General features: G+C 47.7%; 1 protein-coding gene and 2 long non-coding RNA genes across 4 annotated transcripts; 1 reads left to right on the top strand and 2 right to left on the bottom strand.

Annotated features, from left to right (window-relative positions):
* Positions 1–40,136: 40,136 nt before the first annotated feature.
* ZFP36L1 (ZFP36 ring finger protein like 1) lies at positions 40,137–43,820 on the bottom strand. Its single transcript, XM_015630803.3, has 2 exons — positions 43,524–43,820; positions 40,137–42,661 (listed from the first exon to the last, which is right to left on the bottom strand). Exons 1-2 carry the CDS (start codon positions 43,578–43,580, stop codon positions 41,711–41,713), a joined length of 1,008 nt encoding a protein of 335 aa, XP_015486289.1. The 5' UTR covers positions 43,581–43,820; the 3' UTR covers positions 40,137–41,710.
* A 3,493-nt stretch (positions 43,821–47,313) lies between these two features.
* On the bottom strand, positions 47,314–68,866 carry LOC107206263. 2 transcript variants are annotated; one of them, XR_004497888.1, is made up of 4 exons: positions 68,705–68,866; positions 50,607–51,851; positions 49,376–49,733; positions 47,314–47,762 (listed from the first exon to the last, which is right to left on the bottom strand). It is a non-coding gene; the product is annotated as an uncharacterized LOC107206263 (long non-coding RNA). The 2 variants fall into 2 exon arrangements; XR_004497889.1 differs by having other exon boundaries at positions 47,314–47,733.
* On the top strand, positions 53,692–55,535 carry LOC107206265. Its single transcript, XR_001522350.2, has 2 exons — positions 53,692–54,182; positions 55,094–55,535. It is a non-coding gene; the product is annotated as an uncharacterized LOC107206265 (long non-coding RNA).
* Positions 68,867–71,292: the final 2,426 nt, after the last annotated feature.

Raw genomic sequence — 71,292 nt, 5'->3', positions numbered from 1 at the left:
TCTCCGTAATGGCTGTGAGCTCCTTTGCCCTTTCCCAGCATTTCATATCCATAGTGGCAGGGAGTTCATGGACTGGCACCTTGCTGGCATGGCATGTGAGGCCCCAGGATGCCAGGACCCCTTTCTTCTGGCTGCTCTCTGGAGAAGCAGCAGCTCACAGCACATGCACTATATAGCAAAAATCCCTCTCCATAACTCTCCTGCTTCACACAAGCACTGAAGTGCCTTGCAGGGTGCTGGTGGTGATTTCAGAGAGCTAGGAGCTCAACTAAAGTCCTGAGGCATGAGCTTTAGTATGACTTTCAGTTCTAAGTCTGAATATAGAGATGTAGGAGCAGCCTGACCCACACTAAGGTGTGGCCCCCATGATGCCCCACTGAGCCTCAGTGCCACAGTGCAGCTCTGAATGTTAGAGGCGGTGAGCAGCCCATAGGCTTGCCAACCTACACCTAATTTACCACATCAGGAATATCACATGCATATTGCTCCCACCTAAAATGAATCCCTCCTTCCATCTGGGAAAAAGGAGGTCTTTTATCTTCCTCCGAGTGGAGGATCCCATAGATCCCTACAGAGTAAAACAGTTATTCATTTTTAAGATTTAAAGACATTACTTCATTTTTGTTCATGTATCACATTTCAGTGTCTTCTAAACAAGAGGGAGCTTAATGTTTTTGTGTAACCTTGAACTGAGTAGTACACAACTTTTATTGCTTCATCCTTGAGCTTTCATGAGCTACATTATGTTCTACTACGAACAGAACGTCCTACTTAGGATTGTGTTCCACACGCTTTGGTTGCAACAGCTTCCTAGTGCTTTCTTTGGCCTGCATGTGTATGTAGTTGTATGCCTACATACACATAGGTGTGTGCATATGTATGAATTCATTTCTAATTATGAAATGACACAATGAAAATTTCCAATTCTGAAAATTTTTATTTCATTTCCTTCTTTCTCCACTGCTCTTTAGCTAAGCACACTGGCAGTGTGTTCTAAGGAACAGGATAATTCCCCTGTATGACTCATTTCTAAGGTCTCCCAGGCAGGATTCAGTATGATGGTGTCAGTGGTTGCTGCAAGAGCTGTTTAAATGTCTCTGCACGTAGTGGGCAGTGAAGTGCTGATCTCAGGCAGCGGTGCTAGGAACGTCAGGGTCTGTTTAATATTCACTGGGGATCTTCCTAAAAAGTCAATGAACTTCCCTACGGTTTTGTGAACTGGCTGAGCATTACCATGCAGTTGTTTCAGCTTTTATTTTAGTGCATGTGGAACATTGTCCTGTGAAATTGAACTTTCTGGGTTTGTTTTAATGGCAGACTGTAATTTGATTTTAAATTATCTACTGTCAATGACTTTCACAAGTGAATCGAACACACATCCATTTTCTCCATAACAAATTTGACTGTCTGGAGAAACAAAGGTTGGTAATTAAGCTCACAGCAGTTGATAAGGATGGAGCCTAGGCAAGGCCTAAAACCTCAACAAGTTAGAGCCTTAATTTCTGGATACTTACCAAAACCAAACCCTTGACTTGGTGCAGCTTGCCCATTCTGGAGAATCTGGCTCTTTGATTCCCTGGGGAGGCTGCTGGGCTGTCCTGTGGGAAGTCGGCACCTTGGTCTGACAGGGAAGGATGCCAAACAAGCAGACACCACTCCAGGGTAACCAGCTATGCCAAGTCAAATGCATAATTCAGCAAGCTTATGGTTAAATATGGGAGATCTATTTCTCTCCAGCCAATACATGAATTCCCAGCACCTTTTGTACTTTGAAATACCATTAATTATTATTTATCACATGTAAAATGTGACACTAGCTACTTGGTACAATATGCCTTTAAGCACTGTATTACTGTATTCCTTTTTAAGCCTATCTATGGACAGTCAGGCTGGGGCAGGTGATTGCAAGCATCACCAACAGCAAACACCCCTCAGCTGGAGGCAGCTCTGAAAACGCATCCAGGCCTTAAACTGGACTCTCCTCTGTTACAGGATGGAAACCATTAGCAGGAATTCTGGGACCTGCCACATTGCTCCTGCCCATGGCCACATGGTCTAAGAAACACAAATCATTATGTAGTGATTTTTGTCTTTTTATGTCATCTTTGCTCCAAACTCACACGGATGGCTGGAAAGCGCCTCTGCTCATCTCTCTCTGCCATGACTTTTCATACTAGTGCTCAGCTGCCCATGGGGAGGTGTGCCAGGGCAGACAGGCCATGCTGTGCCTGGGCAGCATGGGCACCTCAGTCCTCACTGCTGGGGTGCGCATGGGGCACCCTCACTCCTCCCTGTCCCCTGGCTGCCCTTGCTGTGTCACTGAGAAGCAAATCTGTTTGGCCCCTTGCTGGTGCACGATCCGTGTCTGATGTGTCTGACAGTGCTGGTACCTTGAGAGCACTGTGGCAGGGGCTTCCCAGCAGTTCAGCTCCCGAGGCCACAGCCTCTGGATGACTTCCACCCCAAATGTATGTCACATTTCCTTCCAGTGAAAGCAAAATATTTACACTAAGCCAGGGTCACCTGGCGGCCACTGCGCTATCGCAGCAAGCTGGAAGCGGCTGCGATACAGTAAATGGAGGGGCATGAGGGGGAGGGAATTGCTGTGGGCCTCCAAAACAAACCATGCAGCTGGTGGGTGCCACTGCTGGCAGTGGTGGGCACGGGGGGCAGGCGCTGGGCAGGTGCTCTTGGGGCGGGATGGGGCTGGGCTGGCAGCAGGGCCTGCGGTTCAGGGCCAGCCAGCCAGGATGGCAATGGCAGAACAGAGCCAGGACTGGGGGCCAGGGAAACAAAATTCATGGAGTCTGGACAGATATGTCCAGAATTCCTACCCTCCACCCTTCCCAGCGGTCCCCATGCAGCCCCAGCATGTTCGGTGCTTGAGGCTGTGGCCACACCAAACTCACTGCTTTACCTGCCTTCAAGGAGCTGTTGGAAATCCTCCTCCTCTTCATGAGTGCCTCGGGCCCAGTTAAACCATCCTGGAAGTTGCTGGGCAGGACTTGCCCTATGAAAATGCAATTAATTCAGTGTTTTAAACTTGTAAACTTGAACTACAGGACTCACAGCCCCTGTATTCCCAGACACACAAGAGAAAGGGTGGCAGTTTCCCATTGTAGTAGCTTGCATACAAGAAATCATTCTGAGACAGGTCTTCCCACCTCTTCACAGCCTAAATCTCTCCCATATGCTGCCAGAATTTCCTTCTTTATCCCATATTGCACTGCTGATCAGCACCTGAAGCTTCTGCTGTGTACTGTACACATTCATATGAGCCATGGACAAAGTGGCTGGCAGCTCCTGGCTGCCCACTTATCTGACACCACAGACTTCTCCCCAGTTTCCCATTCCCTGCCAGGCATTTGCCCAAAGTGATGACCGATGCCAGGGTTTCACAGGTGACCAATGGCATGTGGACTCTGGAAAGTCTCCACCAGGCAATAAACAAAATAGTGCTTGTTTTGCGTGCCTTGAACTTGCTCTGGGGACATGGGGACTCTGAGCTTCCCAGCTCCTGGGCTGCTTCAGAAAGCCTTCACTCACCTGCAAAGATAGATGTGAGTGTCAGGCATGAGCCCCAGTGGAGCTGTGCTGAGCCCCTCTGATCAAACAAGCCCATAAGGAGCAGCAGGAGGGTTTGAATAATCCCACAAGCTCTTCTGCTTTTGTTATGCTGCTGCCATTCACCCAGCGAAGTTCATATGTAAGCATGCGGAGTAACTGAAGTATTACAAGACATTCCACTTATTCTTGGCTAAGGGAGAGGTAATTGCACTTTTTGCATCCAATCATTTTTCACTGGCACTTCTCATAATGATTTTCACAGTGTCAATATCTCAGATGTCAATATTAAACCAAATATGAGGAGGGGGCATTTGACCACTTGGGAAATACGGTTTTCCCCAGCTTTGCAGAGAAGTTTATTTATGCCAGTTACTAAGCTATTAGTTATGCAAGGCATAACTATAGCAGAAGGGGATTTCTGTGTGGGAGGAACAGTATGATTCATATTGTCTCACTAGCCTTGCAAGACAAAATGTCCAGTCATACGCTTTTGTGATGCAGCCACTCATTTCTCCGCCTTTATTTTGTACACAGCCATAACCCCAGTGCACTGGGACCTGTAGCAGCAGAGCAAGCTACAGGAGAATCAGTCAAGAAAACAGGAAGCACTGAGATGACCTAATACTCTAATAGCATTTTCCTCACTGGGAACGATGTCCAGAGCATGGTGAGGGGAAGGAGAGATCGAATGCTGTTCTCAAGCACCTGATTAGCACCTCTTGTAACAACTCCTTGAGTCAGCTGGCATGGAAAATGGTAACAGGAATGCCATCCCAGCTTTGGAAACTTGCCTGCTTCACAACCAACCCTGTATCTGGAGCACAGACTGTGGCTGAGTACCATTCTCGTAAGCACCTACTGCATCGCACTGGTGGTTGAAAGGGGCTCATTAATGCAGCTGAGGCAGAAGTTGGCAATTGTTGGATGTTTATTTTGGAGCAGTCTTCAGGAAATGTACCAGTCTTCCTTTTCTGGGATTGCAAAGGAGGATGGTAAGGGCAGAGGGAAAGCACTGATTTCCAGAAAAGATATTCTAAGCTGAAGAACTCTCTACCTGAGAGAGTAGTATCTTACTATCTATCTTACAGGGGAAAATACTTATGCATTAAAATAAAAATAAAATTATATGAGGACCCTTTTTTCTTTTCCTCTCCAGAAAATTCAAATTTAAGGTAAATCAAAAGAACTCCTGACGTTTTAATGTACATGAAAGTTCACACGTAGGTATCAGCTGGCTCTTCCCAATTAGGCCCCTGAGAAAAATCCAGGCCATCCATAAGAGAATTCCACATTATCAGGGGCCACAAAAAGCAGAATGCCTTCATCTCACTCACGTGGAGACTTGGCCTACTCCAGTGGTCACTACCAGTACACAGGGATTTGGTTTTAGCACATTCCTGACAGCACAAATGGCACAGAGGAGGCAAGTACTTTTCAGCCTTCTTCTTAAAGGCTAGCTCAGAGAGCCAGAACTTTGCACACCTTGGTGTGATATGGCAGCCTCATATCTCACTATTATTAAACACAGAACTAGCATGAGTCTTTACATACTTTCATGGGCTTCACACATTCTTTTCATGTGTGTTACTGACATAAAAATTACACTATTGCAGATACACTTTTGTGAAGTCAGCTAAAAGGCAGTGTAGTGTGAAGGTGTCGTATTTGCAGTATTTTAGCCACTCTGAAGAAAGGACAGGGAAAAGGGCAGGCTGCAGCTTTCTTCTTTATTAACATGCAGACCTTTAAATCTCAGGTTACTAAGTATTTTGGCTCCAAACTCCAGGTATGAAGCAAATAGCCCAAGGACTCTCCGTAGAACTGTAGTGGCAAATTTTAATAACATCTAAAGGACAATGATGAGGCTCCTCTCTGCCAAAAGAACCTGCCGGCTATACAATATCAAAAATGACACTTTTAAAATAACTAATTTTAAGATCTCCTATATCAAAAGCAATGTCACCAGTAGGAATCACCTCACCTCCTTCTGGAAATGCCTTGATGCTGAGACTTGCCCCATTTCCCTTTGTTATAGCATATGGGTCCTACCTGATGGCAGCATTTGTGACGTCCTCTCATGAATACTGGCTCTGTGTGACCCACTGTTATGATCTCTGACAAGTCTTCTGCCAACCCCTGCAGCACAAGGGACTGCTTAATGGAAGACTAGACTGACCACTTCTGGGTCTAACCCAGTAGGGTATGAGAAAGCTCCTCTAATGTTTTACCAAAGGGATTGAACTCTGCAAAACACCTAGAAAAATGTAACTCCCAAGGTAACGTATGGACATATGATACCTGATAAACCTGGGGGGAAAAAAAAAGTCTAAAGGTGTGAAGGGTTTCTCTACCAAGTTTCTTAAGGGAGTACAATTAGGCCTTATATAGCCTAACCTTGGCCATGCTGCAAGTGGTAAAATGGGGCAATATCCAGTAAATGGATAAATTATATTGTGTCACCATGAAGATGTCATTCTCTTCAGAGCACCTAAATTCTCCTCCAAATGGGAGCACTTCCTTTTTCCAGATTCATATACAACATGATGGTTCAGTGCCTTCCTAGAAATGGAAAGGTCTATTCTTCCTCACTTTGCTCTTTCAGTGAAAACACACCTGTTGAGAAACCACAGACACACACATGATGAGAGCCCCAGAGTGGGCACAGATGGTGTGACAGAATGAATGGACACACAGAGGTCTCTGTGCAGTGAGGATGTTTACCGTGTGTAGTGCTGGGAATCACATGGAGGATTCCTACAAGATTGCCTGTAAGATGTTTTAATGTCAAGATCCTTTCTTGGATGTCTTGTATGCCCGAAAGTTTTGTGCCATTGGGTTGATGTCAGCTGGAGTTCAAAGATCAAACAGGCTGCAGGTAGGAAAAAAATTCTAAATAATTTTGTGCAAGGGACTTCTGCAAAAAGTATTAAGGTATCTTCATCAGACCCAGCCATTGGATCTAAGCGAGTCTTTATTTATCTGATTTTTCTAATTAATGCATGTTTGACAGAGTGGTGGCCAAATCACCAGATTGCCCTAGATGGGTATGAGCCCCTATTCCTGTTTTGCCCAAAGCAAAAATGCCCTCATTGCAATTTTAGGTAGGCAGATTCAACCCTCCAAGTATTGGGCACCTTGCACCAAACTACACACTGGCCACAGGGTACAACATGCTTTCTCTAAAATCATCTGCAGCAGGGCTCTGGTTCTGCTCAGTGCTCCAGAAATCACACAAAGGGTCATGTGGGTCATTTCCCTCATGCTGAGAAAGAAACTCAGGCCAGGTTAGATGTGCTGCATATGGAAAGGAAACTGAGGGCATACAGGGCAAAGGGACAAGAGATTCTTAAACTGACTTCACCTTTGATATTATGCAGTTGTTTAAATGAGAAGGCAACAGGAGCTTTGTGACAGGTATGAGTGAAAGTTTATTTTAGAACCTTTGTTTGAGAAAAAATGTCTTTTAGAAGAACTTTTTCAAAGAAATTAATTCATTAAACATCAGCAGAATTCTGCAATATTTTCCTTCCTCTGTGGTCCCTTCTCCTATACTATTCCCACTCAGACAATCTATTTTTAATGGGAAAGTAGTAACTCTCTCTACTTTTCCATTCTCTGCTGGCCTCCTTAAGATCTACCATTGTAGATTTGCATCAAATTACTGTCTTGGTAATTTTTAGCTCAAGCAAAAGCAACAAACTTCCTCTCTCTTCTTTCCTTCTAGTCTTTAAGGCATTTTAGAAAGCCCAAGTGCCCTGGTGGCCAGCTCCCTGCTCAGTCTCCCAAAAGGCCTTTCTTCATTCTTTTGATGTTAGCTCTTTGCAAGGATTTTTGCCTGCACTCTTCTTTGGCTAAGTCAGTAATCCTTGGTTCTTCCTAATAATTTCATCCCTTCTGCTCCTGTGATTTACACCAGTCTGTAAGGTGGGGATGAATTCCTCCCCAGCTTTTTGTTTGTCAGGTTTTGCTGCCTTTAAGGATGCTGGTGGTCTTTGATCTGAAGATGGGCATTTGGAGTAAGGCTTGAGAAGGATGTTCTTCAAACTTGACCTGGACAAAGAAATGCAATTCCGCCAGAGGGGTTTCTTTTGACAGAACTACAGGCCCAGTTATTGTCCAGATGTCCTATACCTGGATGGTTACAAATTTTTATATGTTTATATATATGTTATATATAAACTGATTATATGGGAACCCCTACTTTTACTGAAGCTCAGGTGACATTTACTGTTTCGCTCTCTTCTTGAGCTGTTTAGTGTGGAGAAAAAAGGCCAAGCCAAACCACAAATCCATGCCAGTTTCAGCACCTTTGCCCTTATGATTGACAGCTTTCCTCCACTGCTGGGTTAAGACCGCTGCAAGTGGGAATTCCTTCTCCTGAATTAATTAAATCTGTATTGTTATTGCCTTTGATCTACTGCCATAGGAACCGGAACGAGCACTGGAAAACCTCCATTTTTGTCCATTTCTTACACAAATAGGTCTGGACAGATTATTAAAAGGATCATTTAGAAGATGGTGGGCAGAATAGTCCCCTCCCAAAGCTGCCCTTGAGACTGACAGTTTCTGTGGAAAGTGCATGGGAACAGTTACAGACCTCTAGTGGCTCTGTTTATATAGCTCATCTATTTCCTAATTGCTCACCAGCACAGTATTTTGGAAAGCCATATAGAGATTTCCCATAAGGATTACAACACGGTGTCATTTCATCTTCTCTGCATTTCCCATCCCGTTGTCTGTTTGTTTTATTTTCCCCACCATAACATCTGTCCCACATTGCTGAGAGATTTCACAATTGGAAACCTGCTATAAATTATGACACAGAGTTAAAGGACTTCAGTGTTTGCTCTCTGCTATTTTTTTCAAGAGACTTTGGGTTAGCCACCTCTTTAAAATAAGCCTTCTTTTTTTTTGCTATTTATATACTAGTGTTTGTAAAAGCTGTCTTTGGAAACTGGAAAAAAAAAAAAATTCTGTCCTTCCTGCTTGTATCCTTTTCCATTTATCTTCTATTGAGTTCCTAGAGAAACATAAACTTCTGTAAGTGCTTGCATAAAATAATCTTTAGCAAGGTCTGTCCCTAGTGGCTTACAGGGACTCCAGATAAAAACCAGTTTCTCACATTTCTGTTCCCCAGCATCTTGATACTGTGGAAGCTTTAGGGCTCCAAGTGCCAGCCTGTGCCACTGCTGCCAGGGCTTCAGGCTGAACTGGCCTCTGGTTCCAACCACGATGGATGCAAGAATCTTGAATTATATAAAGGACAGACTACTCTGGTTGGTTCTACAGGAGGCTGCAATAGCATGCAATCCTAGGAACAGAGTGACAAAATTTCAGCTTTACACACTGTTGTGTACTGATCAATCAAAGTTAGTGTCACATATCATCACTATGTGGGAACCAGAGACATTTAAATGAGAGATCAAACATACAGGACTATATTCTCACTATCCAAGAACATCTGAGTCTTTGGTGACTTCACCTGTCACTGCAGCCTTTTTTCTCTGAATCAAAAAGAAGCACACATAGCTCCTGCTCTTGGTTCTCACTCACAAATGAGAGCACTGCAAACCACAAACATGGAGCACTTGCAATGCTCCACAGCATCAGCCTTGCTTCCTCCAGCAGCCAGGAGAGAATCAGAGATTATTACGGCTGGGAGGAATCTCAGAAGATCGCTCAGTCCAGACTCATGTCCCAGGGCAGGATCATTATACTTATGTCACACTTGGCAAGTGCTTGTCTAACCTCTTCCTAAAGCAGGATGGCGATTCCACACCCTCCTCAGATATTTCTGTGGGTAATTATCCTTACTGCCTGCTCTCTTCTAACATCTAACCTCAATCTCCTTTTCTGTTGTTTAAGCTCATTACTTGTCCTATCCATCATTTTTATAGAAAACAATTTATTCCCCTTTTTTTCCCAGCCACCTTTCACATATTTGACAGCAGCAACCCTATCTTGCCCCAGTCTTCTCTAGACTTAAGAAGTCAATTTGTTCATTCTTCCCTTTTTGCTCTGTTTTTCGAGACCTCTGATTCCCCCAAGGTCCTCTGGACCTTGTCTTGAGCACAGCACCCAAAGCTGGACATTACACTCCAGCTGCTCAAAGACAACTGAGCAGAATGATTATTTGTGGAGTTCATCTCTAAGCACACATCCTAGTAAAGCACTTGTCCTTTTTGCATTAGCAATTAACTCATATTTGGATTGTGACCTGGAACATCTCTCAGATCTTTTTATGTGGTGTTGCTACTCACAAAAAATTCACTGCCCTGTATAAACAGAATTAATTTTTCCTGGTGATGCCCAATCATAGAAACTGAGAACTGTCCTTACTGAAATGAATCATATTCTTAAGGCTATTTGTCTAAATATTTTTTAATTGTAGCTTTGTATTTCAGATTACCCATAATAACCTTCCAGATTTGTGGTAGCTAAGAATATAACACTTTCTATTCCATTGTCCAAGCTGTTCATAAACGCCTGAAATGAGACTGAATTAGTATAGATTCCCACCAACTCTTCTTGATCCATCTTTTCCTTTTAAAAGTATAGCTAATAAGTGTTCTCTTTGTGCAGTTTCCCAGTCAGCATTCCATCATCCCAGACCAGCTCCGTCTATCACAGATTTCCATAATTAAATTTGCGTTGGAGTATCATGTTACACTGTGACAAAAGCCTCACCACTGTCAAAATACAGGAATACTAATGCTTGTCCCTTATCAATGAGGGCTCTTTATTCTGTCATGAAAGGAAATTTGACCTGTTTTACACAATTTGTTTTTGTCAAATCTATGCTGGCCATTATTCATCTCTTTGTTTTGTTTTAGGTGCTTACCAAAGTTTGATTGTTTGTTCCAGTATTTTTCCGGGAATTGAAGTCAAACTGAACAATCTGTAATCCCTGGCTCCTCCTTTTTTCCCTTTTAAAGACCGGAACTACGTCTGCACTTTTCCAGGCTTCCAAGTATGATCTCTGGGCTCCATAAAACATCCCAGGAGCTGGGCGAGGCTACGCTTAGAGCTTTTGTGGTTAAATAACTAACTGGCTGTAGCAATTACCCAAGGATGAAATTCATCTGGCCCAACCAACTTCAACACTATCTGAAGGATCTTCTGATCTAGCCTTTGTTTTAATTTTGTGATCTCACCCTCCTCTGTCATTGACACTGATTCCAGTATTTTTCTGAAGTGATAACAAGTGCAAAAAAAGTATGAAGTACCCTGGCATTCTAGCCAGGAACTGTCTGGAGCCTTTCTTCCCCAATGGGCAGCATGTTTTTGGTCGCCTACGTCTTCCTCTTGCTGCTGAAGTAGCGATGGGAAAAGTAATTGTCATTTAAAGTCTCTTGCTAATTGGCTCCCATTTTGCTGCTGCGTGACCTTTGTGATTTTGTTGTCATATCTCTAGCCCAGCTTCTGTATGCTCATTTCCTCAACACTGAGATCAAAGCAGAGCGGATGATTTCTCAAAGTGAATCTGTTGTTGCATCTTCTATGAACTCTCCAGTTTTTAGATAGCTGATGCTTGTTACTGTTCTCTCCAAGGTGCTTTTTACATAACCAGAGCTTCTCCCTTGCCCAGGGTCTAAAACTACCTCCCTTTAGTTACCAAGCAAGTGGTTTTAATGGAATCATTCCTGGTTTTCTTGGTCTAGCAGAGACCAGAAGCCTGATCTTTGTTTCCATCTCTTACCGACTGTTAAGCTCTACCTGGGAACATTCTGTCTCTGCTAGTCAAATATTGTTTAACCTCCTGACTTTACCATAAATGATGAGTGTAAATAACGATCTTTTTTAACCTGGGTCAGAATTTTACATAGTCCCAAATGCTGGAAGTGTTTACAGCCAGAAGTATTCTTCAGGTTCATTTCAGCTGCTCACTAGAAAACCTTATTTTCTCATTTGGGTACTCTTTTTTGTCTGGCTTCCCTCAACTGGCCTGCCAAGCTTGAAAGCAGAACAGACTAGGCTGATGGAGAGGGAAATGTGTTTTTATCTTCACACATATGAAAAACAAAGAATTCACTAGCAATGTAATGCCACTGAGGTCATGCCTGCATAGAAGCCCCAACTTACCTTAAACTGTCATATATTCTTCTCACCAGTAAAGACATTCAAAAGGTCCCCACTTACAAAAGCCAAAGCAGTACCACCAGTTCTGTAAATAAAGTACTGTTGCACTGCTATAATGGTGCTCTGACAAAAGAGCAGCCTGAGCAGCCAGAAGGGGAAGGAGTTCAGCTGGTCCTCCTGTTGCCCAAGAGGAAGGGAGTTTCAGATAGTGCTTCGGTTCCCTTTGGTTATGATACACCACAAGTGAACAGCTAAAACATCAGTTGATAGTACAGCCATGCAAACAGGGACTTCCAGAAGTGGAGACTCAGAGGAAAAAGCAGAGAAAGCTGGCCCCTTGCCTAGCTGTGAGTCGCCTTCCTTCCCATTATGCTGCTTTTGTTTTTAGGGTTCCTGTGTGTTCTGCAGTGTCAGCCGGTTGCCAAAGAGGAGAAGACAGCCTTGCATGGGTTTTAGTTATGCTTCAGACCCCAGTCACCACCCAGACCCTACTGCACTTGGTAGTTCACTACTACCAACTGCTGTGAAACCAAAGCAGCCTAGATCATAAATCAAGTAACAGAACACCCTGCTGATAAACTGCAGTATACGGAAATATGCACAATATTTATGGTTTGTTACGGGTTAACACTAGAAGTAGCGAACCATAAGGGCAGTGTTGGCCTCTTCTAACAGAGGTCTTATCATGACAACTTTTCATGATAGAAAAATTCCCTCTTCTTCTCAGCCTGGACAAATTGCACCATTAGCACAATATCCCCTGTTCAGCCACCCTTAATGTGCTTACTGGTGTGAATTTGTTGTACTTTCAGCCATTGGATCGTGTTTTGACTTGTCTTACTTGTTCCTCATGTCAATATGTAAAAATTGTGTGTGACTCCTGTGTAAAGACCCTGATACACAGAGGCACTTAATGCATCACATCTAAAATGCAAGAGAGCGTGACAGCAACTATTGCAGATCTTACACACAATTGTTGGAGACTACTTGTCAAGAAATAAGTAAAAAACCACCATGCTTGGAAAGAAGGGAGAGAAGGGTGTTGTCAAAGCTGACAAAGGCAGGCATTAAATAACTCCAACAACGGACAAGTTTTCCACTGTCCTGTATATGTTGCCACTGTTAACACCAGGTACAAAATTAGTATAAAGTAAATTAAACCAGACAGTGCTATAGGGTAATGGATGAGACTGACAGAAGACTACAATGGCCTATCTTTCCATCTCTATTTTACAAATCCATTAAGCAAACAAAGCCTCTCTGCACTTGCATTTGCCTGCTCTGCACAAGACCCCAAATGAGTGGAGATGTGTGGGGTGAATGAAGGAGCAGCATGCTACCATTTGTGTGCCCAGACACACGTGAGCATATGACACAAGGGTTAATGGAAGGTCCTTTAAAAGTTTCTCCTTGCCAGTATGTCCCATTAGCTAAACCTGTGTTTATGTGAGGAATGCATTACTGATTTTACAAAATCAGCCTCTTTGCTAGCATGGCTCAGCCTGGCAAAGTAAGGCATCCCACCCCATCATGTCTCATCATACCTTTGTATACAGTTCTGCTGAAAAAAATTGTGATAAAAAGACTGGAGGATGGGGAAATGAGGGTGGGGGATGTGCTAGATGCCAAACAACTGATCCTTCTTGGGGAGAAATCAGAAAAAAAAAAAAAAGGATTGTCTCAAAAGAGCCTGCAGAAGGATGGGCTGATACCTGGAGATTAAACCAGTAAAGCTGTACTAAGGCTGAGTTGCCACATGCAAAATCCAGCACTTGCCAATGCAGCAAGGGTCCCTGTGCACTCCTATGGCTGGAGGGGAGCAGAAGCTATTCAAAGTAGGAGGAGAGATTAATAAAAACATATTTGCACATTTAAAGGCTGCTTTTATCTTTGGAAATAGCTAACTTTATCCCTTGCAGTACAAATGAGCAGTCCATGTCATCATCTGCATAGCAAGAATGGAATTCTTGGCCAGAGGAAAGTACTAAGTTAGGGGGAAAGACCTCCAGGTGAGGGAGGCTAAAATATTTATTTACAATAATGTATTGCTTTTTAATAAGAACAATGAAGTGGCTTTCCAAGGCCTCTTTTAAAGGTCCATGAAAGAAAGGATCAATTAAACCATCAAAAATCCTTTAAAAATTTATGCTAGGTCTGGTGGAGTTCTGCAGAGACAGCACTGCAGGGACAACATGCTGCTTGCCACTGCTGCCCCACCCCAGTGCCCAGAGCTGTTCTGGCTGATGGCTGCAGTCACACCACCCCTCTCTGTCCCCACAAGAAAGTGAGTGCTCATCCCATGACTCTGTGAGTAAGGCTGCATGGGGCAGGTGATCACTTCTGTTTTGTGGTCCACCATTTATGCAGACTCTCAAAATGGAGCTCTGGTTACCGATCTGACTGATTTTCAGATGGAAAGAAAGAATGCACTGCCTATCACTTCACTCTCCCACTGTGTTGCCAGCAAGGGATGAAGCCCTGCCCTGGTTTCCTCTGCTGAGCAGAGATCTAGGAAGCTTCCCTATGAGCTTGCAGCCTCCTGCATTCTCCAGCCCTTCAATATATCTGCACTCACTGAGACACGCTGGTGGGATTCTTTGCCCCTGAAGCAGCCAGCACAGGCCACAGTCAGAGGAATGGCACTTCCCAGAGATCCCAAGGAAATAACTGTGTGAGGTTTAGCCAGGCAGCACTTTGTTTTTATACATGAATCTTCTCAAATCACAAGCTCACTCTGGTTTTGTAAAGGCAGATCAAATGAAGCAAAAGCTACTTCCAAGGCAAATATTTCACATTTACACTCATACTTGACTTCTGATATCCCCGAGGTCCATGTGTTTTACTTAACTTCTATCTTGCTATATCCCAGAAGTCTGAATGAGCTGGGAGGAGAAAACAATAATGGCTATGGGACCTCTTTCACTAGGAGCCCACACTTCTCTCAAGCAGCATCCTTTGCTGAGGCTCCAGTTTGCTTTACAGATGTTCAAAGGATTGATTTAAAAAAAACCCAAAAAACCTCTAGGTAAACAAGTATACATTGATTTCTATCAAATATATTGCAAGGAAATGGTTCTTCCTGCCCCCAATTCAATAAAAGAATTCTCCATCATGGGGGTGTCAGGAGAGAGTGAAATAAGATAACTCTGCTCAGCTTGCTTCAATTTAATGAGCTCCTTTAGGCCTTATCATTCACCGTGTGCTTTCCCTCATTGTAAACTTCTCAGCCTCATCAAAAAGAGCGCTTTTATTTTTTTTCTATTCTTTTTTTTTTTTTTTAAATCAGATTCTGTTTGATCAGCCCTTTCCCCTTTCTTTCCACAATCCCCCACATCACGCTGGAACTGGTACCAGTGGTGCATGTCAGCATGCCCTAGCAACAGAGAGATTAAAGGAACTACCAGCTCCAGAGGACAGGCCAGCTCGGACTTACTAATTAACTGCAGTGAAAGAAGTGAATGAGAACAGCCTTTTCTTTTGGGCAGAGGAGGCACTAGAGGTGGATGAAGGAGTTCAGCTAAATGAAGGTTTCCCTCCCCCAAAACATGTGTCAACATTCAGACCAATCCTTTCTTAATAAGACTTTGTGTGCGTACAGAGTTTGTATGGATGGGAAAAGGCTTACAGCAGAAATACACAGAGGAGAGTGAAGCCAAACCATGGCTGCCCCTGCCTCAAGCACCCAGCTTCCTCACATTGCTGGGACTCATGCATCAGAGGTTGGTCACTCTTGACAGGCAGATCCAAGTGTGGCCGTGCGGGATGTGCATGCCCCAGCCTATGCCCAGCCCTCAGGCACCCACTGTGTGCCACACTGCTGTCCCCTGTGCCACTCAGCTGTCCACTGTGCCACACTGCTGTCCCCTGTGCCACTCNCACACTGCTGTCCCCTGTGCCACTCAGCTGTCCACTGTGCCACACTGCTGTCCCCTGTGCCACTCTGCTGTCCACTGTGTCACTCTGCTCTCCCCTGTGCCACTCTGCTGTCCACTGTGTCACTCTGCTGTCCCTGTGCCACTCTGCTGTCCCCTGTGCTACTCTGCTGTCCACTGTGTCACTCTGCTGTCCCCTGTGCCATTCTGCTGTCCCCTGTGCCACACTGCTGTCCCCAGGGCTTGTGGGAGGGTGGCAGCAGTAGGCTCAAAGCTGTGACCCCCAGGAATGTGCAAGACAGGGCTGTGGCTCTGCAAGGGAGGTCAGGCAGGTCTGCAAATTTGCCACAGAGACAGGGCTCCCACATGGGGAGTGGGGCTGGACCCTCGGGTTTGTAAGGAAACATCAGCAGTCCTCCTGTCCCCTCCAAACCTTGGCACATTCCTGGTCTCCACCATTACCAACCGTACCCAGGCTACAGGTTCCTTTCACACTGAATCCCTGTCAGGGCCTGTCAATTTTCTGTCACCTGCTGGTAAATCTTTTCTGATTTATGAAACACGTCTCTCTTTTATTTCTTTTTTTAATCTGCAACTTTTTGTTGCTGCCTACTGGTGTTTTGCCGTGGGCTGGGTGTGGAAGTGAAACTGCTGATATTCCTGTGAGCAGGGCAGGGCGGCCGGTGTTCCTGACCCCAGCAGGAAGCACCAGACACGATGACGGGCAGCAACTTCTGGTAATTCTCCTGCCCGTTTTGCTAATCCACAAAGGCTTAGCCAAACTGGGTAAATTTTTAAAAGTCTTTTCAGCTTGGTGGTTTACTGAAACAGAACAGGTATCTCCTCACATGGGCTCCAGTGGAGTGGCTGGGATGGGACCCCCTGACCCTGCCAGGCGGGCAGGAAAGGGGGAGCCTGGCCATCAGGAATGCCCTGCTGTGCCATGGCTGCTGAGCCGCTTCTCCTGCAGACAGCAGCTCCCAGAAGCCAGCCAAGGCTCCCCAGGTGGGGTGAATCTGAAGCCAGGCAGCTTTATTTCCTGATCAAACACCGTTCAGGATCCCCATCCACAGCAGTGGCTGCCAATTCCCTGGGGCTGGAGGCGCCCTCATCGTTTTCCCTGGCATGCAGTGCCTGAAACGGGCAGCACGGCCATGGCAGCTGACAACCTGTGAGAGGACAGGGCAGGCATGTGGGTTCCTAGTCCCCACCACTCCCCTGGGACATGCCACATCCCGTGTAGAACACCAGGAGACACAAGGCTTGGTACAGCATGTTCTTGGCCTGGGGAAGGGTTAGATGACTAGTTAGCTTTTCCCCACTTCTGCTCGGCAATACACAAATCTTCTCTAATCCTCTGAAATGGGAACTCTTTTTAGTAACAGTTCTGCACCTCATTCTGAGTGTGTTATCTTCTCTGAGAAAAAGCTGTGGAAAAATGGTACAATCTTTCAAAACAGAATTGTGCCTTTGCATATTTAGCTTTGGATCCGCTGGTATTAGAAACAAAGTCGGATTTTATTACTTTTTATTTCTTCTAGCCCTGCAGCACCAACACAGACAAGTCATGTAATAAACTGCAGAATCTTTTCTTTATTGAGAACCAGAAGTTATTTCTTTTTTTTTTTTTTTACTGTATGCTGGTTCAACCCTAGCTTTGCTAACACACCATAAGTCATATATACTGTTTTGTAGCTTCATAAAACTTGTAATTCTTTTCTATTCAGGTGTACTGTTTTCTAGAGTTAATCTCTGTGGACTTCAATTAAATTTGCCTGGCCTGTTGTTGACTTCATATTCTTAAATTTTGCAGGACCTTGCCATATGTATTTGTACATAGTCATTTTTCAGCTCAGTCCTGTACTTGAAATCTGCTACTGCCTGCAATGTTCTGGTGCTTGAGAAGACAAGAAGCATTCCAGAGCTCCAGGTCACCAATGGAAGCACAGAAGGGTTAACTGGCTGCTGTCTGCAGAGACTATTTCACAGGACTCTTCAGATATCAAATGCTGAAAAGGGACGTGGAACAATAATCCTTTAGAAAACATGCCAAATAATTCAAGGCTTGTTAAGTTTTATTTTTTTTTTAATTTAGAAATAAACAAACCATCACCTTTAAAACATTTTGTTGTAAGAATCTGGCCTTTCTTAATAATATAGCTGGGAGGAACAGGCTATCTGGCTGCCTTCCGAAAGGCCTTGTTATGGTATTTAGTAAACCCCAGGGATCATTACACTATAAGTGTGCATCATGTTTATATGGATGCATTGGGTAACCTATTACAGTGCTAGGGGTTAAAAGTCATTTCCTTGGATTCCCAACCAAGATAAACTCATCCACACCCCGAGGTGAATAGTACTTAAAGCTGTGTTTGTATAAAGAAGTCAGTCAGGTTTTCCAGCACCTGGAAAATGGCAGGCTTATCTGTTAGTTATCTCTCACGTTCGTTCGGCTTTTATATGTAAATTTGTCTGCAGGAGCAGTAATGGATAGCCAGTTCTCTGTGTCTGGGGCCAGCATCTGCCCCATGTGCAGGCGGCAGCAGCAGCTGCAGGGGCAGCCGGCCCAGAGCCCCTCTCCTCACCGGGCTGGGAGCAGCGCCCTCGCTTCGTGTTCCCTCAGGGAGCTCCTTAGCTGCTTCCCCTTGGACCACCAGAACCTGCCAGCCAGAGCTGGATGGAAATGATAAATTCCTTCCAGACAGAACACAAAGGGAAGGTTGAGACCATTTTACACTGCTTAAAATGCTGCGTGGCTCGCCTGGATTAATGCCAGATAATGGAATATTCTAACAGTACCTTAATAAAGCAGGATATTTTTAACTCACGCGTGTGTGTGTATAAACACACACCCACACATGGAAATAGAGCTGGGATGACTCTTTCAAGTTTTCTGAGAAAAGGACAGTGGGTTGAGACCAAATGCGGAAAACGTTACCGAGAAAGTGTTGGAGAAAGACGGAACAAAAGCCCCCGATGCCTCACGTGTAGTAAAAGTGGCTGTTCCGTCCATCACAGACACGCAAACAGGAAACAGTTTCCCTCGTCACGCCTCGGCGAGACCGCTGCAACAAAACACAGTGCCTTACAAGGCTGAAAAAACTGCAGTGGGAGCTCAGACAAGAATCACCAGATCCAAACCACCTCCTATCAACTTGTCCCAATGGATGGGGGCAAAAGCCAGCTGCTAGCGGGCAGCGCAGTGGGGCAAGGAACAGCCCTGCGGAAAGAAAGTTGGGGTTTAACCATTGCAGGCGCTCCGGCCACCTCGTCTAAAAGCTGTAGTGTGCGGTGTAAATAGCTGCAGACTGCTTTTCCTCCCTGACAGAACAAGTCCATTCTCGCTTCCACCTTCTCGAATTTCCGCACAGCCCACAGGCAAAACAGAGCGCCTTTGGTTCGGAAAGCAGAGCATTCCTTCCCAGCATCAAAGGGGCACGGGGAGCGTGTGCTGGCCACTTCACACACACACACACACACACACACACACACACACACGCACACCAAGGTGCATTTCTTGCTAGCAGCTTCCAGAGCTGTGTGTGCAGCTACTTGCCTCAGCCTGCTCTGTTCATTAGCACACAGAGGTGTGTACGCCGCTAAAGCAACATTACATCACCTGGGATGCTGGAAGTCAGCTGCCCAGCTCCTCACATGGGCCACGCGGGGCTCTGCCAAGTTCCTTGGACGTCACTTCTCTTTCTTCCTTATTTCATGATTTGTGTGCTGGGGATTTTCCTCTTTCAATATTTGCTTCCAATAAAAGATTAGGTGTGATGGGTGTGGGGTGGATTGTACCAGCACTGCTGTGTGAAGTAAAGGGATCCATCCGTAGGAAAGACATGTGTTGTTTATTAGCAGCTTACACGACCCCAGAAATCCCAAAGCAATATGCTCGACACCAGAAGCACAATGACTACACAGAATTATGCTCTGTGTAATGGCAGAGTGGGCCCAGCTTGGGCATTAATATGGCTCCAAGGACAACACCTCATTTCACATTTTGCGATGGAAAGCTTTTGTAAGAAGTCGAGTACCCGCATGGGATTAGAGCAATAATAATCTCTTGCACTTCAGTACAAAAAATGGGGTGTGAAATCAAGCAGCTGATCAGTGGTCACAACTTTTACCTCAGCCGCTTTATTCCATTCAACAAACCAAAAAATTTTGATGCAGTCCTTACAACACCAGGAACATAGATCTTCATCTTGCTTTTACCCACAGGCAATGTGGAACCTCAACAAAACTGGTATTTTTCTGCCAAAGACTTCTGGAAACTCCTTGCCCGGATGGAGAGGGGTGCTAGAGGAAAGCAGGCCAGCCCCCCAGCCCCAAGCCATGCTTGGAGAGGAGTGTGGCTCAGCTGCAGAAGCTCCTTTTTATCAGCAAACTTGGCAGCTGTGCCTCCCAGTACGCAGCTCTGACCTATTTCAGAGCTATTTCAGAATATATTTCAGGCTCACACGCCAGCTTTACACCAGCACCAGCCCACTGACATCAGTGGGATTACCCCATCCCTGAATTAGATGAAACTCGGGCGTAAAGAAGATTCACTGAGGAGGAAGATGCTCGTGTGACATATTTCGTAGCCCAGACACCCTTGCAGGAGGCAACATGTGGGGTTTTTACATTTGTTCCTTTTATATCTTAAAGTGTGTGTCTTTCAGGGGGTCTCAGCACCAAGCCAGCATGTTGTCCCTCAGTGTGTGGGCCTCCTGCAGAGAGATCCCAGTCAACAAGTGACTGAGTTGCAATGCCTGATACACCTACGTGACGCGAACACCAGTGAAAGTGTGCTGAATTAGGGGCTGCTGGGGTGAGAGGGGAACACAGAAATGCCAGGGAACCCCACCACGAGCAGGGCTTGTTTGTAGCACCATGTGGCCATCACACCTTGTTCCTTCTCCATCGGTCCTGCAGGACAATGCCAAGGTCCCACAAGGAGAAGCCTCTGGGGTGCAGACATGAAGCAGGGTAGGGGAAACTCACCCACAGGCTTGCTTGTTAGTGCTGTATTGTATGGTCTTTCCTGCTTTCGCCTCCAGATTGAGCTATTCTCTTTGTTTTCTCTGTTTTGTTTTCTTTCATCTGCTTTTCCTCCTTGTTTATTCTCATGCCCTGACCTTTCTTTCTGCTCTGGATGTTCTTTTTCCTTATGACCCTTTAGATTCTTTGTAGCTCCTTTCTCCCCTGCATCTCTCCTTGTGCTTCCTGACATTACCAAGGTCACACGTGTCTTTTTCCTTCTAAGCTCACTCACTAAGTTCTTGTCTTCAATTTTTCACTGCTTCAGAATTTCCTTCCGTACCTTTTCTCCATTAATTCCATTCACTCCCATCTGTCAGTGGGCACAAGGCTCTTCAGCCAGCCCTTTAGCTATCAGTTATGGGGATGCTGGAAGCCAGGCCAGCAGAGCCTCTGGAACATGTTAAAAGAAGCAGATGATGAGATTGGAAAGATGTCCAGAAGCAGAGTGAGCTTGTGGTGTCAGATCAGGGAGATAAAACCTTTGGTTTTAAATGGTACTGCTGCCAACAGCAATGCTGTCTACTCCTGCCAGAAGATAGGTGTGCCTTCATGCCCCAGCCAAGGGATTTTCAAAACTCCTGCAGCAAGGATCTGGATAGGCTGTGTTTGGACCTAAAGCCACTATTGCTGCTGATTACCCATAGCATAGAGCTACACTCAGAGCTCAATAAGAATGAAAATCCAAGTTCTCTGTTTAAAAAATGTCAGGTTTATGATGCTGGTGAAACCATAACTCATTTCCTGCCACATGCATGCTACAGCCTTTTCTTGCCCAAGACCCTGCAGGAAGCCTGTAGCAGAGCAGTGCTCTGGGATACGGGACAATGTCACAGGGGCTGGAGAGAGCCTTTCTGCCCTTACCTGCCATCCAGCACCTCAAACGGGGCAGGCGTCTCACAGAGCAAGTAGTATGTGATCACTTAATTACAGACTGTGCTACATGCTCAGTGTCAGAGCAGAATTCAGGCTGAGCAGGCACTTAGAGGCACCATTACATCACTGGATTAATCTTTCCTTGGCTGGCTCTGAGGGACCTCATCCTGTTCCCACTGAAGCCAAAAGACCATACCTCTATCAACTCCAGGGAAAGTTGGCTTGGCTTGCCCCAAGGCTCATTTATTGCTGTTAGCTGCTAGTTGAGGCTCTACCTTTGAATTCATTAAACTTTGCAAGCATAACTCATATACCACACCTAAGACACTTTGATTCAATAGAGGCTTCAGTTGGAGTACTGTGGGTAGTGGAGTGTGAGGGGAACTTGCTCTGCCACCATGCTCACCCTACCTGTTCAGCCTGTTGAGTTGTTAATTGCCCTCAGCGGTTGCTTGCAGCTGATCAGGAGGTGAAGAAGGGCTGCTCCTGCCCTGCACAGCCCACAGCCAAAGCACTCCCAATCACAGCCAGCTTATCAAGGCTGTTTCTCCACCGTGGTGCATGCACAAGAGCAGGCTGGCTGGGCACTTGGGGTTGGGATGTGGTGGAAGGTCCACCCTTCCCTGTGCCCACCGAGCCTTGTCCCCCCCAGGACAGCCAGCAGCCGTAGGACAGCAGCGGATCCGTGCTCCGTGTCAGGGTCGTGTCACAAACAGCTGCTGTGCTGTGGGTTTGCTCCTCAGAGCAGGTCTCTTGACCTTTACCACTTCCCCAGCCTCTCTGGATTACCTTGCAGGACATGTGCCCAAATATGTGCGATTTCCACTTCCATAGCCTTCATTTTAACTCCAACTTTTTGAAATTTTTTTGAAATTTTGCAATTTTTTGGAAAGGGTCCAAAAGTCTCACATCTACAAAGACTCCTCCAGTGGGGGATAACCTAAAGGCAAGCAACCCTCACATATGAATGCATCTTAACCTCAAGCCTCTTTGTTTCTTCAAAATATTGCACTGGGTCATTGGAATTTTCCTTCACAACCACCTCCCAGGTGGCCTTTTTGTCACCTCCAGAAACCTCTTACCATTTCTGACATCTCTGCCCCCGTGGTTTCCCATGTTGCTGATTTCAGAGTTGCACACATCAAAGTGATGAAGACACACCTCACTCTAGGGACAGAGAAACATTATCGCTCCCAAAAAAGTCATGTGCAAACTGCCCAGTTCAGCCACTGCCCTTGAGAAACAAATTATTCCTCAATCTGACAGACTGAGGATGCTTTTCCTGTTATTTCATCTAATGTTTTCTTTTGTTTAATTTAAACTGATCTGTTTTAACTCACTTTTCTTGTATCATATGAAAGAACTCCATCATCTTTTTCTGTTTATCCATGAAGGAGTGGATGAGGTCATTTTATATTTCTCTCCATACCGTCATTTTGAATGAAGAATGCAAGTGTTTGTGGCTCTGCAATCTACACACACAGAACAGAGGTGGAGAGGCATAAATTAAAAGAAAGAAAAATCAAAACCAAGCACAACAAAGAAAAGAAACTGAAAGGAAAAGGAGTGGAAAGGGCAAAGGAGAAACTCAGAAATATACGAAGCATATGTACACGTGTGCAAGTTCATGTGCGCTGGCATACTGAGGCGCGCTCTCCCGGTCACCCGAGACGCCTGATGTCAGGGCAGATGTCCAGCTGTTTCTAATACATAGCAGAGGAAAACTCTAGCTGAAGAAACATCTTGTTTTAACAATGAGTCATCCATGTGAAAAATGTGGGTGTAGCTTTCAGGGAAGGGGCTGGGGGAGGCTTATGAAGTCTAATTTTGCAAAACCCCATATAGAAAGATGCATGACGTTGATCAAGACACAAAGTTCGTCCCTCCCTCCCTCCCAGACATGACTGAGGGTAATCGGCTCCCATTGAGAGCTTGATTGCAACACTTGTCCTGTGCTGTGTGTGTGTGTCCCGCCCTCCAGAGACCCCCGAGAGGGGAAAGCTCAGGGTTGGCCTCGCCACGGTAGCCCCAGGCACAAGACACTACTGATAGCAGCTTTGGGCAATGCCTGATGCGAGGACCAGCCCGTACTGGCCTCACCTTGGACACTGCTGAGCACCTGGAATTTTTTCCAGCTCTTCTCTGACCAAATTTTTATAAAGTTCTGAGACATCTGCACTTACGCTTATGTTTTACCTACACATCAGTTGGTCTTGAGGGCCAGGCTTCTGCTGCTGGATAAATGTTATAAATCTGAAATAGGTCAGATTTCCTCTGATGTCAATGAAACCTGGACAATGAGACCAAGCCCCCAGGACTGGGGGTTTCCTTCCATCCCCTTCATCAGCACAAGCACCAAACACATAAGAGGAGTCATTATCCCAGCACATCTGTAAGCAGAGACTGGGAACTGTAAACACCTTCTCAGGTTGTGAAATGCCCATTTATTCTCCCAAGTGTAAACACCATGGGAAGAAAGGTGGCTATTGCTCCAGAATGACAGGCTGAAGATCTGGCTTTCTCCCTTGCCTATCCTACAGCCTTTCTGTGAGAGCATAAATTCAGATGTCCCAGTTTTCTCACCAATTAACTGGAGTGACTAAAACAGACCAAATTTCCCTGGAAGGGCTAAACACTATTCATGGGTGCTGCACTGAGCACTCTGATGGTTAACATTTTTCCAATGGGGAAACCCACCGAGAAGCAGAGTTGTGTTATTGTTAATTATTCCTTGGTGTGATTCAAGAAGGCACAGCCAAGAATGGCAGTAAAAAGAGCAGCAGACCACTTAGCAGGACCAAATCTAGAAGAGTGTCCAGTTGCCTTCCAGGGAAAAGGTAAGGGCTTCCATGGGAAAATTAAAAAATGACTAATAGGTATACCACCACAAACATTTGGTAGACAACAATGCTTTTTGGCTTCTTTAAGATGAATTATCTGTCTTAGCCATGGGGTGGCTGAATCTTCTAACTCTGTTACAGCCTTGTGATTGTAGATAAATGCTTTCTTATTCTAATTACATTATTCCTTATAAACACCAGGATACCGAGAGAGGATTTGTCTCCGGGTCTTTTCTGTCTGTTAAGCTCCAGGGTTTGTGATTCACTTTAGAAAAACAAGGTGGTTAAAAAAAAAAAGTGTTGTTTTCAGCTGTGTGGTGAAATACAGTAACTGAAAATGCTGTGGGTTTTGAGGTTGGATTTTGAGATTAAAATATTGTTGGGTTCAGGATAGGATTGGCTGGCAAAAGGAGTTACACTAAGACATTGTGCTTTCACCTCTAGAAAGCTGAGTTCAAGCCCTGTTTAAGATCACAAAACCAGTAAGTAGTTCAGGATGATTAACAGTTTCTGAAGGAACATGAGGCAGGACAGGGACACACAGGGGCCAGGAGGGTCTGGTTCAATTCCCACCACCAGCACTGCCTCTTTGGGGTCTCAGCTGCAAGCAGAGAAGGGCACTGCAGGGAAAAGAGATCTCTCTTAGTGTGAAGTGCAGCAAAGATCCGCATTACAGGAGATACTGTGGGTCTGGGTGAGGGCTGTGCAGCCACGTGGTCATGGCAGGTGCCACATGCTCCACAGAGGCCACCCACACCAACAGCCTGGTCTTGTGCCAGTCACTTCCATCAGTCTACGACAAGCAGGCATGACCCTGCTACTTCTGAAAAATGGTGCAACATCAGAGGCCCTGGGGCATTTCTTCCTATCTTATCAGTTCCAGGTATCCAGTTCAATCCTCAAGGATATTTCATTTTGCAATTTATTTGCGTTAAGCATCACAAGCTGCTGATTCAAACGGCCAAGTTGCAGAAACACAACTGGGAACCCTCCTGAGTTCATTTTCTCCACACACTGTCAGTTTAAGCCTATCTTAACAAGACATGTACTCTCATCAAAAACACAGCTTCTATGCAGCTTACACACAGGCAGACCAGGCAGCTGTAATCAGTTTTGGTGCCTTCCAAACTGCTAAATGCAAAGCAGTGAACACAAGCACATTTGCACCTCTGTTGTGGAGCTGCCAAGGCCAAGCTCCAGCCAAGCATCACTTGGCACTTGAAATAAAGTATAGCTAGGGTGTAAGTGGTACCTCAGCTCTGGTCTGGGGCTCTGCAGTTACTCTAAGTGCACTTAATGTGGTTACTATTTGCAGAAGGTTACAGATCTACCCACAAGTTACTAGCTGTGTTCAGATCTTCTTCTAGTTATCTAAAAATAAAACTGAGCTTTTTTTCACAACATATTACCAGGTATTTTCTGTTACTCCTGGGATGTTGCAAAGTACTGTCACAGTGGCATCTTCTCTGTTGGTTTTTTTTCTTCCTTAATTTCAATGATTCCTAGAATGAAACACGAATTTGATCTGATCCAATTTGAATTTGAGTACCCTTTTGTATTAAAATGTTTTAACGCCTGCAGATCTTCCTTCACTTTCTAAAGTTTATCTGTAGGTTTGGCTTACATGAGGAGTTACAAACCAAATCAAAACCACAACATGATTCCAAAGTGCTTTGTGGAGCTGGGTATTATTGGATCCATTTTTCAGACTGGTCCCCACTGCTGTGTAGAGCAAAGTCTGACTCTAGCCCTGTCTCCCTTATGGTAATCACCAGTTTACAGCATCCTTCACAGGAACTTCTCCCAGCTCAGCTTAGCTAGTCAGTGCTGTAGAGGAACTGTATGGATTTACCTTTTTTTTTTTTTTTTTTTTTAGTAAAAGAAAACCTGTCCAAAGCTCTGGATAACTCAAAAAACAATTAATAAATCAGTTCAATTTCTGCAAAAAGAAAATATTGGGTTCACCAGTCAGGTGAACACCAGTCAGGTGGCACTGCCAGAAATCCTTTTCAGTGTTTCCCTTGTCCTGGGGGCCAGAATTTTCCTCCCCCCACAAAACTTGAATGTCTCCAAAATTTGGCTTTAGAAGTAGCACTGGAAAACCAGCAAATTCAGATCAGTCATGGCAGGGGTTTCTAGCATCCCAATGTGTCCTGGTACCCCTACAGAGACATTCCCTTTTCCAGCAAGGGTGCTCCAGCACACATTCCTGCTGCCAGTTGCTGTGACAGTGCAGCAGGGAGAGTCAGACGCTCATTACAGCCAATTGTGAACCATTCAGTTTTTTATGGGAAGCAACCAACACCCAAAACTGCACCCAGAAACCTATGAGCCATAGGACTGTTTCCTGGAGGGACATGGGCACTGTGTGCCCCCAAGGAGATCACCCCTTGAACAAATGCACTGGGCTTCTTCAACAGCTGCCCTCTCTGAGAGGGTTTCAGATGTGACCTCAGGAAGGACCAGCACAGCAATCTAAGTCTGCCAGGCTGGGAAATGTGAGTAATGCCCTCTCAAAGGACAGAGCGGCAAACCTGTGGCAAAACCTTTCCACCAGAAGGGTTCCCAGAGCATCATTACTTCTGCATTGCCCTTCCTTGAACTCCTCCGGATTTTCCCAGCACTCTCCATGGGACAACATAGCACAGCTCCAGGGAGGGTTAAGATCTCCTTGAGAAGCACCCAGCTTGGCTGAATGAAGATTCACAGATTAGATGGCCTGCTGGTCTAATCCATTCCTTGTCTATGTCTGGGGCAGAAGCTCCACTTTCCTCCCAGATCTGATTGTTTTGGAAAGGAAAAGCAAGGCAGAACATGTATGGCTGCTGAGGCAGACCAGACTGCTCACCCTGATGAAAGCCAGGGTGTCCCCATGGCTGTGTCATGCCCCTCCCTGTCCCAGCAGCTGTAGCACAGAATCACGAGTGGTGAGAGGCAGCGTGGTTACCGACACCCAGGACATCCCATTCCCCATGTCCTGGCTGGCACTGAGGGGAGGATGATGAGAGCAGCCTGTGGAAGGGGCATGCTGCTGCCAGCAGCATCCTGCCCCCTGCCCCAGGCCCCAGCTGGCAGTGGCACAGGGAGCAGCACTCCTGACAGACACAGCCAGCTCTCAGACCATCCTCCCACCAGGAAACTGGGGCCTGCAAGGACACCTCCTTGTGTCCCGGTGCGTGGAGCGGCACAGCTCCCAAAATGCCAGTTCAGGAAGAAGTGGGGCAATGGCTGAGGTGTCACCAGACCCTCCCATCACAGCTGACACCACCACTGCGCTGACACTTCTCCCAGAGCCTGCAGCTAAAGTTATCTCCATGTGCAAGGAGGCATTTCCCACAAGGGAAAACTGGCAAGGGCCATGACACTCCCATTCCCCCCACATTGGAAAAACAGGAGTGAGGAGATGGGGTTGTCTGCACTGAGGGCTCTCTGGGGAGCTCTGCTTATGGCTTTGATGTCAGACACAAGGTACAATTCCTATCACAGCTCTCATTTCCACGCCTTCTTGTTTAACCCAGGCGCATCAATGCAACCTCACATCACAGGCATGCGGGCTGAAAACGTCCCTTGGTCACCACAAAAGGCAGGACAAACTCCAGCACCGAAGGGATTACACACAGTCATTTGAACCACATCCACCCATTGCACTACTACTCCCTGACACATGGGAATTTTGCAGGAAATGTCCTGGTGAGCACCTTGGAGGGGAGGACAGGACTATTCCTGGTGTGCATGCATGGCATGGGCAGGGAAGGACAGGGAAGGACAGGGAAGGACAGGGGAGGACAGGGAGGGACAGGGAAGGACAGGGAGGGACAGGGAAGGACAGGGAAGGACAGGGAAGGACAGTGAAAGACAGGGAAGGACAGGGAAGGACAGGGGAGGACAGGGAGGGACAGGGAAGGACAGGGAGGGACAGGGAGGGACAGGGAAGGACAGGGGAGAACAGGGAAGGACAGGGAAGGACAGGGAAGGACAGAGATGGGGGTAGGGAAGGAATGAAGGAGGCAGGTGCTGGCCTGACCCACCTGCAGGGATCCCGCACAGTCACCAGCCCTGCCTCAGGATGGCTGTGCTCAGGCCCTGTCTGCTGTGTGGGCAGGGCTGATAGCACCCAAAAAGCTCCCTTCAAGGCAAAGGTCTTGCATAAAGACAGGACTTGCACTTCCTTCTTCCAGCATTCATCTGGTGTCAAGACAAAAATTCCTTTACACTTTTCAATGGGTTTTTTTTCACTTGAGAATACCTTGAGGGAAATTCTGAATACTTCACTGTACGAGTTCATTGGTATTTATATCTGAGCCGCAGTAGCAGATTTGTGTGAATATTGAGTAATGTTCCAGGTAGAACTCAAAAAATAATCAAGGTTCCTCCTCAAACAGAACCTGCTTCCCCACCTAAATAACAATTCTCTATTTGGGGAAGTACCCAGGGCTTAATCTGTTAATTTCCTTCTCTGTTATTGTCCTTTCCCCCCCCCCCCCCCCCCCCGCCAAGAGGGTTGTTCCATTTAGAAATTATTAAAATGCAACCAAACCCTATATCAGAAAAGCATTCGAAAATGAAAACCAGTATTTAAATACTGCTGCACTTAAGCATGGCAATCGTTTTTAGCATCTCCTGGTAAAGCTTCTAGCACACATGGTACATTTTTTTCTGAAGTAGCACAGAATCAATTTTCTACACAAAATAATGCGCCCGGCAGTATTTGAGATTGTTCACTCAGTCTGTAATTGTTCAGGTAACTCTCATGAAAAACCTTGCCTTGGTATCAAGTCCGTGAAAGCAGAAGAGTTTTATTTGATCAATGATTCACAATGTCAAAAAAAGCAGCGCTGACTTTCCTTCTCTGTTGTCAAGACAGTCCCCCAGAGGGCCTGGGAGGCAGCCAGGGTGAAGGGGAATTCTGTTTCCGTGACTCATCCATTCCTGGGCTGCAGGGAGACAGCCAGCGAGTGGTCAGCCAGTGCCAATTGTCATGGGGAGCTGCTGATGTTCAGACCATCAGCATATTTCACAAGAGCCATTCAAAAGCACTTCCTCTTCAGGAAAGTGGGACCAGAAGCTCTCTCTAAACCTGAAAAATCCCACCGGTATTTCTTACCAAATCCCGACCTCAACTCACTGTGTCATTTACTTAAAAGCGGGTTTTTACAGTATTTTTAGCAATGATGAGAATAAATCAACTAAGGCACTAACTGAGCAATACAGCAGAGCCCGGTAAGAGCCAGGGGTGTATACATCAGGCAGAAAAAAATCAAGTGTGCTTCAGAATATGAATATTTTTAACCATTGTAGGGGAAGAAGTTTTAATTTTTTTTTCCATTTTCTAATCAAGTCTTTCTGTAAGGCTTCCCCCTATGGCACACTGTGTTGTTTTCAGTGCTCCTTAAAGTTCATCAAGACAAAGAAACACCTTCAACAAAACAGACAATAGTACTATGCCTCAAAAACCACCATAAGTTCCCCACACTTGATCGGGGAGGCTTCCAGCAGTCCCACAACACAGCTGGATTTATCTAATGCTCTATCTTAAAAGGCAAATCTTACTTCCACCAGACTTATTTCCAGCCCGTCCCTTGAGCCAAGCCTTCACCGAGACAGTAAAATAAAATCAATCTGTATTCCTTTATTTGCTGGGTAGTTTTCAGTCCTTCACACGTTGCTGAAGGAGCTGCTGTCCATGACCCGAGTGGTCACTCCTGCTGTGCCCGGGCAGGCAGGTGCCAGGGCAGGGGAGAACACAGCAGCTTACCAGTGCACACTGAGGATGCAGCTGCTGTCTTGGAAGACAAGGTCTCTTCTGCAAAGCAGCTCCCAAATCCATGCAGAGGGATGCGGGAACATCTCGAAATCTTGCAGGGCCCGGAGGCCCTCCCTGCCTGCCCCCCCGGGGTCCCAGCAGGCAGCAATGCCCACCGTGCATGGCCCGGGGGCGCTGCCGGCTGTAAATGGACACTTAGCATCCGTGTGCTGGATGGCCCTGCTGCCATCGCTATGCATGCATTCGGCACTCAAATCCGGCTCCATTTCCCTCTGAAAGCTTGCATTGCAACTAAAAACAAACCGAGTAAAACACAAACGTTAAAAGCAGGGGGTGTTTTTAAGAACAACTTTTTAACACAGCAAACCTCAAGCAGGAGCTCTCTCGTGCTAGGCGCTGTACAAATACAAAGGCAGTTCTTGAATTAATATGGTCCCATATGATCTTCTTTTGTCCAAGGCATAAGGAAGCAGCTCCAGAAGACTGGTAATCTTTTTCCATGGTGCTATCCAGGTCTGAAATAACTGGGGTGTGGTAAATCTATGCTGACGTAAATGAGAGAAGGTGTTTTGAAGAACCCAGGACAGGGAGAACAAATTAAAACCAGAGAAGTTTGCTGAATGTTACACAAGAAAAGCCTACTTTATTTTCTGTTTCTTATTTTTGTGACTGTAGAAATTCTCATTTTAAAATATAGGAAGGAGGCCAGAAGGCCAGAGCCAGCATGCTTTACCTCGGTGAAGCAGCAGTAACCAAACAAGAAGACTGGCAGTGAAGCAGCCAGGATGAAGTTTAGTATCTGGAGATTCGGAGCTCCACCTGGATCAACAGCTGGCCCTGTTTGTGATACAGGATGAACCTAAACCTCACAGCCACATGCAACTGAATTTGGGTCAGCTGAGAGTGGGGCTGTACCAAATCACCGCTGGCACCGTCCTCAAGGCAGTGACAATGTCTTGGTTTGACCTTTTCCCCCCTCCCTCTCAAAGCTGCGGAAAGCTGTGGAGCAGACTCCTGGTACTTACTGAGGACAAAACCCTCTTTTGCTTGCTGCATTCATTTGCTAAACGACAGCCTGTCAGGAACATTCTGAAACATTGTTTGGGCTTGATTTTTATATTCCTTCTCCTCTAGCAAAGTACCTGCAAGTTTAGTGCAAAGACAGTCAAGCACAGCTTGCATACTTCAGTCTTGAACTACTGAGGTTTTGGGTGATGTCAGCCTGGTCTCCCGAGGGCTGCTGTTGTCATCAGATAGTGGGGCTGATAAGGCACATGTTATGATGAGGCGTGCTTTGGGTTTAATCACAGTATCGTGCACGAAGTGGGAAAGAAAGCGGTGTATTTCCTGGTACAGTACCTTGATAAGGCTCTCACTGCTTCATAGGTATTTCCACCACACTGTCCTCTGCTCAGCACGCTACAGATTGCTGACAATCTGAAAGTACAAACAGTGCTAGGGTGCAAAAACCGAAAACCCAGTTCCTCCATCAAAAACATGTTTATTTAGGACTTTTTGTTTCTTTTCCTGATCTCAGTTTCACTCGCTCGCCTTTTTTTTTTTTCAGATTTTATTTAATCTTTTACAAAGCAGGACACAAAACAGCTGTTGAGTGCTGGACAAAGTACAGACAGGTTCTAGAGCAGGTTTTTCCCTGTCCCTCATTCCCCACTGCATGTGGGGATTACCTGAAATCTAGCACAGCCTGTGAGTTAGGGGCCCTTGGCTGGATTTGAAGGTTCTAGTCCCCACCAGCACTTGTTTCCACACTGCTCAGATGCTCACTGCTGAATTGCAGTTGTTTCCTCCTACTTTACTTCATTTGAACATTATGATTTGTTTTACTAGCAGACCAAATGATAGCAGTTCCAGGACCAATTCTGTGTGCCGTAGAGCACTGAAAAGGAGTTGGTGAATTGCCTTTACCTGGAGCTGGACTGGATTTTACTTCTTTAGCATTCATGTTTCTTGTCCACTTTTTGTGTTTTACTTAGATGAAGCAGAGGAACAGGCTGGATCCCTGATCAATTTTCACTGCCACATGTGGAAAAGAGTTACAGCAGTCTTATTCCTACCAGCAGGAGCACAAAGAAAGACATGCAAAAATTGAAGAAGTTCACATTTCTGCCAGCTCTGGCCTTTTCACAGTTAATCTCTTTGTACCAGAAAAAGGAGCATAATATATTCTTTTGAAATTCTAATTATATAAGTTGTCATCTTGGACCTCACTATCTACCAATTTTTAATGAAGAAAGAGACACATCACTGCCTAAGCTCACTGACAGAAATAAAATGAAGATACCATTGCTGGAGCAATGTCTGATATTGCTGGTTGTCCAGCTCATCTAGTCCTTATGGCTATTTAGATTCACACTTTCTGTTTCAGCAACTAAAATAAGATTTTATTTGTTTGGATTTCTTATTTGGATACACTAGGTGTCTGGTCTATCCTGTTTCCTTACAATACCACAACTGGAAACCAGATTCTCATTGCTGAAATCCTAACACAGGTCAAGACTGATTCCTAAAACCAGCCAGTCTGCCATTCAGCTTCCAGATGAGGCAGATGTTAGGAGACAATATTTCACTTGCAGTACACCCGGAGGCGATCCAAAATCCCTCAGTGAGGATCATCACTGCTTTGTCAAGGAGCCTCCTCTCCAGGGCAGAACTCAATTCTAAGATGTTGGTGATGTGGTGGCCACTGCTGAGGGGTGGTGGGTGATTTGTTTGACCTAAATAACTTGGCACAGCTATTCAGAAGGGTGAAGCAGCTCATGGTGAAAGGCTCGCTGTAATTTCCTACGGTGACCAATGCTGGGCAAGGCAGCTGCTGATACAATGGGGAGATGACCACTTGTGATGAACAAGGAGAGACTGTTTCTTTTCCCAGTGCATGTTTGCCCCTTGGAAATGAGCTCATCAGGGAGGCCACAGGACCAAACTCTACAGCTGAATTTTTTAAAATCCAGATAATTTTATGACCGCTGTCAAGCACCATAATTTACGCAAACCAAGATAATGGTAAACAGAAACAAATCAACTCTGTTTCAAAGCTGATGTTCCCTGGGGATAGGGAATAATGTCTCTCCTTCAGGGAGGAAAACCAAAGGGCAGGAGTATGGCTTCCTTTGTGTGCACTGGAGGGGCCCCAGACTGCTCCAGCCTGACAGTGGGGTGACAGCCCAGGGAGCCTGGGTGCCATGGGGCACAGTGCTAATATCAGAGCTAGTTACTAGCAGCTGGTTTTTCACATGTTCTTATCCATACATGCAGCCCACTGGGGATGGACTCTGCATAATCAGGCACCCACCACCGCCAGGCTGTGTGAGGGGAGCCAGGACACCCCACAGAAATGGGGCAAAGCCCTGGCTGGCAGCACAATGCTGTGAAGAGGTCAAGCTCTCTTTCCCCTTGTATTGCTAGCGGAACCAGTATAATTTGACACAGCGCTTTTCTCCTGACCTCATCCCACATTCCGCCAGGAAGGTTAAATTTACCACCTCAAGAGCCAAAGGCAGGACAGCACCACCAAGTGCAGAACTAGGCTGAAAATGAAAGTCCAGGGTGAGTCTAGGACATCCTATATTTTTAGCAGGCGTGCAAAGAGAAGCACAAAAAGGTTTTGAAAGTCACATTCCCTGGGAACAGGCTGGAGAAGAGAACAGCTGGCAGGAAAGCTGAAAGGTAAAATCACGCTCACCATTTTGTAGGACTTTGTCTGGAAGCTGGAATCCAGTCTTGTTAATCAAAGGCAATGGGACAAAAAGTTAGTGGCCACAGACCTGTGTAGGAGACATTCAGGTTCAGTATAGGTTACACATAGAGAGGTAAAAATTGCCTGGGCATTGAAATTCCCTGACAAAGGAATGCTGTGCACACCTCAGTGCTGGAGACATTCAGGCTATCAATAGTCAACTGCCTCTGCCTGAGAGGTGGCTTGAGAATAGCGAGTTCAGTTCTGTCACAGTTAAAAGAGAAGGTCTGAATGATTCACTAGAAGTCCCTGCCAGTCTGGATGATGCACTGATAACCCCACAGGCCGTGGACCACTGGCCTCCCCCAGCTGTCTGCCTTCAATTTCTTACCAGCTGCTCGCTTTTGAAACAAACTTTTACATGTTTCCAAAACATCTCTGGTTCTGTTTTCATCCACACTGGAAGTGTTTTTCTGGTCAGAAAAATTGCTGGAAGAAAATATCTTGGTCAGCAAATTCAGCTGATTAATCCAAAGCCCACATTACCTAAATCTAAGAGGAAAATTATTTTCTGCAGATCTCTTGTAGATCTTTTGGCTGGGCACCCTGAAGAGGGGGTGAATTAGGTTTGTTCTCAGCTCTTCGATCTCATAGTAAATTTTTAAGTATAATAATGGAGGGAAATGGGGTTATTTGTAAACACAGCACAGAGTGTCTGAGTCTCAGGGCAAATAAACAGGGAGCCTCTTTGCACATTTTCACTGCCATCCTTTTTCCAGCAAAAGTGCACCTTTAATTCTCTGCTGTGGGCCTTTAACAAAAGCCCTCCTCATATCTTGTGACAGTAACTTCTCAGTAAACCAGATCTTTGCTGGTGCTCCAAAAGCCCTAGCAGCAACTCCAGAGCTGGGAAACGCAGTATATTCTCTCCAGGTAGCTGAAATCAAGGTAAATCACAAAGGTTCCCACCTAAGACTGCTCGAGAAATCTCTTTATAGCAAACACAGCAAGAGCTTTAAGAGCTTCACTGGCGTGTGTTCCATATTGCTTAATGTCTCCTGAGGGGCCGTGGCTAACATCCCAAACAACATTTCTATGGCTTGCGTGGCTACATCCTTTTCCTGTGAATCAACGTTGGCATCTGCTCATCCAGAGTATTCAGGAGAAATATTTGCTGTTGCCTGGAGACTATGACAGGAGAAAAAGTATCAGGAGTCCTGAATTATTTTTGCAGCTCTTTCTGCGATACTGTGCCACTGCCGAACAATCCCCTTTACCTGGCACTTGTGTGTCTATCAGGCCTTTAAAACCTGTGGAGTACGTACAGATACATTTGCCAAGTGCCCAAAATACCTGCAAAGTCCTCCCAGGCCCACATGTGAAAGGCACCACGTAGAAATTACAAAACACATCTGCACAGGCCAAGCAGACTCCATCCATCTTTTTTCCATCGGTAAGTGACAATCCATCGGTATTGTCATTGCTTGCACTCTGTGTCCCCGCTGGGAGGGAGGTGCAGGGAGAGCAGGACTCCACGGGACCCCCCGAGCCGCTCATCTGCTGAGCAGCGGAGGAGCTGCAAACAAACCAAACCTACGGCCGTGCCCGCAGCCGGCTGCTGCACTGGGGCTTTCAGAACGCACAGAAATGCTGAACCCTGAAATGTTTCCACCAACTCCGCTTGTTAAAACCTTTCACATCCCACCGGCAACCACTCGCATGTGTGGGGGATGAGAAAACTTCCTTCCACCCAGAGGTGCAAGAAAAGTCTGGAGCTGGCACTCACGTGCTCCAGAACAGCCTCACAACCCGCAGGATCCTGGATGGAAAAATTGCACTTCCACGTGTTGACTAAGCTAATGTGGTGGGGATGGTGGGCGGACATGAAACGAAACTGTGAAAAGAGATTCATTTGCAGCTGGAGCCCAGGCAGGGCAAATTCCAGTCCTCTGTTTGCTTAGAAAACGGCAGCTATTACCAAAACCTGGTCAAAAAGAAGAGGTTAGGGCAGTGGTAATAAAAAAAAATCAAAACCAGGAAAAGAGCGGGGGGGGGGGAAGCAGCAAAAGTGAAACAAAGCCTCTCTGGAAATTAACATGTGGAATTCAAAACATTTGCAGTATAATAAAGGCAGGCGAGCCCATAAAGCTGCAGTAGGCAAAAGGCGCTCAGTTGTGGCCGGGAGGGGAGGCAGCCCGGTGTCACGGCCAGCAGCAGCCCCGCACCCCCGGCCCAGGGCACAGCTCTCCCCTCGCTGCCCTGGGCTGTGCCTGGTTCCACTCCAACCCCTCCGCTCTGCAGGAGGAGGATATAAATCAGCTGCGGAGCTGCCCACAGGGCTTAGTCACAGCAGGTATTGGTTTAGGGCGTCTTAGAGGAACTGTTTTGGTTTGGGTTTTTTTTCTGTAAGTATTCTAGGGAATAAGCATCGGCTTTGTGAGGAAAAGGCGTTGCTGAATGGGCCAAAGTCTCTAAACAAAGGACATTTTACATCACCAGGCAGAATCATCTTGGATATTTTGGACTGAACTCAGCTTCAAGGGCGAGAGCTGTTCTGTGAGTTCCCAGCAGACACTTGAAGTGTCCCCACCAAGTCAGTCTCACCATCTGTCCCAGTGTTCCCAGCCCAAGAGACCCTCTACAACTCCTTCACCCCTTCCTCCCACCTAACTCCTTCCTAAAACTGGCTTTGTTGCTTTTTTCCTGTTTGTGGCTGGCTCATACCCCTCAAGCTGTTTCTGGTATGAGTTCCTCCTGACCCCTCTTCTGTGGGGACCAGGTAAGAAAGGCACCGTTCTTCACTCTTATTTTTTTTGCCTATTTTCACTTCACTTACCACCCTTTTGCTTGTTGCCAGAGCATCTGGTCACTCAGCACACCACCTGTCTGCAGCAGAACTGCCTCATCAGCCCCACTGCGTGGCACCAACCTCACACCTTCACGTTTGCCCGTTGTAATGTAGGGCAGGAGGATCCTCCCTGAAGCACAAGTCTCTCTCTCTCTCCCTCCCAGGCAGTGTTTTTGTGTAAGTCCTGCCCCTGGACGTACCTTCAGCTTCCAGCCTCCACAATACCCCCAGCACTGAAGTCAGGAGCCTCTGTTCACACACTGACCACAGCACCTTCTCCCAAAGCCTCTTGCTCCAGACTCAAGCACATGCTGGCTTTCCCCAGCACAGACCACACAAATTGCAGCAATTAGCAAGTGTAAAGGGCACGCTGTGGTTTTTGCCAGTATTACTATATCTTAAGTAACTCATATCCTTGGGCATGGTCATCAGATAGTATCCAGCAGGCTGCATTATCCAGACCTTCCCCTCAATTTGATGCTCTTGAGGCCCACAGGAGAGACCGAGTTTATTGGTCTTTATGCACTTGAACACGAGCAGTCCTCAGACTCTGGCATGGCTTCTTTCTCACCCGTGCTATCCCCACGCTGTGTGGACTCAGCCTCTGGCTCTCGATCTCTAAGGGTGTCCCCGTCCTTTCCTGCCCCACTGCCATCTCGCCTCTGCTGTGCAAAGGCTTGGCAGAGCCCGTTCTTCCCAAGGTGATTTGCAGCAACATCCCAAAGCCCCACCCACAGACCTACACTTACTGCACAGGAACCATACGGACTGAAAATTAGAGGCAGCTTCTAACTGTCCTCCAAGCGTATTTCTTCTCCAAATTCTTTCCCTCTCTGCCTCCCAATTTCATGACTATATGGATGAGACAAACTGTCAGGACCAGGAACTTGGAAAATTTCAGGGTTCCTTTTAAATGGTATTTTTCATCACTTGCAATCTGGCACACCATATCTATGTACAGGTGATACTAAACAAAGGTTGGCCAAAACCAGACAGTTTAGTTCCCAGCTGCCTTTAAAAACAAAACCATCAGCAACAACAAATAACCCCTACTTGACTTTTCATCTCTCTCCTGTCAAGTTCAGGAAATGAGATGGCCACTGCTTCTGCAGGCCCTAATTGCAGAACTGAAGGTGTTTTGGCACAAAAGCCACAGCTAGCCCATAGCAAAGAAGTGACTCGTCAACAGTGGATTTTGGGACTCATACAGCCGTTGCAGGAATTAGGAAGGGGGGAGGCAGGTACCAGGGTGGGATCTGAGCCACCTGGATCTCTGCAGATCCAAGTCATCACGTTATTCCATACCAAGAGGCAGCTGGCATGGCCAGTTGTACACAGTACAGGCTCTAATTTCCAAGATATGTTGAGGGTGGATAGCACTAGACTCACCTGACTTCAAAGCCAAAAGCAGCAAATGCTTGTAGCCCAGAGGCATGGACCTAGTCCCTCCTCAGAAGGAGCCCACAGCAGGCATCTGTGACTACAGCAAAATGTATGCAAAGGGAAGCAAGAGCTACCACGGGTGTCTCCCTGCCCCACAGTAAGAGCTGCAAGTGCAACTTGTGAAGTGTACTGAGGCACACTTTGCCATGGCACCTCACAGACATCTTGCCCTGCCACAGCAGGCACACCAGGACCAGCTGCGCCGATACACAGGCCCGGCCCTGTTTTATGGCCGCTCTGAAAGTCCCATGCACTAAATCAACAAGCCAGAGTGAAGGAGTCCTCAAGTCAGAGGAATGTGTGTCTCAAAATTATCACATCAGAATAGGCTGTTTATACTTTTCTGATTCTTGGCTAGGCTATTACCAGCCATGGTAGCTTCACCTAAACAACCACTAGGTGAACTTGCTAACCCTATGAGAGAGAGCACAGACAACTCATCCCTGGTAACTACAAGGAAGGAGAAGTATCTCTAGAGTATCTGCTAGCACATACCAAAGCTGCAATGAATCCTAATGGTATCAGATCAGGTAAATCTTTTCACTGATCAAGGCTTTTGCATCCTGCTCTGCTCTTCTCTATCCCGTGTGAATCAGCTCAAGGTTAGCTTCAAAAGGCAAAACACAGAGTGACCGAGTGTGTATCATTACTGAACTCACAGGAGAAAAATGGCGCTGGCTTCCCGGAATCCGTGCACTCGAGGGACAAGGGAAGTACCCAAGTACCATGACCAAAGATCTACTTTCAGCACAGCTTCCTGGTTGGTTGTCATACCAGTAGCATTGTGCAACAGATACAGCTATTTTCTACATCAATTATTAACTGGTCAAAGACGATTTGTTTGAAGAGCTGCACAGAAAGTCCAGAAAGGAAGCAAGCAGTTTCAAGCTCCATGTGTGTGCCCTGCAATAGGCTTGGGATCCCCTCCAGATGAGATGCTCTTCAGGGGCCGACAGCTTGATTTCCAGCAGCAAAGGAGGCACACCTGGGCAGGAGTCTCCCAGGCAGGACCCATCCCTCACATGGGGCTCACTGTCTTTATGCCCAGGAGCAAGGCTGCAGGCAGCAGTACAGCTGAAGGCCAGCAGTGCTGAGACTCTTCTCTCAGGGATCAGCACACAAACCACGCCATGCACTGGTTTACACTGGGATCTCCCCAACAAACTCCACACACAGCTTTTGCAGTGCTCAAGGGAAGCAGCTTCCATCAGCAGCACTCTTCTTCCTCCATCTTTCCTCCACACAGCTCACCTCTGGCACCAGACCACACAAGTGCATAGCAGAGGTTGGTTCACCGGTGCAAGCCTTGAGGTATCCTACAGCTTTTGTTTGGCAGGAACTTTTCCAACATGAATTGGGAAATCTGAACACTGGGGCATGTTAAGACAGCTGAAGGATTGGTGGTTCAACAGCAACGTTTCAGCCTCAGTTTGGAAGCAAAAGCTTGCTCCATAGGAGAGCTCAGAGGTAAAAACACATGACTTAACACCATGAGCAGTGCTGGCAAGGATGTTTTCCCAAACAAAACCAATGTCCTGAGAAGTTTCTGGGATTGCTGATACTTCAAGATGTACAAGGGCTTAAATGCAAGAGGGGTGATGTGTACATACACCTCAGCCTTCACTGGGGGGTTCATGTTCCTCTCCCCCACAAAGCACCAAACAGCCCCTCTGTACAAGCACACCAGTACCACTAACAAGCCAGGACTGAGATTTGGAGTATCTCTAACACTTCAGCATCCCACTTTAGCCTCACTCAAAACACACAAAAGCCCTCCTTGAAGGGGAAGGAGCTCTGCAAAAACACACAAGGGACACAAGGAACAAAAGCCGATCCCAGGTTTAAGCCATGCTCACCAGAAGGAACTTGTCAGGAACAGAAAGCACTCCATAAGAGACAGAGAAGGTTAAAGGCCACCGAGGTAGGTCACATCAGGTATTTGCTGCCACTGATCTGCTCCCAAGCACTTGCAGGGCTGACCCACTGCCTTGGTGAGGAACGATGGAGGGATGCCTGGGCACACCGTGGACACATCAAGGGTCAAGAGAAGGGAAACATCTGCATTTGTTGGGTTGTCTAAAACCAGCCCCTCAATTTTTGCAAGTAAAACCAGCTCCACTGTCAGTTTCTTGAAAAAACTTGGGGTTTATTGATTTAAACTGCAAACAGTCATTACAAAAGAGATTCTCTTTTAAATAAACTCACACAAAGAGGAAGAAAAAGCAGTGTAGCGAACAGTAACAGGGGGAAAAAAAATTACATTCATTATTCTCTTTGTGCCAGTCCCATTCACCTTGGCAAGGAAAACTCCAAACTTGGAATACAGAAATGCAAAGACAAACTGTATTTGGAATGTCTTCAGATAGGCACTTTGAGCCCAAGGCTTTTCTCCTTGAAGAATCTATACAATTAGAGGAAGAAAAAGGTCTTCCTTCCACGTTGTCTCGCAACAGAGCTCAGGTATGTACATTCTAAAGCCCAGGTAGGCAAGACCCGGGAGAGGGGAAGAGAAGGAGAAGAGAAAAGGCAAAGATGCACAACAACTCCATTTGCAGTCCAACACAAAAAAAGGGGGAGGGAGTTCTAAAATAAATAATCCAAACACAGTTTTTGCATTTTTTTAAATTAATTTTTCATTTTTTAAAATAAAATAACCAAAAAAAGTGTAAAGTTACAAAAAATGTCATTGTAGTATAATATATTAAACTGTGGGGAAAAAAGGAAAAAAAGACACTTCACAATCTTAAGATTAATATGGAAGATCATAATTTAAACATAAAAGAATATATTCTATGGATTCATCATCCCGATAAATATGAACAAAATTAAAAAGCAAAGGTTTCGGCAATAAATACGTTTTGATAAGTTAAATAAGCTTTTTATATTGTTGTGCAGTGACAAGCAAAATTTGCTCTCCAATTTCTGAAAAGTTATACAAAATTAAAAACCCAGAAAAAAAATAATAAAAAGCTTGGCGTGAGTGCTCTAAGATAGGTCTAAAGTACTCTAGAGCAAAACCATTAAAGCTATGTCTACTGGAACTTTGTTTACACGAACTTGTGTGTGTGGAATGACTTCTGTTGGCCCCACCCCTCTATTTCTTTATTTGTTTTAAGATGTCACATGTATACATGGGGAACTTTTAGCACCAAAATCAAGTCTCTCGTAGTCCATCTGTTTTTTGCTTTTCTTTTGTTTTCTTCCTCCCAGTCAAAGTCCCACTCATGTTACAATCTTTGTCCGTTCTCAGCTTTTCTTCCCACAGACCTGAGCGGATCCAGGCAAGATTTAGTCTTTAAGGGGAGGGGAGAAAGAGGACTGGATGTTAACGCTTGCCCACATGCCTGCAGCCTAGCAGAAACTGGCCAGATGGGAAGGGACTGGGAGAGGGCGATGCAGTATGTGGCCAGTGGAGGGAGCCGGATTCGGACATTTCCTGCACATCTGGAAGTGCACAGAGCTGCTGGTGCCCTCTGCAGCTGGAGAGGTAATACAGTCACAGTGAAAAGTGTTAAAAGGCACTAATTTTGTAAACGTTATTGCTTCTCATCGTAATTTTGGCACTTAAGGTTTAAGCCAGTGGGTATCAGGCAGGCAGGTGGACATGTTAACATCCAGCTCAGACTACTGGGGACAAGGTGGGGGGAGTTCAGCTTAACATTGTAATAGAGGTGGGGAGGGGCAAGAGGAAACCCCACATTAGTCGTCAGAGATGGAGAGTCTGCTGAAGATGGGAAGACGTCTTGAGGTGTCCAGGATAGGGGAATCTGAGCCGCTGTGGCTGCTGCTGGAGCTGCTCAGATAGCCCTCCTGGTCAGAGAGGGAGTCCTGAGGACTGGGTGGCGAGTCAAACATGTTGGGGGACTCGGACATGGGCCTGAACAAGAAGGTGGTGGGGGAGCTCCCGCTGGGCACCTGCACCCCCATGCTGGGGGCAAAGAGACTGACCAGCTCCTGGCTGGAGAAGGTGAAAGGGTTGCTGGCGCAGTCAGGCAAGGTGGGGGAGCCCAGCAGGTCGTCGGCACTCAGCATGGGCGGCGGTGTGATGGAAGTGGGGCTGTCCAGCAGCCCGCTGGCAGCAGTGCTGGGGAAGCCGGCAAAGCTGAAGCTGTGCTGCAGGCGGGGTCTGTCGGTGACGGCGGGCTCCCGGCCCCCCGCCACGGCGCGGCGCTCCTCCGCGTTGTGGATGAAGTGGCAGCGCGGCCCATAGGGGCAGAAGCCGATGGTGTGGAAAGTGCGGCACAGCTCCGTCTTGTACTTGGGGTGGCGGGTGAGGCTCCGCAGCTCGTGGATGCCGTGGGCGAACTGGCACTTGTCACCGTACTTGCAGGCGCCGTTCTCCTCGAAGGGGCGGCACAGCTCCGTCTTGTAGCGGCTGGAATTGACCTGTCCCCCGGGCTGCTTTTGCTGCAGTAGGCGCTCGCCACCCTCGGAGAAGGAGCGGTCCCGGAAGCGGCTTTCCCGGGGGCCCAGCATGGGAGCCGGCTCCCCTTTCAGGCTGCTGAGGAGCTGGTTCTGGTGAAACTTGGAGTTGGGCAGGGTGACAGAGTGCCTCCTAGGGAAACCCCCGCCAGCCGGGGTGCCCACCGCCTTCCTGTCCAGCAGGCACCCGCTGACACCCGAGGGGCTGTAATTCAACATCTTGTTGCTCTGCGGGGACAAAGCAAGGGCCGGTCACGTCACTGCTACTGCCACCACCTCCTCCGACATCCCCGCGCAGCCCCCGACAGCGCGGCGCTCCCCCGCCTCCCACTGATCGCGGCCCGCGGAGCGGATCGCCCTACCCCGTCAGCCCCCCCAGCTCCGTCTCTCCGCAGCCACATCTGCCGCAGCCCCCCTCCGCCGCCCCCGGCGCGGGCCCCCTGCCGCGCCCCTCCCCGTCCTTGGCGCGGAGCGGTCCCGGAGCGGTCCCGGAGCGAGCCGAGCGCCCGGCGCGGGGGGGCGCCCGAAAACCCCGCGCGGTGGGAGCGCTTCCCGGGGAGCGCCCCCGGGGCCGGCGGCGCGCGGGAAGGGCAGCGCGCGGCGCGGCGCCCGCCCAACCGCTCCCGCAGCGCGGCCGGCGAGGGGCGGCCGAGCCCCGCGGGGACCGAGCCCGCCCGTCCGCCCGCTCTTCCCTCCGCCCGGCCCCGCGGCAGCGCCGCCGCCCGCCGCGCCGCGCCCGGGCGTGTTGTAGCGCGGCGGCCCCGGGGGCACGGGAAGGATCCGGCCCCCCCGCTCGGCGCCGCGGCTGAGCCCGCCAGGAGCGCGGGCGGCTCCCCCACCCTTCATCCTCCGGAGCGGCTGAGGCGGGAAACGCGGGCGGGAGAGACCCCGGCGTCCCGAAACGGGGTGGCCGAGCTCGGTCCCCGCCCTGCGTCCTCCGGCCCCAGCGCCCAACTTGCTCACGACCAGAAAACGAAACGGGGGGGGGGGGGGGGGGCTGGGGGGGGGCGGGGAGGGATACCCGAACACGAACCCTAAGGAAGCCAAAAAGCCCCGAAGTTGGCGGCGGAACCCCCGCCGGCGCCCTTACCTTGCATAAAACTTCGCTCAAGTCGAAGATGGTGGGCGACACCAGGGCTGTGGACATCTTCGGCGAGCGAGGGGGGAAGCGAGTGGGGCAGCGGCACTCGGACACGAGGAGTCACGGCGTGGGTAAGGCACAGCCTCCAGCGCCCCTGCTCGCAGCCTCCCCCCGCCGCCGACGCCGCCACTAGCCCGCCCGGCCGCCGCGCCCGCTCGCCGCTTCCAGGGGGTTCGGGGAAAGCTCAACTTATAAAGTTTGTGACTTACCCCGGGAGGAGGAGCCGGCGGCGGGAAAGGGGAGGAGGAGGAGGGCAGGGTGATTGACACCGCGACTGAATCACCCGGGCGGGCAGGCCCAAAAAAACTTTGGGGAGGAAGGAGGTGGGGAGGGACAAGGGGAAACGGGGGAGGGGGAAAGGAACGCGAAGCGGCCGGCGGGCGGGTGGGAGGCTGTGCCGGGCCCGCCCTGCGCCGCGCCGCGCTGCGCCGGAGGGGCCGGTTGTGCGGCCGCACCGAGTGACTCCGCGCGCCTGTGCGCGCGTGGCCGTTTGCGCTCTCCGCGCGCGCGTGCCCGCTTGTCCGCGTGCGTCCACGTTGTGCGCGTGTGTCCGCGAGCGCGCGCGCGCGTTTCACTCGGCACGCGCCCGCGCGTGAACTCCCCTCCGCCGGCGCGCGCGGCCGTCCCGCTGCGCTCCGCGCGGGGGGGCGCGGCGGCCGCGCGCCCAACGGCCGCGCTGGGCGGCGGCTCCGCGGCTCGCGGATTTTTTCCCGCGGAAACCCAGCGGGGTCTGCCCGCTTGGATTTAAACTGATCGCAGCCGTGCTCGGCCGCGGCTGTGCGCCCTGCAGGGCTTTGTGCCGATCGCCCCCGCCGGACCCCTCCCCTCCCTCGGAGCCTTACTCCTTTCAAACTTTTACTGAAACCTGGCAGGCTCTGCAAGGGGAAATAGCTCACATCCCCAGTAATTTAAGTTGTTAAAATGCGTGTCTGCCCTTTTAAAAGGGTGTTTGATAAATCCTGCCTTTTTTCCCCAGTCCCCAGGAGTCAACACTGTAAAACTGAAAATAATAATAATAATAATAATAATAATAATAATAATAATAATAATAATAATAATAATGATGTCTCTAAGCAAGTAATCTGTTCCGGGTTTTAGTAAGCAAAGTATGATTCAATGATTCATACTGATACCGCTATGGCAGAGACGAGGGGGGACGATGGTGGCAGTTTCTGTTTAAAATTAAAAATTAGCGCAACTGCTGAAGGCTTGTGAATGAATACCAGGGCGCCTCAGCGCTCAGTCCCTGTCCAGTTATCCCCCTCAGCCCCAGCAGAGCCGACCCTCTCTCCTGCCGTAACTTCAGTGGGTGTTTCAGCCGAGGCTGAGCAATGGCATCTGGGCCCTCTTCCCCGCGCAGGCGGGCGAGGGGGGCCCTGCCCCAGCACTGCAGGCTGTTCCTCCTACCCTGCACTCCGGCTTGGCTGGGAGAACAGAAACCCCTGCCTTGTTGGGCTGCAGAGCGCTGACCCGAGCGGCCATCGCACCGACAACTTCAAACAAATGATCCACTTCCTCCTCTGTTTGCTTTGGAGTCGCGGCATCTGGACTTTGAGCTGGCGGCTGATCTTTTTCCCCTCCTTTGGTCTTCAAGAACAACCAAAATAACCAACCGAGAGAAATGCCCACAGGCTCGGGCTATTCCAGATTTATTTTTTTTTTATGATCATTATTATTATTATTATTTACTTAAGGAGAGCAATCAGGTTCCTCGAATTTCCTTCTCTTTATAGTTTCTTTTTTTCTTCCCCCCTTGCCTTGGCCAGAAGTGGGGAGTAGACAGGGGAGCGAACAGCCTATTATTTTCTGCAGTTGTTTACTCGTTCTGTAGATGGTGCTTGTTCCCAGGGCTCTGAGCCTCTCTATAATTAAACCCATTTTAATTGTTAGTTAGAAACGTCATTTCGGGGACTTTCCAAGAGTTACCGAGAAAGCCAGCCGAGATAACTATTTCACTACCGAGTCGCTCCCTGCCTGATTTTTACCCGGTTCCTCCTGTCGTCCAGCCACGGCATGGGGCTGATCTTGGAGTGGGATTGCAGCAAGCCCAGGGCCGGCAGCCCCTCCGCCAGCACAGCCCTCTGTCCCTGCTGCTTCTGTGTTATTCACTTGCACCGTGTGCATTTGTTTTGGAAACTTGGGGTTTAAGGCTGCACATTTCCGCGGATCAAGTGGCAAAGGCTGAAGCTGAGAAGGAATTTTTTTCCAGTGATTGAGCTTGGCAAACCCTGACTCCATGGTGGTCTGCCTTGCATTGCCTGTGCACATGCTCAGCTCAGGAATTTAGCTGCTCACCCCACCTCGTGGCTAAAAGTCAGAGCCCTCCGGGCCAGAGTGGGAATTTGTGTGGGCATGAATTCACACCGAGCAGAGGAATGAAAAAATTGGAGGCTTACACCACCCGCCAGAGCCGTGCCAGAACTTTGATAGATGCAAATGAACAAAGATAGGTAAATGAATAAATGAAAGTCAATTATTAAAGAAGATTACTGAAAAAGTGAATGAATGCAATGCCATGCTCACTAGCCTTCTTGTGTGAGTCAGTCCATCCAGGCCCAGCACATTCCAGTTGGGATACTACAGCTAGGCCTTGGAAGCAGGAATCAATGTCCAGAACCTCCCAAGACCTTCTCAAACTTGTCCTCAGCGCAGGAGCCACTTTTGGAGCCCTCTCCTTCCCTGGTTCAAATGCAAGCAGATGCTAAAGTTGTCACAAAATACAGAGAGATAAGATTCTGCATTAGACCTGTGCACGCATTTAGCAGAGGAATTAAGAACTTTTTTCCTGCATGAGAGCTGAAACAGGCCAGAGTGGCCAGACGGTGGGAAAGAAGGGAGCAGTGAATGAAATGATAAAGGCAGGAGGTTTTTAAAGGATTACTTTTTCCAATTACGTGTGTGTGTAAAACTGTGGGCTCGTTGGCACATGATGCTGTAGAGGTCAAAAGTATAAACCGGGTCAAAAAAGCAATTCGACAAATTTATGGAGGAAAAGTCCCTGGAGGTTTACTAAAGGCAAAGGCAGACCTCTGCAACATGTTGCTGGACAATGCACAGCAAAAGTATCACTCTCTCATTTGCATTTTCTCCCAAAAATATTGACTGCTCTTGGAGGTGAGAGGAAAGCCACAACAGACCTTTGGTCTCATCCAGTTTGGCACTGGGATGTTCAAATCAGCACTATCTTGTCCCCGAGCTGCTGAGCACGGGTCCACATGCTGGCCTCTGCTAAAGGCTGGAGAACAGTCTCATGGGGTGGCTGCACTCTTTGCCCAGTTTAACTCCCCTCCAGGGTAATAAGAGGTTACTGTGAGCACTGAGTATAAACTGAATCCAAGTGCCAGCTTTGCCACAAATATATTTGATGATGGTGCAGCTCCCGTGGTAAAAGAACAAGGTTGCTGTCTTAAGACACCTGCACTTCCCCTCACCTGGAGCCATTTGGCAGTAGGAAGCCTGCAGATCTGCTTGCGTCAGAGTTACTGAGCAAGAACTTGAGTATGAAAAAGCCTTAATTGTTGAAAACGAGGTGGGGGCGAGGTGTTTTGGTTTATTCTCCCTCCTACCACTCAAAGTTTCAAGGTAGAAAAGGGAAGTGCTTTCGTCACAAGCAACGATTTCCCCAGTGAGTTTCAGATGAGTTGGGCATTTCACTCCCCTGCTCCCATGGGAATCCTCAGGTAAAACAGACATGTCCTGTCTGCAGCGGTGCTCCAACGTACAGAGGCTGGGAACAGAAGAAGGACAAATCTCTTGACTTTATTTTTGCTGGGGGTGTAAAATGAGCCAAGGCTTTCTGCAGTCACTATTCTATACACATCTTTTGGGTCTGATGCTATTTTTGTTGGCTGTTACCCTGGAGGTGTAGGTGTGGAAGTGCCTTTCTGCTGGTCTCTGCAAGCGGTTGTAGATGTTTCCTCCGTTCCAGGCGCCTCCTCAGACTCTGTGGCCTTTCAGGGGGAGTAGGCGGATGTCAGCGTGGCCTTTCCCCACCTGTCTGTAACTTTTTAATACTTCCTTTTATTTTGGCTTCGCGCGTCTTCCATGGAACATCTCTGGGTAGCCACTGGGAGGTGTAAATGGCTTGAGATGGAAACCACAGCTTGTAGGTGCGCCCTCTGCCAGGCTTTTCTGGCACCCGAGGAAGTCGGGTCTCCGCCTGCTCCCAAGCAGAAGGGATATTACCAGCTGCTCGGTGAGAAAACAAATTCACAGAGATACAGAAAAGTGTGTTAAGGTGGTGGGAAGCAACGGGAGTGAGATTCCTGGCAGCTCGGGTATGTAAACATTCATAAAATAGAGAGTGTGTGCATGTGTGTACTTTGTGGTGGCAGGAAACCCAAGAAGCTAGCTCCATTATTTTTGCTGGAATTGGTAGCAGCCATACCAGACAAATATTAAAAGCCCTTAATCCTCCTGACTTTACACCCGTGAATGATCTAAAGACCATCCAAGGTGATCTAAATTACAGCACAGCTTTACTAATTAGTAATGGGGTTTGGGATCTGATTTAGCTGTTCATAAAATGGGCTTTCTGTTTTTCAGTAGCTCAGATGCTGGGCTACCTCTGGGGGAAGTGAGGGGAAGACAGGAGGTGGAGGTAATGTGTGGCCTCTTCTGAAGTGTCACATGGATGTGACTAGCCTGCCACAAATTTAGCACCGGCGGCGCAGACAAGACACTGCAGTGGAACAAGCAGAGATGTCCTTTTAAGCAGATGCAGGGTAAGGAAATTGGCTGAAGTTAATGGATCTAAGTTATAATTTCCAGTGGAAATACTAATGCAATTAATGTATTTCCACACAGCAGGACAGCAAGCCCATGCAAGTGTTTAGCTGTTTGTCATGACTACTCAGGAGGCTGGCCTAGCCACATCCTGGGGTCTGTCCAGCTGCATCCAGACACATGCAGCCTGTGCTGTGGGTGGGAGCAAGGCTGAGACACACACCAAGTGTGGGAACAGTTTTGAGGGGCTGGAGGAAAAGACCATCACCAGGACCAGCTGCTGCATGGCTGTGGAAAGTGAAGCTGCCCGACAAGGAACATCTGTCTCCATGCCTGTGACCTTGGTGTGGGGCTGTTACTTTACGTCAGCTCCGTGGCAATGCAGTCCCCAGCTGGGGTCTGCACATCTTGTCTGGACACAGGGACAAGGAGGAAATCCCGGCAGCCCCCTCACACAGCACCACAGATCTCCCTGCTGCCCATGTACTGCTGGCACCCACCACCTCCTGCAGAGAAAACTCCCTCTTCTCAGGGGTGTGCCTGTTCTCAGTGAAGTTACAAACCCTCTAGGGCAAGGCGCAAGACTCATCTGATCTCCTCCCTGAACACGCCGCAAGTGCATGAAGCTAAAGAAGGGATTTCCATCCTGCTAGTGTGGAAATGGGAGCTGAGGAAGTGCCCAGCCTGGCTGCAGCAAGGCAAGGTATGGAGCAAGATGTATTTCTCATCATGGTGGAGCAGAGCCATGAAGCTCCTGTTGGGGAGACTGGTGTTCCACCCTGCTGCAGGTCCCCGGAGCAGCATCCCATCCCCTCTCTGTGGAGAGTCCACATCTGTAGGATAGCCTGCGCAGCCACCTGCCAGCATCCTCTTTCTTCCAGGTCTCAGCTGGGCACATGGTGGTCCTGGGGTCCCCAGCATCCCTGCAGGGCCCAACCTCAGGAACAGATTATTGTGTGCAGCTAGGGATTATTGTGTGCAGCTAGGGCACAGCTTCAAATAGGTGTCCTTAACCTGGCCTAATCTGCACAGGGCTCTGTGTCTGCCAGGACAGAGGGAAATCAAATATATCTCACCTCAATAAATTGTTCAGATTAAGGGAAGTGCCAGAAGCTTTAAAGAGGCTGATGGCAGATTCCAGAAAAAAGGAAGCAAGTGACACCTGCTGTACATCAAAACAACAATTGCCCTTGTATCAGTAAGATGGTTAATGCATGTAACAAGTGCTTGTGAACATAGAAAGGCATAGATCTCAAAAACTGGGACAAAATCAGTTTTTTCAAATCCTGCATCCATGATCCTGAGTTGATACACAGCAAGATGATAATGCAGCAGAGTGGTTTCTGTTGGCCTCTGCCTCTTTCCAGCCACAGCAGCCCTGGCTGCTGATTATTCAGCAGACATTAACCAGTGGAATGTTTCCATGATTTTTTTCTGGGGAAAAAAAATAAAAAAAATTAAAGAAAAAAAGTGCTGGGATGAAATGCTTTCATCTTTCTATTTTCTTTTTTGAGAAAGTCTAAGATAACTCCAGAGTCAGATCATGACATTTATGTGACATGCAGTGCTGGTGTCAGAAGGTGCTGCTTGCTGTGCTGGTGGCCACTTACCTCCAACAGGCTCAGCTGTAACCCCCTGAAAAATACCATTTTGTCCTTTCACGGTGGAGCTTGTCATAACCTTATTTCCAAACACATGGGTTGCACTCCACACATCTTACAGCTCCATGAGGTATTTGCATTAGGGAGGCAGCTTGCTTTCCCGCCTATCCCGTTCCATCAAAACACACTTTTAGCACCAGGCAGGAAGCCAAGGTCAAACCTCCTTTTTTTTTTTTTTGTTCCTCCTGCCTGCTCTGAATACATTATAATACAGGCTTCAGCTCCATTATTATATCTTTTCCCACAAGACCGTTGCCTCATTCAGACCTCAGCAGGGAACATGCTTTCATCTCTGCCAGCTGGGCATGGCTGGAGAACCCTATGCCTGTAGGAGCTCCAAGGGGGAGGACACAGAGTTGAGGCTTTGCAGATTCCTGTGCACAGAGGGTAGAGGAGTTTGGTTAGGTCCAAATCTGGTAGGGAAGTTCCACGGAGCCTCTCCCACTGCCTCCTTTGTCAGGCCAGTAAGGAAGAATGTCAATGACGATGGGATTCCTCTCACCTGTTTTTAAGTGCCTAAAAGTTAGGTGTCTAAACCTAATTAGCTGGACAGGCTTCCTGCATAGTCAATGGAGACAAATAGGCACCTCTAGTGTATGATTCATTTCACATATCTTGAAGTTTATCTTGAGAAGGGCTGACTCACCTGACAGCCAAGCACCCGCTTCTCCTCTGTGACTGTAAAGGCAGATCGGCAGCTTGCTGAGGATTTGGCTGCTACATTTTGGGTGTCCCAGGTTGGGAAGGGTGAGTCTACTCCCAGCTGTGGCAGTGGCTGTGGAAAGCATCATCACTTGGCTGCTCTGGCTTGCCCCCCTCCCACCCTGTTTCCCATAAAAGGTCCATTTCCAACCCTGCCCAGGCAGGGCTGGGTTTTAGTCTGTCCAAATCACATTATCAGCCCATATCACATTATCAGACCAAGTTAAATATTTATAAAGCACCTGGGGGCAGGGTCCACATCTTTCTTCAGTTTGTATATTCCCTCGAGGAGCAAAGCCCCTGTGCTGGTTTGCAACCTTTGCAGGCTGGTGCAATATAGCACCGTGAATCCCTGTGCCAATCTGCAGGTCTTGACAAAATGCAGCTGGGAATGCAGAAAGACCTCACGGACATTGGGAAATAGGCAGGAGTGAATCATAAGAGTCAGGAGAAGCAACTAATGTGTGGGAAAAAGGCAAATGTGCTACCTCGGCACAAACATACAATAAGGAAGTATGTAATAATAATTATTGTTATTGTAATACGGCCTGGGTGAGCATTTGGGAAAAAGATATCTAATAACTGACAAGCGACGTGGCTCGGTTTGTTTTGATCTGAAATTCAAACAATGGTTGTGTTTATAAGGCAATAATACGCAGGGCACTGGCACCACACCAACTATGCACTCCCCAAGTCGGGTTTATATAGGTCATGCCAAACAAATAATAGTGTTCTTCAATATAATTACTGATTCATTACAGAAAGAGAATGTAATTGAGTCTGTTTGGATTTCAGGGAGGCGTTAGATATGGTAAATTCACACATTTGAACTCAGATTGGGAAAGCTATGTGTGTTCGCCTAGTTCTGCTCATCCAGGAGTCAGTGATAAAATTCCCACTGCAGCCTGCCCCGGCAGCAGGGGCCTTCTCTCAGGCTTCAGCAGTTGCTCATGCTGCTGGTGCCCTTTGCAGACTGTTTCAGCACCCTTTGAAGCACTTCACAAGTTAACTGGGAAACTAAATTAATGCTAGAGCAAGACCCACATCCAAATATGCTGGACATGGCTCTTACCTCAGGCAATTGCACCCACCCCTTGATCCTGGGGCAGGCTGGCCCCTCCACTTCTGAACCTCCTGGTCCATAGCACACTTCTGCATAAGTCTCTTGACACACATCATCTCAGTGTCACTGCAGGGGAAAGCAGCAAAAGGCAGAGGATGGGATGGGCTGGCAATGCCCACCAGCTCCTTGGACAAGGACACCTCAGCTTAACTGGCACATTTGGCCACAGGAGAGCTAAACTGTGTTCTTCTCATCCTGGGATGCCTGCCACCCAGCATGGCAAGCAGGTACTACCAGCACTCAGTGTTAAAGGAGAAGAGCTGGGCTCCGAAGGTGAGGGAGGACCAGGGCTGCTGCTCTGGTGGCTTTTGAATGGCTTTGCCATTCCCTGTGGTGTGGTGGACTGGCATTTCAGCTGCACTACTCTGCTTTCTCCAGGGAAACCTGGGCAGTCCTACAGCAGTCTGAGGTGTTTCCTGCTGGCCTCTACCCTGTATGGACCCTACACAACACACAGGGATGGATGATGGTGCCCAGAGTAGCATCCTCAACACCCGGCACAGCTGCCAGTACCAGTGACAGGGCAAAGTGTGACGCTTGGGCTCAAGGAGTTTACCCAGGAGAACACAAGGCATTGTGGCACAGCCTCAAAGTCAGCACCCCTCATGTCCATCTCTGGCTCTGCTGCTGCTCCCCACAGTACAAAGGGCAGAACCCCAGTCTCCTTCCTCCCTCCTGCCTTGCCCCAGGGAGCAGCTGCCTTTTAAAGGAAGGCCAGACAGGGCATAATATGAGGCTTCCAGAAAAATGGGGACCGTGCCGGTCGCACTGGCGGTCCAGGACCCAGCAGAAGGAGCACGGATAGAGCACTAAACCCACTAGTCAGACCTCTGTGAGCTTCTGAAGTTCATCAGGAACAAGTAGGGACCATAGTAATTTATGCTTTCAAAAGGTCTTTTGATACAGCCCTTTCCAAGAATGAAACAAACTTGGCAGCCATGGTATTAGAAGTCCCATCATGGATTAAAAATTGAGTCAGAACTGACAGAATGGGGGGAAAATACATTAAAAGTAAAAGGCCAGCATTCCAGTTGGGGAAGAAAAGTTTACTGGGTGGAAGGGGGTGGTGGGACCATGCCTGGCAGAGATGAAAGCAGCCCTCTGAATACTATTACAAAAATCAGTGAAGGGGGAAGAAGGATAAAAAGGCAAAAGCATTTGCTGCCAACAGAGAACCATGAATTATAAATGAAAGCAAGTCTTGGCAGGACTGGGAGGGACTCCAGAAAATTCTAACTAAACTTGGAAACCAAATCACCATGACGGAGAAAGTTCATCGCACACAAATGCCAAAGCAAGCTGTTTTAGAAAAAACTGGGCAAGCCTCTTACTCTGAATTAGAAGTTGTGTTGTGGGGGTCAGCAGCAGACAGGGGCAATGACTATTCAAACATCACACAAAAGAGACCTGCACCGTGGATCAGCATGAAAAACAAGTCATCATATAACCTGGGTACCCATCACAGTCCATGCCCACTTGCCTACTGTGAAGCAGGACCTAAAGAAACATTGTAAGATGGACCATGCTGAGTCAAGATCAAAAGTCCACCAAAGGCAGCATGGAAGAAGAGAAACAGGATCAAACGCAGAGCTGGATGGGGGGGGACTTTTTCTGTGAAGGGAGGTTGAGGAGTATATTATTTCATTTGCAACAGGGATGAGGAAGGCTACAAAACAATAGCTCCCTTCAGCAACAACTGGCTGATGCTTTCGGTTTATTTGTGCTCTGCAAGTTGAAAAGAGAGATGTAAAGGTGCTTTTAAAAATAGTTGCAAGGAAGTTTGTGCTTTGCCACTGGGCTGCCTCTCAGTACTGTTCCCGGCTGGATGTGATCCGCTGATAAGCTTGTACCTGGCCTGAACTCAGCCGCCTCTGCGTGCCAGGCCACCCGGAGCAGTGTACTGCTCAGGATAGGTTGCCGACGCCCACTTTTGCAGAGGCAGGATGCAATTGCCTTGTGGGCAACCCCCAGCCCTGGGCAGCAGCTGGTGAAGTGCCTGTGCACTGAAAGCCTGCTCACATCAGTGCCGTGCTGTCAGAGAAGGGGGACTACACTGCAGGGACAAATGTGGCCCCTGGCAGGGCGTGGTGACACCAAGACCCGTGCAATAAGAAATGGAATGGGGGGGGTCTGTGTGTAAATAATTTACTAGTGTGACCTGAATGCTATCAGGCCCTTGTTTATTTTTATGAAGTTACTAAAGAACCATGCTGATTCTGAAACAAGTTTGGGGGACCAGAGAAGTGACATAGAACAAAGGCATCTGTCCCTGGTGTGTAGCAAGGCAGCTGGGCTGGGAAGGGACAGATGCTTCTGAATTTCCAACTTTTCCTGCATACCTTTGTGGAGAAACCAGAGAGAAATGCCACACATTCTACAGGTGGCTGCATCAGAAAGGTGGGAGCTTTTCCACATACTCTGTGGATAATCAGGGAGGGGAAATAATTTTCTGGATGATGTTTGTCACTATTTCAATCAAGGTCTCTGTGCTGTGCTGGGGCCATGGATCCATAGAGAGGTAGGCTTTTGGCTGAGAAACAAAAGCAAAGCCTGGACTTACTGTCATCAAAGAGGAGCTAATCATGCCCCTGACAAGAGCAGAGACATTGGGCCTGGTGTCTGGGCTATCATGAAGTGCAAGGTAGTGAGCACTGAGGGGATGACATGATGCTCTGCTCCACAGCACAGTTTCCTCAGTGTTGTGAAGCCCAGGCAGCCTTGAAGATCCACAGCAGGATGCTTCCTCCTTGCCTCCTTATCTCCTTACCAATCCTTTGCTTTCTGTAAGGGAATAAAAGGTGTTGCAGACATATGAGACATTGATTGCTGGCTACTGAGGCTGAAAAAAGAGGAAGGCTAATCCTCCTACTTTCCTACGCTTTTTTTTTTTTTTCTGTAAGTCTCTGTTCCATACATCATGTGGTCATAAGAGAATTTATTTTTTCAGCTAAGAAAAGCATGCTGTTCATGTCAGCTAGCACAGAGGAAAACATGAACAGTCTGAAGTGTGAGTCAAAGATTAGATTCAAAAGCAAACGTACAGAATTCAACATTACTGGTTTTACTTTTTCTTAGTTATGTTCCTTAGGTGACTGACAGTATTTTGGAACCTGTATGTCAAGCATTTGGGATTAGTTCTCTTGGAAGGGCAAGGATGTGGACTCTCTAGTGCCACTTGGGAAATGCCAAGATACCAGCCCACAGCTCTGCAGGGGGAGATGTTACTTGGCGAGTACCAAGAGCTTAATCAGAAACCTGGGAGCACCTCAGATGGTCAAGGAGAAAAACAGATCACTTTTTCTCTTTAGGTCTCCTGCATGTGGCTGGTCCAACTGGATAACAGGTCCAACAGTAACGCATAGCAGCAGGAAACTCTTCTCGTTCAATGGTTGCCTGTTGTCCTGTGTGAAATGAGAGTTCAGCCAGTGCTGCTTTGTTTATCTGTGGATGGACACTTGCTATCTCCAGGCCTACAGAGTGAGCGTTGTTAGACATATTAAAATTATTTTTAAGAAGTCTTCTGACACTAAAGTTCAGTACCTTTCAGTCTGTGTACACTGATCTGAGAAATCATGCCCACTAATGGTTACAGAAGTCAGCAGATGGTTGGCCCACCAGTACAATGCCAGGATGCTGGGCAAACTTGTGCCCCTCCTCCCAAGTTCACATGTGTTTGAGATGTGCAGCTCAAAGATGACCAGTCTGTTACCTCTGATATTGTCAATGGATAAAAATCCTACAGGTTCAAGATGTGGTGGATGTGACTGTGTCTGTTGCAAATGGAGCTGCTCCAAAATGCAAACTAGAATTTCAAAGTGTCACTAAAATGCTGAAGACCCATTGAGGAACAGGTGTGGGGGTGGTGGATGGTAAAGGCTTTTTTAGTGAAACTATTTGTTAAGAAGAAGTCTGCTGATGAAGGGAGGATCCTACAGTCACCTCCAACAGTATAAGCAGAATGAAAAGTAGTAGCAGCAAAAGCCAGTAATGCACCAAAAGATAAGTGTTCAGCCTAAATCAGACTAATAAAATAGCTGGTGAATTAATATGCTAACTCATCCACATTTCCTGAAGCAGTCAAACCCTCACTACAAAACTCATCCCAGGAAGAAGGTTATTGCAATGATGATGCTGTGGAGAGGCCTGGACCTCTGTCTCATAGCTGAGTTGTGTATGTGTATGACCAGTTTGCATTTGTAAAGTGCATACATTTCACAGAATCATAGAATCATTAAGGTTGGAAAAGATCTCTGAGATTATTGAGTCCAACCTTTGACCAAACACTACCATGACAACTAAGCCACAGCACTAGGTTCCAGATCCAGTAATTTCTTGAATGCTTCCAAGGATGGTGACTCCACAACCTCCCTGGGCAGTTCATTCCAATGCTTGACAACCCTTTCAGTGAAGAAATTCTTCCTGATCTCCAACCTGAACCTCCTGTGGTACAGCTTGAGTCCATTTCCTCTTGTCCTGTCACTTGTTGCCTGGGAGAAGAGGCCAGCCCCCACTCCTTCCAGGTGGTTATAGAGTGATAAGGTCTCCCTCGAGCTTCCTTTCCTCCAGGCTAAACACCCCCAAGCTCCCTCAGCTGCTCCTCATAGCACTTGCTCTCCAGACCCTTCACCAGCTCCACTGCCCCTCTCTGGACCTGCTCCAGCCCCTCAGTGTCTTTCTTGTACTGATGGACCCAGAACAGAGCACAGGTTTGAGGTGTGGCCTCATCAGTGCCAAGTACAGGGGGACAGTCACTGCCCTGGTCCTGCTGGCCACACTGTTCCTGATACAGGCCAGGGTGCCATTGGCCTTCTTGGCCACCTGGGCACAGCTGGCTCATGTTCAGCCATCTGTTCACCAGCACCCCCTAGTCCTGTTCTGCTGAGCAGCTTTCCAGCCACTCTTCCCCCAGCTCCATGGGGTTGTTGTGACCCAAGTGCAGGACTCAGCACTTTGCCTTAATGAACCTCATACCACTGGCCTCAGCCAATGATCCAGCCTGTCCAGATCCCTCTGCAGATCCTCTCTTTTGTACCAGACAAAGTAAACAGTAAGTGATTCTGTGCACATATTAGACTAAGAAGAGTGTGCATATTTGTGTGTGTTTTTTCTGGCTTAAGGAATTGAGTATGTGCATAAGAACAAGTGCTAGTGAACATGTAGCAGGACACCAAATGGCCATCACACATCTGCATGTGAGCGCTCGAAACTGTGGTAGAAACAGCATGTGCTACGACAGGGAGGAAGGGTGGGCAGGGCTGTGTGAGTGCTCATTCACTGTGAGAGCTCGCTGAGTGGTTTTACCAGCTGTGGGAAGTGTGGGTCTGTGCTGACAGCAGGGCAGAGGAGCAGTGCTGTGTGCACAGGCACCCATGCGCATGGGAAGGGACCAGGACAGGGCGCGTGGCACTGCAGTGCTGGAGGGGAGATGCAGGAAGGCTTTTTCCCAACTGTTTATACAACATGGTTTGACTCAGCAAAGAATTAACATGGTAAAGAAAAATCTAGAAGTGCTCTTGCCAGCTACAAGCAGAGTGATCAGCATACACAGGATGTGGTAAGAGCTAAAGGCGTCCCGTTATTAACTTCACTTTTATTTCAAGGGGATTCACTTCTCTGTTCTGGTTCCCATTTGGGAAGTGAAACCTAAGGTCATGGTACCATCACAAAAGAAATACTGGTCACAGCTCATTTGTTTTTCTGCTTTATTATTATCTCTTAAAAGGTTACTTTGCTTTTCCTTGAATGGAATTTATTGAAATTGCTGGTAACTCATGAAGTCCTCACTCTCTGTTTCTCTCCTGAGGAATTATCTCATTTGCTCTCATTTGAAACTGTTGACTCTGAGGGGAGTGTTTACACCTCACAGTATGGTGCAACCCAGAGCAGAGGGAAAAACGCAGGTTCCTCCTAAGCACATCCAGAGCCTGTGCACTGCTCACAAGGTGCTTTGTAAACATTTATTCATTCTTGTACACACGCTCCCTTCCCTCCCCCATCAGATGGGGAAATATTATTGTCACCATTTCACAGATGGAAGAAGTGAATGCAGATAGGTCTGGTGACTCACCCGCAAGCGCTGAGGCTGATTTAGAGCTGAGGCGTTAAGCTCCCAGCCACCTAATTTAACCCAGCAGGTCACGTTCCCACCCAGGCCTGACAATATAGGTAGTGCCAGCTCCATCTACCTGCCACCCACTTGTCCTGTGAAGCAGTAACACTCATCTCCACGTCTGCAGAATGAGATCAGATTGCTGTGGCTTACTCCATGCGGTGTTGTCATCAGAGCGTGATATATCATTATGATATCATGATGTTATTAGGCCTGAAACTAACGCAAGGCCACGCACAGAACAGAGGTAGGCAGTTGAATATCAGCGACCGTGTGCTCCTCCACCACATCACAGGCACACACCCTGTACCAGGGTGTTGGTTGATTCCACCACACTGCAAGGATCTCCATGCAATCTGCGTGCTGGGCAGGGTCTCCCCACCTTCTCTTTCGGGACCTGGGTTAATTTCTGCCCATACAATCCTGGTGCAAATGTCTGAGGGAGGAAAGAGTGTTCTGTGAGGAGATGGAAAGAAAATGTTTGCCTCTCAAGTGGAAATGGCTCTCAAAGCATATGGTCAGGAGATAAAGATCATGGCCCCAGTTCTTTGTGAGGGTAGTTGTTTTTAAGTGCTGAGCACTTACTGGAAACTAAACCTCCTAAAAGTGGTTCACTACAAGCACTGGGAAACAGAGCCTTCAGTGTCTCATCACAGCTGAACATCCAGGGCCACATATTTCCACTGCTGTTTGCTTTTGCTTTGCTATTTAAAATCCTCACCTATGTTGTTACTCTCTCCCACACAGAATCAAGAACAACAACAATAATAAAAAAACCCCAGCTCCTTATCATCTTCCTTTGCTTTTCACACTGTTTACACAGGGCATGATTTCACTCATGCCCAGCTCATTGCAGACGACTCAGATTAGTCAGTTCCACTTTCTGAGACTGGCTGGTCTGGCTGGCTGGGACTTGGGCTGCTGCACCCAGCTTCACGCTACTGAAGGGGAGGTCAGCTTTCCCTGCATGAATCTTAACTTCTGTTTTAAAATAAAACACTTGGTATTTTCATCTTTGGAATATAACCTTTGCAATAGGTCATTTCAGTGCATCTGGTGTTGCTTTTTGCCTTGTCACGTGCAAAACTTGTTTCCATTGCTGTGACGAAGTTTGCAGAAAGATCCATCTTGATTTCTGTGGGCTTGGGACCTGTCTTTCAAGGGCTGGTACAGTACCTGTTGAGAGCAATGGCAAAACGTCCACAAATTGCAAGGTGTGAGAGATAAAGGGTCTCAAAATTTCAGAGTGGGAAGGGAATACATCTGAGTGCCAGGACTGTTCAGAGGTCTCTACATGTCTTTCAACCATCATGTGTGGGCTTGAGGTGCCCTGGGACTTCGTAAGGAAATGGGTGAGTCTTGAGCATCTAGAGGGCAGATGGGTAGTTCTTCCTCTGGCCCTCCTTTAGGAACTAAGTGCCACTCACACTGTGCCACACTGTGTCACACCTTTCTGGGCTGTTGTCTCTGGTGTTGAGGTTTCTTTTCCTGTCTGAGGGTTAAATGTGAGTTCTCCTCTGAGGACAGAGCAACCAGTGGCAGGAGAGCTTGGACTGGCATGTGGAAGAGCCTCAAGTCAGCACCGTCCATCCACAGAAACAGAAGATCCATTGTTGTTGAACTGGCATAAAGTTAATCTCTTAGTTAAAATATTACTGGGCTCTACTTGCTCTTATCCTTCCACAGTGCAAGGGGCAAGGGGCTCAGTAGGTCAGCTGGCTAGTACCTGACAGCAGCTGCAGGGACCCAGTCAAGGCCCAGAATGTGACCTGTGCCTCCTTGGTTAGATCCTTTTCCACAGTTCATGTAGTTCTTTCATAGCTCCTGTTCACGCTTCAGTGTGTTTTGTGCTAAACAGAACAAAGTAAGAACCCTGCAGAGAAGAAAGCCCATGCCAAAGCTAGGTATGGTCAACATATCAGCTGTCCTGCAGTAACAGAGTGTGCAGCGTGCTTGGCAGGGCAGTCTCAGCACCACTGCTGAGAAAGGAAACTCCAGTCCTTAGAACAGTGCAAAACACAGTGCCTAAAATTCAGGGGTCCCCAGTAGGGAAGGCAGCTGTGTCAGCTGTGAGAGACAAATAAAATGACTGGAAGAGGAGTCACAAATTCAGGGCAAACACCCAGGTAATACCCCACCTTCTTCTAAGTGGCGTAAGTCAACACCCAATGGCACAGGCAATCAGAGCCCTGAGCAGCACGGGGCTTGTTTGCTGCTGGTGTAGCTGCTGTGCCTATCCCAGCCACAGACCCCTGCTCCCACACCTAACCCACCAAGACAGCAAATTACAGTTTTGCTGGCCAAAAATTTTCTAAATGAGAACAGGGAGCAATCCTTACTATCTCTTGCAGGTTCCAGCTCAGCAATGTGTGCTACACCCATTCATCTAAATGCAGAATTAGTTCTGAAACTAATGATAAGGCTTTAAATGCCATCACACAGCTAATTTATTTCCCCACTGTCCCAAAGTGCTTCCCAGGTGTTGAAAAGCTTAGCTGCCAAAATCTCCATAGCCTTTGTTGTCAATCTCAGCAAGACAGCTCTGCATTGCACCATCTTTCCTATTCATGTTGGGTTTTAATGTGCCAAGCCTCAGAGCCCCCAGCAGTGGGGGGAGGCGGGAGGGGGCTGTTCTTCTCTCCACACAGCTGAGGAGAAGCAACTTCTCCCTGTTCACAGGAGTGAGTGCTGGAGCACCACCATCAGCTATTGCCTCCTGTCTTTCATGTGTGTCTTCCCTGCTCGGAGCAATGTGCAGTACCTTTATGTCAGTGGAGTTGCACAAAAGTGAGCTAGGTGTGATATCACACTACGACACACTGCCTGTGCTGAAGGCACAAGGTCATCCCACCCTTGGGAAGGGGAGGGAGGACACGGGTGTATTTACACACACATGAGCACACCTCGGTGGCTTTGTGTAAACACGTGTACCCACGGAGTTTCCATTTGGAGACGTGCTCCATGTGGCACATATCTGTTCGGGCAGAAAAACATCACTGCCCCAGTTCCTGCTGCAGAATCTTTTTTTGTTTTTTTTCTCTTGGGTTCTGGAGTTACTTCTGGTTTACAAAAATATCACCACAGGGCAGCCTTCCTGATAGGTGGAATAGCTTCCCCTTGAGAAGAAGCTGGTGGAAATCCCCTCTCTTGAGACACTTTTAACTTTGCCAGAAAACGTAGTGGGAGTGACTGCTTCAACTAGTGAGCTGACTGGGATGAGCTAATGGGTTTTTCCATATCTGGTGTCTAGTTCCAGGGATTTCCATGAATTACTGTCAGGACAGAAGAAGGCAACAGATTGCAACTGTGGGATCTGCTGTTTCAGCTCCACTGACACGTCATTCCCCCAGGACACCCAGTGACCTGGTTAATCTAGTTCTTTGCTTCTGACTTCTCGTAAATGATTTATCAACTGGCGTGGATCCCTGTTTGCTTAAGGAGGCGTGTGACGACCTCTAGCAGACCGGCTGCACTGAGCTACAGCCCACATTTGGCACCCAGCTGCTGGTCCCAGCTCGTGACCCTTGGCACAGGGAGCAGGAGGACAGGACTCTGGCAGAGCCCAATGGCAAGGACTCCTGCAGGGACCTGTGGGTGGTGTTTACAGGGTTTTGTGGAGAGCCCTGGTGACTAAGCCGTCAGCTCCTCAGGGAAGGCGCTTGCAGACCTGCCTCGGCCTGCCCTGACCCCCACGGTGTGTAGGTCCTGGCTGGGAGGCTGGCTGTGTTTGCTGTGTACAGACTGCAGGGTGCAAATCCTGGGAAGCATCAGCTGCTACACTAGCACCAGCCTTTGAGACCACGTACTCTAGAGAAAAAATAACATTAATGTCTGCCACCTTGTCCATCCTCACTGATGACACCAGTGTCCGAACCAGTTGCAGCTCTGGAGTTCCTTGTCATGCATATGCATAGGTCAATACCTACACACAAAACAGAAGATCGTACAGATCTAAACTCAAGTGCTCAAGCCAGGCAGATGAGGGATGATCCTGCAAGCTTTACATCCTGCCTTTGTAGGTGAGGCTAGAGTGTGGAAAGAGATCAGATAGCACAAATCAGGCACCCCTCTAAATACTGTCTATGGGCAACTCCCTCCCTGCCTTTCCTCCAGGCCAGTTATTGCTGCTTCCTGCTCTGATTGTTTCAAATCTGGTTATCTTGAGTTATGCCTGTTCTGGCAAATATGGTGCAGCAGAAGGGAGGTCCTGTTCTCATCAATGCTGTATGCATGCCACAGATCACAGAGATTAGCATGGGAGGAACAGCTCAGATGAGCTGCTTGAGGCAGGCATTGGGAAGCTTGCAACAGAGCTGCGTAATGCTTAGAATATAAAACTGCTTAACAAAATCTTCGTTGTGGAAGATACAGGGCCATCCTGAATTTTCAGATGGCTGGAGGCTGTTTCACAGGGGCAGCACCCCGCAGAAGGGGAAGCTGGGGAAGCCTACTCCAGCACCAGGCTGGACAGCCCCACTCCCAAGAGGAACCATGTCACACCACCGTAGGGCCACACATCATCAGGGAGGGCTGGCTCAGGCTGCGGTGAGGAACCTGCAGCCACATGTTGGCAAAAGCATGGGGTGTGTTTTCTTCTCACACAAGGGTGGATCTGGAGCAGCTTTCAGCTTCCTGGGACCTGACAAGTGGGGCTTTTTTGTTATAGCCCAAGAGGATGGAGAGTGCAGCTCCTATGTTTTCCCTATTTTTGGTGGCACACCACCAGCTTCCTTGCCTTGTGCCTCAACAGGAACATCTGCGTTCATGCATGACAGGCTCCCAGTCTACACCTTGTAAAGCACCCCTGCATGACAGACAGACAGACAGCTGGTGGGATGTTTGAGGGCTGTTCCACCTCACCAGGAGCAGTCATAGCTACCCTGTGACTCAAAACACAAAACCACGCCCCCAAAAACCTATTCAGTCTAGGCTGAGCCTACATGGCCTATGATAATCCCAGTCAAAGAACAGAAAGACAGGACAGGCAAAGAAAGGAAGGCTAACAATTTATCCCAAATTATATTTCCAACCTTTAAATATGGGTAGAGGTACTGTAGGTATAACCTTCAATGTGAATTTCCAAGTCTTGATAGATATTTATGTGGGCAACTGAGGGTTCAGTCTTAGTTTCAAGCCCAAACTCACTGTTCATACCACCTCTTCCATACACAGACTTACTCTCCAAAGAGCAGAAAAATCCTGATCCCTGTAGAAATAATGTTCTTACCAGCAACATCAGTACTCCAGGCTCAAATCTCTTGTCTTTGAAAACTCAAACACGTTTGCTGAGGACAGCACAGATGTAGAGTGATGCAAGTGCAAAACTCTCCAAAAGCATGCCTCTGTCTGTAGGGCAATGAAATGAGAGCTGAGTTTTCTCATAGAACTCTTCTGTTGCAGTGGCACATTAAAAAGAGCACCCAGTCTTTGGTAGAGCTGGGATTGGAACCTGCTTCCTCTCATATCCAGTCTCCCAGACCAGGGGAAAGAATGCTTCCAGGTGCCTGGCCTTGTTCTAGTCCTGGCAACAGAAGGCCGCTTTCTGGTCCATTCTCTGTGTATTCCAAAGGGGTCTTATTTTGCACTTTTGGACCACAACCAAACCATTTTATCGAGCTGTTCTGGTTTTGCTGTGCTAAAATCACCCACCTGGCAGAGCAGTTCAGTGCAAGACAAAGAGGTCACATACCCCTCAGCTGGGTCTTACCATAAGAGATCCTATCAGGATGCTCTGGCCAAGGTTATAGCTACCTGCCATGTAGTCAAGGCATCCTCCTTTACCACCACTGTCCTGGGAAGACTAGCTCAGAGTTAAGAGGCAGCTGATCCCCGTGTCTTATCCAGGTCCACTGCTGATGAGGCTCACATTAAATCTACTGGCAAGATTTAACAAAACTGTGTGCAGAAGGGAACAGTTATGGATGAATAGAACTTAAGGGAATAATAACCTGCTTTTCTTGGACCTGGTCCATTATTCACTAAAGGGATTTCCATGAGCATTAGTAGGATTCAAATCAGACCGTAAATTTCCTGCAAATTTTATTTTGCTTTATTAAAGCAGAAGAAAACCCCAAACGACCAAGCTAAAAAACTATCTTAAAAGTTGTTTCCCCTTTTTCCTACACACTTATTCTCCTTTACACTTCTTGGCACTGGGCAAAATATATCCACTCTGACGAATCCATGATCTGAGAACTTCCCATAGTATGAGAAACGCATTCCTGAGCCACCCAGCTTTGTTGGCCCTGCAGGACAAGTGTTGTAGCCCTGCTCCACTTCCAGGCCCTTCACTTGCACCAGGCACCGGCACAAAAGAATTACACACCAAGAGGACAATCTTCCTATCTTATTATCACCTTCCCAAACCATCAATTAAAAAATGTCACATTTCTGTACCCTGTGGATGTCGTCTGCCTTGTTTGCACACTTTGTTCTTGCAGAGTTTTGACACACACTCCCCATGAATCGTCTGAGGAACAGTGCTGCAGGTATCAAGGCACTTGAAGATGCTGTCATAGAGCCTAATTGGATTTCAAAAGGGCATTGCTCCTGCTGCCTTCTGATGTTAGTGCAGGCTGGGCAACTATATCCCAGTCCCCATCTCTAGGTAGTGAACACCTTTCAAGTCTGGATAACAGTCTCACTCACCTCTTAGAATACAGCACATAGCTCTCAGGATGTTGTGAGGATGCAAAAAGTGATGATTATGAGTTTTCAGGAAATACAGAAATGGGGTACTTCCAAGTAAGTTAACTAAGTAACTTTTAATTAGAAAGACAATTTATTAACATTTTCTGCTAACAGACAGCTCTGTAGATTCCCATGATTCCCACTGCCAACATCACTAATATGGAAACATTTATGACCCTTCTCCTTCAAAAGGCTGGGTTTTATCTCATCTAAAGTAGAGAGACCATGAAATTTGTCTGTCAGTGTTAGTGATGTTAACTCTCCCTTTTTGTCCCCATACTTCAAAAAGAATAGAAGCATTCAAACCTTAAAATGGAATCACAGAGAGTTGCAGCAGCTGTGAGCCATTAAATGCTTGGCTGTAGTATTTTATTGAAACAATTAAAGCAATTTACTGTACAGGTAGCTTTGGCAAAGTGGGGTTTAGTTTCTTGTTAGGTTCACAGCCGGATATCCCCGAGGTCAAGTACAATGTGCTAAGGAGACTCTGGCTCTTCCCCCAGGAGAGCTGCCAGAGCATCAGGCAGAGCACAAAAAAGCGTGTGCAAGTGTGAGGCCTAATGCAGCTGCTATTGCTCTGACTTCCAGAGAGAAAAAAGCCAAAAGAGTTTGTTTGAATGCAGACTTGACTGCCCGTAGGTTTGGGTCTGAAGTACAGAGTGTGAGGCCTGTGTATATGCCCCATTTTTGAAAGGAAGGCGTTTCTGTGTCTCGGCATGTTGGGGGGAAGCAATAGGGCTGCCATCTAGAGGCCAAAGTGACCTTCCAGCACATTCCCTTGGACAGCAGTGCACTGGCTGTCACCTGCTCTCCTCACTACCCGCCTATAAAGGATTCCCCATCTCTAAATAAAAATTGCCACACTACGAAGCATTTCTCCATCCACATCCCTCATTCAAGGATTGCATATACTGCTGTAATCAATCCAGCTTAATATTCTATATAGATAATTGATGTATCTGCCGTGGGGATGAAAGACAGTATGACATATGAGATACAAAGCAGACTCTTGCAGAAATACTTGAGAGCTGAGGAGCATTAGGTTTATGGGAATGGTGTTAAATGTGTGATATTGAAAGATTAGCAGGAAGACTCAAGCATGGGAGAGGGTTTGTGTTGCCTGTTAGGCACATCAAGCCCTATAGCCAGAGTAAGAATGATTTTCATCTGCCTTCACTATTGCTAGGCTTTGGAAGAGTTTACTCTGAAAATGCCCCAGAATTGTATCTGGTTTGTGCTTTTCTCCTATCCCTATATTGATCTCATTCCTCTCTGACAATAAGGTGGGGGGCCATATCTGCTGTGACCAGGAGCAAGCTCTGGGTGCCCAGTCCTGGACACTGTCCTTCCCAACCTGTTCCTAAACTGAACACTGCAAGTCAAACTCATCTGAACCCCTGGTAACTGGAGCCAGTCTGTAACATGTTTTGGTGGTTACAGCCTGTTCAGAAGAGTCATATCTTAGCTGTTGCTTCTTTACCATAGCTGCTCCTCTACTCTGCTGCCTCATCTTCTCTCTCATCTGGCTTAGGAATGGTCTCTCCCCCATGCATTTCACTACAGCAGGCATAGGAGTAATTTAGTACTGACAAATGTTAAAGGGAAACGGGCAGAGAACTCTCATGGCAGCCTACTGCCCTCCAGAGTGCCCCATGCTAATTTGAGGTGTGTTAAACCCTGCCACCTCCACACACCTTGAGCACAGGAGGAGGCTGGAGTAGGAAGATGAGGATTGCAGGACAATGATACCCTGGTCTTGCAGCTGGAGAAGTTCAACCAAAGGCCCTCACAAAGCACTTCAGCTTTGTTTGCACACTGCCTGTCCTGCACCTTCCACATTGCAAAATCCCCTGCTGATGTGACTAAGAGTCACGTTCCACAGCCTCAGCATCGGTTTCCACCTCTCACAGCCCTGAAATGGAGACAGGGATGTGTGATTTGCTTTCTCTTCTCCTTACCTAAGACTCTCTAACCATGGATGATTTGCATCCAAGGGGCTGGAGGGACCTTTCTGTCAATACTGTTGTGTGAGTGGCTAAATAAAAACAGATCTGAACCTCACCAGTGCTGCTTACATAAAGGAAAGAGGAAGCAGCCACTGACTCCAGCAAGCTCTAGCAAAGTTCTGCAAGAAGTTGCTAAAAATAGGGCTACCCCTACATTTCCATCCTGCCTTTGACACAGTCACAGCTTTCACATCCCATTGGCCTCGCCATTTCCTTGTGGCGGGCTTGCCTCATGCGCCTGCGTCACTGACAGCCCTTCCTGCCTGCGGACAGCCTCAGGAGCTTTGAAGTGCAGGCAGCTCCTTCCCACCCTGCTGCAAGCAAACACTTCCCCTGCCCTCTTTACATGTCCCTCAAAGGAGAAGTGGGGCAAGCCCCAGTGACAATCTTGCCCTAAGAGGATGCTAAAAGCCCCAGAGATACTGAAGACCGGAAAAGCTTTCCACAGTGGAGGGTTTTCTCAGTAAATGAAATGGTGGAAAGTGTTTGTTTGAATACCCTGGGTTAATATTCCCAAACCACTACCTTCTAACTGGAGGACTTGGAGCTGAAAATGACCAGAACCTGCTTCTTGGAATAAAAAGGAAAACAAGTGAACCCAGAGTAGAGAGAATGGGATGTGCAGAGGAGCTCTTCTCCATGATCTGACACTCATATAGGAAGAGCAAGAGTGCTGCCAGTTCTGCCAGTGCTGTTCCTGAGAACTGAACTAAGAGTGGATGGCGTCACTGTTAACCTGAGGAGAAAGCAACAAAGTCCAGATGAAATGGAGACTGTTGAAAATTACCCGTGTTGTTTACCCATTTACAGATCTTGGGGAAATAATGCCCATGGGAATTTGGGCCAACAGCAAAATCATTAGCATTTCTGTTTTCACTGCTTTTAAATCCAGCAGGTACCAGAAAAGGCAAAGCAGCACATGCTAGACACCTGAGAGACAAGTGGTATCAGGGGAATCCAAGGCCAGAGCTCTGCCTTCCTCTCTGTACAAGATGATTAAGCATCTAAGACCTTGTTGCCATGTTGCTGGAGCAAGGGTCCAGGACGTTTGGGAGATGATTCACTCTTCCATGAGTTTGGAGTCTGGCTGTTCTGGCCTCAAGCTCTCAAGCAGAGGGATCGGGTCTTGAAACTTCACAGACCCTGATTCTACTTCCAGGTGTCAAGGGTGAACCAAGAAATCCAGCTAAGTCCCCTTGAAGGAAAAAGACTTGATGACGAAGAAGACCTGACCTCCTTCTCCAGGGGCAGTGGGTGTTGTCTTGGGGTAGCCCTAACTTTGGAAGTTGAGTGGAATATGGGGAGGCTGCCATGAGGAGTTGACTTGGTAAGGGCCAGAGGTCTCATGTGAAACCAGGAACAGAGCATGCAGGACAGCCTACAGGAGTAATAGCCCTGTTTGTAGGCATTGGGTGGTAAAACATAGCAGAAAACCATCCTGCCCAGAAGTCACACCTAGACAACAAGAAATTTTCTCCATACCAAGCTAGAAGTTATTTCCTGAAGCCTCTTTGCTGCCAGACTCCTTTGGAGGAGTGGCAATACTCAGTGTATGGCTAACACAGTCTAGAAGCAGGCCATGGCCCCAGTTCTGGGCAGCTCCTGTGGGCACACGTGCAGGGGGAGGAGGAGGAGGATGCGGGTGAGGTTGTCAGCTTCCTCAGTTTTGTTTCTCAGTCTAGTGCAGAAGAGAGGCATTTGTTAGCTCTCGCTATTGCTAAGCTTTTGTAATCACTCTCCTCTCAAGATTAGCCTGTGTAGGTTCCCTGGGTGGCTGCAGTTTAGTACCTGGATCTTAATTCAGCCTCTCTCCCTCCCTCGCTCCCCCTGCCAGAGCTGACAGAAGTGGGCAGCTCGGGCCCCTGGTGAAGCTGTCAGTCTGTGTTGCTCAGATGATGTTGTGGGGATCGGGGTGCGACCCTGGGACCACCACTGGGCTGGAGAAACAGGTCCACAGCCCTTCAGAGCAATTCTCAGGGTGGCCATCATGACAAAGAGACTTCCAAGGGCTCGAGGAAGGGCTGGGGAGTCAAAATGCTGGAACCCAGATTATCTGCACACACAGACGTGGCTTCCAACAAACAGGTCCTTCAGGAGACCTGCACACGGCTCACCTCCATGGCCGACTGAGCGCCCCCGCGCCGCTCCTCCACCTCTTCCTCCCGCTCCCCGGCAGGTGAACGTGCTGAAAACCGCATGGGGGGCGAGGACAGTGCCTGTGTGTGTCTGTGTGTGTGTGTGTCTGTTTCTGTGCGTGCAAGGCAAAGCTCCGGCTGAGCACCGCGACTCTGAGGCGATTCTGAGGCGATTCTGCGCGCTCCTACCAGAGCGGTTTCCGTGAGGCGGTGCCACAGCGCCACCTGGCGGGCCGGGCGGCTGCGGCTCGCTCGGCTCCCGTGCTCCGCCCCGCGGGAAGCAGGGATGGCGCTTCCCGCTGGGATCGCCGCGCCGGGCAAACCTCGCCGGCACCTCAGCAGCTCCGTCACGGTGAAGAAACGCGTGGGCAGCCCTCGAGCCCAGCCCGAGGCAGCCCTGACTGCTGCGTCACACCACAGCTTCACCGTGAGCGCACGCATTACCCGCTCTCAGCGCACTCTTCTTCCACGCACTGCTGGTGCTGTTGTTCAGGTAGCAGAGACGCTTTGTAGGAGGGTAGGAAAGTGCACAACATGGGGTTGTGAGGTCTTAGGAGAGTTAAGTAAATTCACTCACAGGTTTTGAGGTGTTTGCGGTGAGATTTGGGGTCCTAAAATATACTGAGTGTCGTCGATTGTCACTGGGAATACAACATAGTGCAATAGTTTTGGTGCTCACACATAAGAGTGACAAGCTACTGGACTAAAGGAAATTCAAGACAATGTGTACAATAAGCAGATGTGGATTTTAGACCATCCCAGTGGCAGAAATGCAGAAAGATAAACTGAAACAAACAGAGGGCACGTGTGGACAGAAATCCTGCAGCAAGCATTTTGGGAAGACCTGGAAGACCAGTCCATATGATCACTAATGGTTCTTGCACAGTGCTACAAACAGGCTGTGACAATTTGAACAAAAAGAACAGGGGAAGTTTTTAAATGTGTAAGAAAAGTTGGGGGTTTTTGAGCACATCACTTTAAGTTAAGACAATCACAGGAACTGGCAGTGATGCAGGGAAGACGGCAATGGCCGTCTGTGTAAGAGACAGCAGTGCTGCTTGCCTATACTTTTTGTAAAACAAAAGTGTGTGACTTGTGTGACCCAAGCTTTACTGGAAAAAAAAAAAAAAGATAGAGGGACAAAGCCAAGTGCAACCAATACCTTCATACTGAAACACTAGATGTGGTGTTTAAGTCCAGCTCTGATAAATTCTATTTTGGCCAAAGGCATGAAAGGGATAGGCTATCTAGAGAGGCCAGATACTGATTGTCTGACCGTCAGTACCAGCAGGAGAGACTGCCCATGGCCTAAGCACAGTCTGCTCTGGAGAGAGAGCTCTGTCTGGCAGCTGGAATGCTGCTGGCCTGGACCTGTGATAGCCTGAAGCACTTGGAAAATCCCAAACAGAAGTCACCCTGGGGCCTACATCCATAGTCCCATTCACCGAGTTTGAGGACTAATTCCTTCAGTTGAAGATGTGAATGCAGACTTCATCCAGTTACTTTCTTTTACTCTATAAATTTCCCTAGCCTCTCCTTCTTGTCACTGCTGTACCAGCCTATGCTGCACCACTGCTACTATGTCCCCTACTAAAATCTGGCTCAAGTTTTAACAACAGTTTAGGGTACCTCTGTTTTCAAGGCTCTAGACCGAGAGCCTTTTCAGATTTTAACTTCAGCTACACCAGTGGGTGCTCACTTCTTTTCAAAGAGTATCCTGCAGCATCCTGCATCTATGAACCACAAAGTAATATCCATGGGACTCTGATCGAGGGGAAATCAGTTGCCTTCGAACATCAGAGAACTGGCTGTTGGTAAAACAAATCCAGCGCCTGTGTAGGACCCTGCTGAACCTGATCTCAGGGTCCCCAGTGATGTATCACACCTACATACACACATACAGAGAGAAATTCTAGATCTGAACCGAAAAATCTGCTCTGGATCTGGATCTTTCCAGATCCACACAGCACAAGAGATTTCTAGAGTGGAAAAGGAGAGAACAGGGGAAGACCACATTCATCCCTGGTTACAGGATAAACCTATCACACTTACACACAAGAGTGTCATTCATTACCAGTGAAACTGTCTTATTTTAAGTCCTTGTTAACCTTGGAAAAAAAAAGGTTTTCCATATATTCTTCCCTCCCTCATGGTCTTAGGCACAGCAAATTAATAATAGTGAATGTCCCTTGAACATCTTGAGACTACCCAGACAGAGTTGCCATTAGCTAGTACTTCACTACAGCATATAACTTGTTCCTAACCCCAGCCTGTTAAGCCTTGCATTTACTCTTGAGTCTAAGGCCTGAATGGCTCCCTTCCATTTCTGCTGTATCCCCTCCTTTAAGGTGGCATTACACCCTCGGCCAGGTGTAACTGTTGGCTAATCAGCGTTATTGTGCTAGTAAATCACCCGGGGTGAAAGGCTAACAACGCTCCAGCAGGGCTGCAAAGAGAGGAGGTGGAGGGGGCTGGGCTGGGATTGCAGGGCTGGTAAAATGGTAAACGTGCCCTCAGGTACTGGATGCACAAAGTATTTAGTCTGCCAGCAAACAATAGCTATGGAG

Source organism: Parus major, chromosome 5 (genome assembly GCF_001522545.3).
Source record: "Parus major isolate Abel chromosome 5, Parus_major1.1, whole genome shotgun sequence".
NCBI lineage: Eukaryota > Metazoa > Chordata > Aves > Passeriformes > Paridae > Parus > Parus major.
This window is presented reverse-complemented; position numbering and strand designations above follow the sequence as displayed.

Coding starts and splice junctions, on each gene's coding strand:
- ZFP36L1 (XM_015630803.3), bottom strand. CDS start 43,580: ATGTCCACAGCCCTGGTGTCGCCCACCATCTTCGACTTGAGCGAAGTT. Junction 42,662..43,523: donor TGAGCGAAGTTTTATGCAAG/GTAAGGGCGCCG, acceptor TTGTCCCCGCAG/AGCAACAAGATGTTGAATTA.